The sequence below is a fragment of the Leguminivora glycinivorella genome, chromosome Z (genome assembly GCF_023078275.1).
Source record: "Leguminivora glycinivorella isolate SPB_JAAS2020 chromosome Z, LegGlyc_1.1, whole genome shotgun sequence".
In the NCBI taxonomy this organism is placed as follows: Eukaryota; Metazoa; Arthropoda; class Insecta; order Lepidoptera; family Tortricidae; genus Leguminivora; species Leguminivora glycinivorella.
In genome coordinates, this window is record NC_062998.1 from 25,431,051 (window position 1) to 25,499,056 (window position 68,006).

At 37.4% G+C, this 68,006-nt stretch overlaps 5 protein-coding genes across 9 annotated transcripts in view; 2 read left to right on the top strand and 3 right to left on the bottom strand.

The window, feature by feature from the left end:
• Nucleotides 1–10,725: 10,725 nt before the first annotated feature.
• On the bottom strand, nucleotides 10,726–17,831 carry LOC125241824 (probable glutamate--tRNA ligase, mitochondrial). 4 transcript variants are annotated; one of them, XM_048150471.1, is made up of 7 exons: nucleotides 17,821–17,831; nucleotides 17,097–17,449; nucleotides 14,839–15,034; nucleotides 13,913–14,127; nucleotides 12,876–12,991; nucleotides 12,525–12,634; nucleotides 10,726–11,265 (listed from the first exon to the last, which is right to left on the bottom strand). In XM_048150471.1, the coding sequence occupies exons 2-7, from the start codon at nucleotides 17,423–17,425 to the stop codon at nucleotides 10,726–10,728; spliced, it is 1,506 nt and encodes a 501-aa protein (XP_048006428.1). In that variant the 5' UTR covers nucleotides 17,426–17,449; nucleotides 17,821–17,831. The 4 variants fall into 4 exon arrangements, with proteins under 4 accessions (XP_048006428.1, XP_048006427.1, XP_048006425.1 ...); XM_048150470.1 differs by lacking the exon at nucleotides 17,821–17,831 and adding an exon at nucleotides 17,590–17,804; XM_048150468.1 differs by lacking the exon at nucleotides 17,821–17,831 and adding an exon at nucleotides 17,642–17,801.
• A 1,201-nt stretch (nucleotides 17,832–19,032) lies between these two features.
• LOC125241042 (DCN1-like protein 1) lies at nucleotides 19,033–41,464 on the top strand. Its single transcript, XM_048149320.1, has 3 exons — nucleotides 19,033–19,110; nucleotides 19,264–19,863; nucleotides 39,935–41,464. The coding sequence occupies exons 1-3, from the start codon at nucleotides 19,108–19,110 to the stop codon at nucleotides 40,127–40,129; spliced, it is 798 nt and encodes a 265-aa protein (XP_048005277.1). The 5' UTR covers nucleotides 19,033–19,107; the 3' UTR covers nucleotides 40,130–41,464.
• Nucleotides 41,465–50,638: 9,174 nt separating this feature from the next.
• Nucleotides 50,639–52,610, bottom strand: LOC125240433. Its single transcript, XM_048148323.1, has 2 exons — nucleotides 51,741–52,610; nucleotides 50,639–50,656 (listed from the first exon to the last, which is right to left on the bottom strand). The coding sequence occupies exons 1-2, from the start codon at nucleotides 52,608–52,610 to the stop codon at nucleotides 50,639–50,641; spliced, it is 888 nt and encodes a 295-aa protein (XP_048004280.1).
• A 306-nt stretch (nucleotides 52,611–52,916) lies between these two features.
• On the top strand, nucleotides 52,917–61,295 carry LOC125241663 (NADH dehydrogenase [ubiquinone] 1 alpha subcomplex subunit 2). Its single transcript, XM_048150240.1, has 3 exons — nucleotides 52,917–53,132; nucleotides 53,201–53,307; nucleotides 61,129–61,295. Exons 1-3 carry the CDS (start codon nucleotides 53,053–53,055, stop codon nucleotides 61,209–61,211), a joined length of 270 nt encoding a protein of 89 aa, XP_048006197.1. The 5' UTR covers nucleotides 52,917–53,052; the 3' UTR covers nucleotides 61,212–61,295.
• Nucleotides 61,296–62,748: 1,453 nt separating this feature from the next.
• Nucleotides 62,749–68,006, bottom strand: part of LOC125241787 (probable pseudouridine-5'-phosphatase) — an 8,692-nt gene continuing 3,434 nt past the window's right edge. For both annotated transcript variants that reach the window (XM_048150413.1, XM_048150414.1), the window contains 3 exons: nucleotides 66,756–66,974; nucleotides 66,150–66,382; nucleotides 62,749–64,465 (listed from right to left, as the gene is read on the bottom strand). In XM_048150413.1, coding sequence (XP_048006370.1) covers nucleotides 64,289–64,465; nucleotides 66,150–66,382; nucleotides 66,756–66,974 — 629 coding nt within the window. In that variant the 3' untranslated portion in view covers nucleotides 62,749–64,288. The remainder of the gene's footprint in view (nucleotides 64,466–66,149; nucleotides 66,383–66,755; nucleotides 66,975–68,006) is intronic.

The following is a 68,006-nucleotide window of genomic DNA, read 5'->3' on the forward strand; positions in this document are numbered from 1 at the left end:
GATTTAAGTTGTGTAATTGTGTATGTACTCACTCTGAATTTTACTCGAAACGGTTCTAATAAGCATCGTGTGATTATAGTCATGTCAACGGAATAGTTCCTTAGATATATTATTTAAAGAATTTCTCTATGTATAATTATTGTATAATTTAAGTACTACAACGAAGTTTTTATTCCTAAATACTAATGGCGTTATTCATAAAATCTTTATAAACCTAAATTTGCTAATAATCGACGTCTATATGCGTCATGCTTACTTTACATGCTAAGACAGCATAACGCATATGGACGTCGATACCTTCCTATACACGGTGTAACATGAGGAAACCGAACAATTTAACCACTCATTTCCGAGGCCAAAAGAAAGAAAAAAAAAAGAGTTTTGATCTGACTTTTTTATTATTATTATTATAAATGGGCTTACTCTTGGCCACAGACTAGCCAAAGGAAAAGACGTGGCCTACGATCATGAGCTCGCCCAGAAGATGCCTGTTCACCCTTGATTTGAAGGTGGCCGAGTTATATGAGCGCGGAAATATAGCCATTAGCCGCCTGCAAGGAATTACACTCCTTAGCAGTGCGGATAAGAAAAGAAGCAAAGCGCTTCGTGCGAATTCGCGGAATATCTGCCAAGTAGGGATGGAAACCGGCCGTGCGTCTAAGAGTCCGATGGTAGAATGGGGACGGTGGCTTATGCTCGTAAAATACCGACAGTCTGACGACTTTCCGCCGATGGTCAAAGACTATAGCTTAGCCGTACAGTTTAAAGTAAATTTCCCCGAAAAACTTTATTTTATTTTTTATGTATTTTATCATAAAAAGTAAAGAACGAGTCTGTTTCAGAGCAACATGAACGCTTACTTACGCGCACCAAAAACATGAAAGTGAAGTTTCGTCCTAGACTTGAGGTTGTTGCACATTCCGCTGGTCATCAAGGCATATGTATTTATAACCGGTTGCCTACTGAACTCAAAACAATTACAGATTGCTCTTTATTTAATAGAGAATTAAAAAAGTTCTTGTTGAGAAGTTGTTTCTACACCGTAGACGAAATTTTTTATAATGTATTATTGTTTCTTGAATAAAAAAAAATAAAAATAAAAAAATAAAAAAATGTTATTCATAAAACTGGCACTTAAATGAATTTTCTCCTTTTTTATTAGGGTTCCTTACCTCAAAAAGGAAAAACGGTACCCTTATAGGATCACTCGTGCGTCTGTCTGTCTGTCTGTCACAGCCAATTTTCTCCAAACTACTGAACCGATTAACTTAAAATTTGGCACACATATGTCAACCTTTGACCAAAAGATGGACATGTAATTTAAATTAAAAAAATTAATTATAGTGGCCACTTTGGAGGGGTTAAAGTGAAAATTAAAAATCAAAGTTTTTTTAACTACTTACATATATTGTGTTGCATATCAAATAAAAGAGCTTTTTATAAGGGTTTCAAAAAAATTAATAATTTTTATTCAAGTAATTTAAGAAAATAGGCAAAAAATTACCATTATCTTCAAAACTATTACTAAGCGTAAAATTTTCATAAAAATACACGAGATAGTCTTTAGATCTATAGATGACAGGAAAACCTATTAGAAATCTACAGTCAAGCGCACAGCGTAAACCGGACTTAAAAAACTCAAATTTCACTCACTGCCGCTGCAAGGAGTTACCAAATCTCTTGAAATTGTGTGATCGCGTTTGAATATTACATATAAATTTATTTGTTTCGTTTTTTTTAGAAATTGTTCAAAATATCGATTATCCGCAAAAATGACTGTGCCTACGAAAAAGGAGGCGCTTAAGCCCTTCTTGTGGTGTACGGAACCCTTGCAACGCGAGCACAACTCGCACTTAGCCGGTTTTTAAAGCCTAATTTTTGAAAGTCGTTACATGACACTTGATTATGCTCCATAATGGCATCAACGCCGTTTAAGCCTTTTTGTACTGTCTGTATCAATATGATGTTTTTTTATTGGAAATAACTCTGAATCTAAGAGGAGCAAACATGAAAATGACATTTTTCTACTCCCGTGTTGTTATTCGTCATTTACAGTGTCGTGCATAGATCGTTAAAACCCTACATAAAAGATGCCCGCCCCCGCCCGGCGCCCCGCGCACCTACGCATACGATATAGCTCTTAAAGCAGTGTTAGGTAGCATTTAAGGGATATAGCGGGGGCGCGGGGCGCCGGGGGCTGGCGGCGGCGCGGGAGAGTGCGAGCGACAGGGTGAGTGCAGGAACAGAGGGGAGGCAGTCGCGTCAAAATACAGGAAACAGTGTGAATTTCACGAAAGTTGTTCAAGAAAACTATTAAAAACTAAGTGCATGGTCGTAGAAAAAGTATTGTATGCAACGGTGTTTAACTGAGTCAAAAAATACTCGTGGCGTCTTAATAACAATTTTCGGCTTCGCCTCAAATTGTTAACCACGCCGCTCGTCTTTTTTGACCTCCTTTAAACGCCTGTTGCATAAAATACTATTTCGCTGTTAAAATTATTCGGTTTCCTCATGTTACACCGTGTATATATGACAAAGACTTCAAACATATTTGAAATAATCAGCCTCGTGTGTTTTTATAAATAAAATAAATATTTGAATTTTATCTGGAAAAAAGAAAATATTAGCTTAAACAGCTAATATTTTCTTTTTTAATCTTATTTACTTAAAAACGTGCAGTTCAATTGTGTTAACACTGTTAACAGTAGGTTTTTAAGTAAAGGAACTTACTTATTGGCAGACTTCAGTCCCAACGATTTGCACCAATGCTATAATTTGCATTTCATGTAAAACAATAATAATTTGTAAAATATTATATCTTAATTTTACAAGATCTATACAGCAAATATACCCTGTCGGCCTAGCCGAAGTGACAATTGTTAGTTACGTGCTGACGTGGCGATCGAAGCCCAACATTAAACTAACTGGCCCCGTAGCCGAATGGCATTTCTCCGACGCCAAACGAAAGCGATCCGCCGCTGGCTCTGTCGCGCCAATACGCAAGCGCGATAGAGATAGATATCTACTAGCGCTTCGTTTCGTGAGCGTTTCGTGAGCGATTGTGCCATTCGGCTAGCCACCCTGGCTCTGTCGCGCCAACACGGACGAGCGGCAGAGACAAGACAGCTAAGTACGGTACTCCACAGTACGGTCAGTACGGAGCGTGTGTGACGTTGGTTGGGTACCTAATTGGTTAAAGGGTTATTACCAAATTTGTTATTTCACCAAGAACTTTAGATTTCAACTTAGCATTGATTTCTGAAAAAAATGAAAAATGAAAATGAAAATGAAATATTTATTTTTCAAGGGATAGGGGTTATTTTTTTTTTTTCGTCCTACCTGTTATATCTTATGATTAATTAAAGTACTTTTATATCACTCATTTTATCTGTAGGTATGTTAATAACTAAGTGAATCAAGATCTTTCTTATACATATTTACATTTGGTACTTCAATTAAAAATACTGTTACTTAATAGCGTGGTTTAATTTCAACCTGATCTAATAGGTATAAAATTGATTTAATTTATATATCTTATACTATTATATTTATTTATTTATCTATTTATTTATTTATACCGACGATCTCGGAAACCGCTCTAACGATTTCGCTGAAATTTGTTATGTGGGGGTTTTAGTGGGTGAAAAATCGATCTAACATATCCTTAGGTCCCGGAAAACGCGAATTTTCGAGTTTTCACGCGTTTTCTTCGCGCGCCATCTCGTGTGGAGTAGTTGTACTGTTGAGACAGAAGTCTTTCGGTCGATGTAAGTATTATTTACTTCAAAGACTAGATGGCGACACAGGTCAAGGCTAACACGAATAGAAAAATACACTGAGCTTTTGTGACGAAACGCGCGCCATCTCGTGTGGAGTAGCTGTGTTGTTAAGACTGAGAGTTCTTTCGATTGATCGATGTAGGTACTATTTATTTTCGAACTAGATGGCGACACAGGTCAAGGATACGAAACAGAACCGAGCGAAGCTCGGTCGCCCAGATATTCATATATATTATTTTATATTATCCCTTACATTCCGAAAATACGGGGCGTCCCAAGACGAGACATGAAGGGAAAGTACCTCCTTACCTACCTTAAATATCTTAGTATTTTTCTGAAAGACTATATTATTTTGAATGTTAGTTATTTTGCATTTAAAGTTTTCTAAGAATTACTTGCTTCGTCTGGGAATCGAACCAACTTTAATGTGATAAAAAATTACCCCTTCTTTTATGATGCCAATTGAAAGAATGGCCAAAAAATTATAATTCATATAAAGTAACAGTTAACACAGTATTTTAAAAGAAAAAAAAATAGTCTGCTCGGTTCCGCCGAGACGCCGCGGGCGACGGATCAGAAAGACCAAGGCCTACGTGCGTTTTCACATTATCCGATCTGATATCGGATCTATGTAGGAAGAAAATCAAAGGCAAAAATCAAAGATCATGGCTTAAATATATGGGATATCTCATATCGGTCCGACATCCGATATCGGGTCGGATAATGTGAAAACGCACTAAGGCATTTTCCCTTCACGTCCCATAGTCTTGGGACGGATCTGTATGAGCTACGACTGTATGCTCCTAGTCCTATTTATTTTTGATAACCTACTTTAAAGTTTAGTTCTAAATGACATCAAAAGCGGTGGTCGTATTTTTGCACTATTTAACATAGGTATTATATTTAGATGCGGGAAAACTGCTGAGCCAATGGAACCATATTATCCATAACCTTAACGTAAGTACAAGCAATAAAGTCGTATATACATAATTTTGACGCTTTGATATCCACATTTAATACCTTGACTGTAGGTAAGTACGTGGTAAGTACTATGTAATCAATTAAAAGTATAAATGTATGTGTATACCCTAACATACAATAAGGTTTAACAATTAACAAGGGTCCATCCACAGAACTTAATTTAGATAGAAGAAACAAATTCATATATTTGTATAAGGGCCGAGCGTGTCAAATTTTGTACTGAAGTTGATTCTTGCCTGTAATTTTAAATATGTCTCAGGCTCTTGATTGTTCATAATTTTTGTGTTGTTGCAATTGAATATCACGTAACGAGGCATTTTTTATGTTTTGGTTGACTTCAACTTACAAAAATTGACGCCCGAAAAGTAAAGACGGACAACTCAGTGGATTTCACTGAGTTCATTTGACACGCTAAGTAGATACGTTTGCTTGATCTATGGTATATATGACATCTGTGGGTCCATCGGACCTTGCCGCTATTATCAGCCTTTACAGGGTGGCTAAAAATTGTGAGCGTCAGGACCCCTGGACCACTACAGATATTTGATGTTTAGTACATACTAAAATTTAGTACCTATTTGATACTATTTGGTACCTGAGTACATATATTTGGTACCTCCACTGATATCGAAAAATCGAGCGAATAAAGTGGCCAGACATTCTGACGTCAGGATGTCTGGACCATTTTTGGTTTACATAGTTCTAGACAACACTACTAATTGATATCTTAGTCAATATTTACTACCTATTTGGTACCTGTCAATATATCTTTTTCAAATTTTTTTGGCGTACCAGAAAAAAGTTATGATGGAATTTAAAGTTGTGAGCCCAGCCGTGGCGTTGAAGTATGTAGCGCCTGTCAAAAGAATAGAGGCAAATCCGCCTGCCCTTCTGCGCGTCAACTTAAATAGGAATTTATTTTTAGGCACTCGCACATCATCTCTACTGACTAGTGGCATTAATATAGTCGAAATATAAAAGTAATTAGTGTAATTACACTAGTTTTCCATTTTCCTCCTGAGAGAACCTCCTACAGTCTCAATAACGTCTAATCTCATGTCATGTCCCTGAGAGACATCTCCTGGCGGAGAAATTTGTAAATCAGTTTACCCCTGACAGCCGGTCATTTTTGCGACTGTTCAGCAGCTGTAGAGCTGTATGGCAGATTTGGCGGCATTGTGGTTGTAGGTACTGATATAGTAGATGATTGATTTGATGTTTGTATTTATTCTTAATTCATAATTGACACTAATCGATGCAAAAAACAAATTTTACCGAAAGCAGTGGTTTATTTATATGATGAACCCTTATAACGGAGCTCGTGGACCATAGAATGGTCCACATCATCAAAATACATCCTATATACCAATATTACCAATGACGCTGTTAATTATAACAGTTTATGCTATTTCCCCCCTAGAATTTGCCCAACTGTTGCCACGTGTTTAGGTCTCTCAGGAGGAAAATTGAAAACTAGTGTTTAAATTACACTAATTACTTTTATATTTCGATAATATTAATGCCACTAGTCAGTAGTAGAGATGATGTGCGAGTGCCTAAAACTAAATTCCTATTTAAGTTGACGCGCGCAGGAGGGCAGGCGGATTTGCCTCTATACTTTTGACAGGCGCTACATACTTCGACGGCACGGCCGGGCTCACAACTTTAAATTCAGTCATAACTTTTTTCTGGTACGCCAAAAAAATTTGAAAAAAATATATTGACAGGTACCAAATAGGTAGTAAATATTGACTAAGATATCAATTAGTAGTGTTGTCTAGAACTATGTAAACCAAAAATGGTCCAGACATCCTGACGTCAGAATGTCTGGCCACTTTATTCGCTCGATTTTTCTATATCAGTGGAGGTACCAAATATATGTACTCAGGTACCAAATAGTATCAAATAGGTACTAAATTTTAGTATGTACTAAACATCAAATATCTGTAGTGGTCCAGGCCCCGTAGCCGAATGGCATTTCTCCGACGCCAAACGAAAGCGATACGCCGCTGGCTCTGTCGCGTCAATACGCAAGCGCGATAGAGATAGATATCTACTAGCGCTTCGTTTCGTGAGCGTTTCGTGAGCGATTGTGCCATTCGGCTAGCCACCCAGGGGTCCTGACGCTCACCAAAAATTACGTTGACAAAGAATAGGGAAATGTTGAAATAAACCAAAATATCATAGTTACCGAAAATATGTTTTGGGCCTAGACTACATGTACTCGTATATTGACCACGGATATTTCAACAGCATTCATGTCCATTTCGCAAGGTTTGCAATGAAGACCAATTGTGTACCTAAAGACATTTTTTCCAGATTCATAAGCTCGATACGTTTCAGCCTACTTATGTAAATTCACCTAACTTAATCGTTTGTAATCAATCTTAAAACCCTAGCCTAGTATTTTGGGCCACCCTGTATGTTGACCTTTCAAACAGATCAGCGACACAACGAGGAACGTAGAGCTAGTAGTAACCTTATAGTATAAAGATGAGGTAAACAAGCATACTTGCCGTCTGATGGTAAGTAGTTTCCGTAGCCTATGTTACATGCGCTTTACCGACCCTACTTATCACTCGGCACCCTCGTTGAGCTCGTGTGCGTGTGGATAGAGGTAGCACCTTCCGAAAATAAAAATAAACATGCTGACCATTTAGAAGTTCTAAAACAATTGTAAAACTAATCTCTGAAATTGTAAAAATATAAATTAAAAGATACCTACTTACACTCATTAACATGTGCTCTCTCAGTTCTCACAAACTACCAACGAAAACAGTGAATGTATTAATTTAACATATAATATAATATTTATATACCAACATTTAGTAAAAAATATGCCAACGTACCTCTGTAAATTGTTAGTGACATATTTAATTTTTTACAAATAGTTTCCTATGCTCACTTAATCCTCACCTTTGATCCTCACACTTTCGAAAACCCATATTTTGATTTTTTTTTAAACTCGCACTTGGCCGGTTTTTTTTACTAAATATCCACCATAGTCATGCTTGTTATGGAGAATTTTTGGCCAAAAGCTGCACTTTTGGATGGAAGCAAGCCGCTTTGCATGGTGATAGTAGACATCATAGTAAACGATTTTTTCCGAGGATATCGAAATTTCATCCCTTAGGAAACCGAGCGTAGCGAGGTGTTTTATGAAAATGAAAAAAATTCTATCTTTTTATTGTATCGTCCGATTTTGACAAAACGTATCTCAAATGAAAGGTATTGCTTTATGTAATTAAAAAAAATGAAACAAAAATTATTATAAAAAAAGTAAGAAAAAAATTAAAAAAAGTAAATTTACGTCTCGCACTGAATAACTTCAAAGAATGACAGACAAAATGTACAATGTCGATATATGAGTTTTTTTTTTAAATCAAAGATAGATAAATTCATAGTTGAAAACTAAAGACCGCATTGAAATCGGATTAGCATTTTTTAAGATACAAGTTGCCAAAGTTGGGAAAATTTGCTTTATATGGCCACTTTGAAATTCCTTTGCCAGAAAGTCAGAAATAATATATTTATCCAGAGGCCGTGAGTTCAAGTCTCACCCAGGGCAGACATTTTCCACTTTTAAATTTATTCTAAGCCTATTGTACATTTCGTCTGTCATTCTTTGAAGTTATTCAGTGCGAGACGTAAATTTACTTTTTTTATTTTTTTTCTTACTTTTTTTATAATATTTTTTTTTCAATTTTTTTTTAAATTACATAAAGCAATACCTTTCCTTTGAGATACGTTTTGTCAAAATCGGACGATACAATAAAAAAATAGAATTTTTTTCATTTTCATAAAACACCTCGCTACGCTCGGCTTCCTAAGGGATGAAATTTCGATATCCTCGGAAAAAATCGTTTACTAAGACGTCTACTAATATCACCATGCAAAGCGGCTTGCTTCCATCTAAAAGTGCAGCTTTTTTTCATAACTAGTATGACTACCATCTAATATTTTATATTCGCTGTCTGCTTTAAAGGCTTATAACTTTTCTCATACAAATTAGGGATGTACCGACTAGTCGTGAAAGCAGAGTATCCGGCCACATTTGTAGTCCTTTCTTTGTCAAAACAACAAATACCTACTATCTGTAATCATCACAAAAACAAATTTCCTACCTAGGATTATCGATTTCATAAGCAGGATCACTACCCTCTAAGCAAAGCCGGTTGTTAAAAATGGAAAATGTAGGTATATAAATATTGTCATGAACCTTTGAACTTGTAAAAAATCATGAAAAGCGCGAACGAAAGACCAAAAATAACATTCAAAATGTATCATGTAGCGTGACCACACTATGTCGGATCCTGATGATTCTGATCCCCGTTCCCCGTGTCATATTGATTGGGGAATTTCCTTCAATTTTGATAATATTATTTGTAGCATCTAATCGAAACATAAAATATAACAAACAATATTCATAGTTTTTATATAACTAATACCGTATTAAATTCTCCATACGTTTATGCATGTTTTTACGAAGTTGTTGCGCAATTACCCAGATAGCGCTTCATATAACCTGATATAACTCATATACTTTTGTAAGTCAATGTAATGTAATGAAATACAGGGATCCGGTCACTTAGGGCCACTTTCATTTTTAGGCCAAGTTTTATGAACGGCCACTTCCCCGATAGGCCACTTCCTTTAAGGGCCACTTAGTGACGACGTTCCCCGAAGGGCCACATTTATCTAAAGGCTACTTCTTCTTATGGCCAATTCCTTTAACGGCCTGTTCCTCTTATGGCCACTTCCTCTCATGGCCTTTTCCTATGATGGCTACTTCCTCAAACGGCCTGTTACTCTTATGGCCACTTCCTCTCATGGCCTTTTCCTCTGATGGCCACTTCCTCAAACGGCCTGTTCCTCTTACGCCCACTTTCTCTAATAGGAACTTATGTATCTGACAACCTTCCTCGTAAACGCATTCTCAACAGGCTTTTTAATGACCACCACCACTAAAAACTCTTTATCATAAAAACAATAAAACGTCCTTCCTGCCTATGGTTATCTGCGTATGGTTGGGTGGGGCAAACAGGCAATAGCAAGGCGAGGAACAGGGCTGGTACCGACTACAAAAATAATTGATTTCTTTACAATTTGGATGTTTAGATTATTGCAATCGGATAAGAAATCTGAATAAGAAATTTGAGGAGTTCCGTTCTGACCATCATCAGCAGTTCCACTGCACCAAATGTCACTGTTCCGTACGTAAATGCATGCTGTTCCTTTAAAAAAAACAAAAATCGCCATATGTATGCCTTTCAGATTTGAGGAGTTCCCTCGATTTCTCCAGGATCCCATCATGGGAACTGGGTCCTGAGAAAAATGGGACCAATCTGTATGCATATACATTCAATCAAAAAAAATTTTTCAAAATCGGTCCAATAACGACGGAGATATCGTAGAACATTTAAAAAAAATAAAAAAAAAAACATACAGACGAATTGAGAACCGTCCTTCCTTGAGAGATTTGAGGCGGCGGTTAAAAAGTAGCCAATCGGGGAATAGGACAAACTAGTAAATGTTGTAGTGGCCGATCGAGGATTTAGACAAACTGGTCATTTTAACGATGGTCATTCCGGAAATGGGTGGCCCCACAAAGAATTTTCACAGTGGCCATTCGGAGAACTGGACGTAGAAAGAATTCCAACAGTGGTCTATCGGGGAAATGGTCGGACAAGGAAACGGCCGAACCAAGAAATGGCCCATATAGGAATTTGCATGGTGGTCGTTCGGGGAATGGGGCCAACAAAGAATTTTCACAGTGGCCGTTCCAAGAACTGGACGTAGAAAGAATTCCAACAGTGGTCTATCGGGGAAATGGTCGGACAAGGAAACGGCCGAACTAAGAAATGGCCCATATATGAATTTGCATGGTGGTCGTTCGGGGAAGTGGCCGTAGGTGACCGGATCCAAATACAGCAATCAAAATGACAAACAAATAATACACAAGATATCACTTAATATATGTTTTTATTCTTAACAAGGATTGCTGTTTACCAAGCAGCTGCATCATTTCAGCTACGCCGGGACCTTCGGCAAGACCGCTGAGGACTGATCTGAGCATTTTCATAACAATTGGAAACTTAACATTATTTTTGGTACAAAATTCTCTTAGATATTGTTTTATATGTATTTGATCATAATTTGATAAAGATTCTAAAACGGGTATTAACTGTTCAAGTAGTTCCTTATTAATTTCAGCTTTATCAGTGTTTGATGGAAGAATCCATAGGAATCCATATTTGTCCGACACGAGCTCTTCGAGCCTGCTGATCCTAGTGGTCGCCCATTCCAGAACTGCTCTGACATGATCACTGCTCACGTTCAACTTCTGCTCGGGATACGAACACTTGACTAGTTGTTGTAACGTAGCTACGAGGGCTCGGGACTCCTTCTCGTCGCGTAAACGGCGTCTAATCTCAAGTTTGTTACATTCGTCAAGTAATTCTGGGTTGAGGCGGCTAGGATGTGATGATATTTTTTGTAACTGAAACTAAATATTATATATGAAGTAGATATACAGCGTGTGGAATACATACGGGCGAATAATGTATCCAGTTATAGTATCTGGGGCCCATTTCTCAAAGCTGAAAGTTACAAGCGGAAGTCTCTTTCCAACTTGTCATATTAAACATTGACAACCGCTTGTAAACTGTAACTTGTAGCTTCGAGAAATGGGCCCCTGGTCATACGAATCGTATAGGATAATCATTTTGTTAAAAAGTATTTATTACTTAAGAGCTATATTTTTTTTAATCTGACCAAGCAGCAAGCAATGTACGCCGTCCAACTTAATTTGACATGACATAAATGTCATGTCGTGACACGCTAATCGATGTGGACGTAGTACGTTGCGTGCTGAATTATTATTTATGAAAAAAAATCTCGTATATTCAAAAAAAAACCATGTAGTTAGGCTTCTTACGCCGTGTCTTGCGTGGGCGACGGTCATGCGACCGTCGCCGTCGCGTCTCATACTTCCATATCGATAAGGTTTGATTCCGTATGCGTCGCATCGCCGTCGCGCGACCGTCGCCCACGCAAGCCACGGCGTTAGGTACGATACTAAGTAATCGTTATTAAGATATTCGCCCGTATGGAATACACACGCTGTAGACATAGAAAAACATATAGACGTCATTTATAAGATTCTGTACATACATACACAGTGTACACTCTCATTGAGGCATTATATATTCAATTTATACCGCTGATTTACTACAAACCACTGAATTCGGACTTGCACATATGTATGCGGACGACACACAGATCATCATGTGCGCAAGTCCTAATAACACAGAAATAGATAATGCTGTAAAAAAGCTTAATCATGACCTAGAGTCAATTCGCGTCTCGTCAGAAAATCATGGCCTTAAGCTGAACGCGCAAAAATGTACATACGTTGTACTAGGCTCGTCCAATTGAGTAGATTCAGATGGCTGGGAAGCAAAATCTCGCCCATACAGAAGACGTCAAAAGGGTTGTTTTTTGTGAATGTGAGTTCTAGTTCGGAGCTAACTACTAGTAAATATGAACAGAACAAACATGAAACCAAGGAGGAATTTCTTGCTGGCGGCTATATTTCCGAGCTCTTATAACCCGGCAACCTTCAAAATCTTCAAATCAAGAGTGAACAGGCATCTTCTGGGCGAGCTCACTCCATCCGCTACCACGCCAGCCACGTCCTTGCCTTTGGCGATTCTGTGGCCAAGAGTGCCCACTTATAATATAAAACAAAAATAAAATATTTACTTCTTCCGCCAGCTCCTCCATTGATTTGAGCCTGATCCCGGCGCCCGGTACGTGGTCGAACCCGCCGCCGGATAGCGTGATGTAGTTCACCAGCGCCAGCGGATAAACTCCTGAAAACGAATCCACTTTTTATCACGGTTGAATGACACGCATGAGAGCCGGGGGCCCGCTTTGACAACTAATCTCAAGGTTTGGCGCAGACACTAGTTTTACGAAAGCGACTCCCATCTGGTCTTCCAACCCGAAGGGTATGTGTGTGAGTGTGAAGGATAATGGTATGAGTTCAACCTCATCAGTAGATAAGTACCTAATAATATACATAACGAGAATAACCAGTTCGTTTTCACAAACCTTTCCGCCTGTAATCCTCCACTTTTACATCACTTTGCCGTTTGCTCAGTTTGGTACCGTCGGCATTCACTATGAGAGGTAAATGACCAAACTTGGGAGGTTTCCATCCAAATGCCCTGAAATATAGATTTTTGCTCGATATACAATCAACGATCATGCTATATGCACTCCTCGTCTGGCTGAAAAATTGAAAATACGCCTAGCTAGGTGCTAAATGCTAATGCTAAGCCAGCATGTCAATCGTTTACGCTTCGGAGCGTATTTAATAGTAAAAGCAAGCGAAACAAAGCGTAAAAGATTGGTAAGTATAAATGCCTACTCGAGGCACTTTGCCAAATAAAAATAAATGAATAAGTTAATACTTTATATCATGTAATAATGTATTGTATGATCAATATCATCATTCATCGACATCATGTAACTATTTATTTAGGGTTCTAAAACGAGATAACGGGGAGGACGCTGTTTTAAAATGTCGGAGATTAGTCTAAACTACGTTAGGTATATTCCATTGTATCGACTTTGCAATGTTAACTGTGTTAACAAACTGTACCAGTGTGCGTAGCCGAATGCACAATCGCTCACGATAATATCTCTTTCGTAGCTATCTGTCTCTATCGGTTTTGCGAATTGGCGCGACAGAGCCAGACTACATTTCTGCGGCGTTTCGCGTCGCAGAAACGGCTACGGGGCCAGTTCCCAATACCAGTGGGAACCTAGGTACCTAAGTTAAAACGTACAAGTTATAGAAAGAGAATACAGCGTGTGTATTCCATATGGGCGAATATTCAGCACGCAATGTATTATGTCCATATCAATTAGCGTACCTACCTAAACGTCAATACGACATTACGTTTATGTCATGTCAAATTAAGTTGGGCGGCGTACATTGCTGCTTGGCCAGATTTTAAAAAATAATTAGGTACTCTTAGTTAATAACACTTTTTAACAAAATGATTTTCCTATACGATTCGTATAGGAAATAACTGGATACATTATTCGCCCGTATGGAATCATAAACATAAGGTAACACTCACTTGTAAATTAACAGATGTTTGGTCGTAGAAATTTGCCACTCGACGCCCCTCAGCACATGAGATATTCCCATCAGATAGTCATCAACAACGTTAGCAAAGTGATAAGTCGGGAAGCCATCAGATTTCATCAACACCGGGTCTCCTTCGTTGAGAGAGACGTCGTACGCAATGCCACCAAAGATCAAATCCTCAAAGTACTGACAGTCCGATGTCAGCTGCAATGTAAGGGATTGTCATACTAACATAACCTAACAACAAATCAAAATTTTGAAAAAACCCCCGACCGCGACATAGTGGACCGATATTCATGAAACATGGCTAAGAACACTCCCGACTAAAGGTGGAAACCCATTACACCATATCATGCTATGACCGTGCTATGAACGTGTCAGGCACGGAATGTAATGCGACACGGATGGCTATGCCCACTACAACGTGTCCACATCATTTCATATCCGGGCATAACGAGTTAAGTGACCGTAGTGTCCGCGTATCATCCCCGTAGCATAGACGAGTATAGTGACCGTAGTGTCCGCGTATCATCCCCGTAGCATAGGCGAGTATAGTGACTGAAAGAAGTATGACAACGCGTGTATAACGTGCTTCAAACGGTCACCATACGCGGTTATACCCCGTTTGACCGCCTGCACGCACCGTTCTATCACCGTTGCGTGCCATTCACGGAGCGTTTCGACACCGGCAAAATATCCTCGCCGACAATATTTGACGGTCCGTGCATGGCACGCTACGGGTATGATCGGTGATGGAACGGGCTAGTATGCATAGCCTCATACTTTGTAATACAAAGAATATTTTTTTGTCTGACACGTTCATAGCACGGTCATAGCATGATATGGTGTAATGGGTTTCCACCTTAACTCAGCTTTCGTCGGGGGTTAAAAAAGACAATCTTAACCAACACAAACCTTGAATCTGATACAGTTTGGAGTCCCTGCCTTCAGTTTTTCCTTGACTTCTCCAAATGATAGATTACGACATCTGTTATCATATTTTGGTATACTATGTGTTCTCATTGCATCTCTACGCAGCAAGTTTAATCTACGTTCTGTACAGAAACACCTGTATGCTGTTCCATTGTCAAGGAGTTTACTGATGTATTTCCTGTAAAAAATAACACTTTGGGGATCAAGGTGCAATGTATAATATGAATAAGTTACTACAAACAATGAACCCTCTAGCTCTATATGGGTGTGCATTTTCTCATATAACTTTGGAATATCTGGGCGACCGAGCTTCGCTCGGTTGTATTTTAATATATCACGTCTTTAGATTAAAAAAAAACTCTTATAAATACAAAAACAAAAAAAAGACAAAAAACAAAAACTTAATTTCTGGCCGGGATTCGAAACCCTGACACCTACGATCTATCTGCGTACATTAGACCGACCTCGTACGACTGAGCTAAGCGGAATCGATGCGCGCGCGGCGAAATTAAGGACCATATTTTACGTTTACAAATGCGAAAGAAAAACTCATGAAAACTCGAAAATTCGCGTTTTCCGGGATCTAAGGCTACGCTAGATCGATTTTTCACCCCCGAAAACCCTCACATAACAAATTTCAGCGAAATCGTTAGAGCGGTTTCCGAGATCGTCGGTATATATAAATAAATAAATAAATATACAAGAATTGCTCGTTTAATAGTATAAGATATACAAATACATACATAACATATCATATGAAAATGTTTCCTACATCATTTTATGCCGTAATGATGACTCTTTGTATACATTACACTACAAATGAAAACTCCAAATTATTGCTATATTCATAGGACCAATATAACTACTTACGTTAGTTTTTTACTAATATTTGTTTTTTCAATTTATTTTGAATTATAGGTATTATTATTTAATCAAATACATAAATGAGTTGAATACTGTCAGTACTCATATGTCTGTCATATTGGTACTAATAGTAATTTTGGTACCTACTTCACAATATTCTTACTTATATCAATGTTAAATAATCTCATTTATTTGGTTTTACCTCAAAAACCTGGAAATTATGTTTTAATCAGCCAAATAAATTAGGTTATGTTGATGACCGAAATGATAAAGAGAGATTACTATGAAATATGAATACATAATTACATATGGTTATACAGTGAAATTTAATCCGATATCAGTTGAAAAATATTAATTATTAACATAAATAGAATTACTTGATTCCTAAAAATATCACTCTACGACATCATCTCTCTTTTTATCATCTTAAGAAAAATATTTTTAGATAGTACCTAATTCCACACACCTTGCATTTGTTCAATTTATGCTATCCTGTCCGAAATGGCGTTAATGTTTTTACTGTTAGTTATTAGTTAGCTAGCTATAAATCTGGTGGTGGCAGAATAACAGCGTCCGTTGCTGGCAGTCCTTGTGGCCGCTGCGCCTCGAGGCCCTCTGGCACAGACATTAGCTGAGCCACCTACCTTTTCAATTAGTTTGTAAGCATGCCTGTGTACTTTTATAATGTACCTGTGTTCAAACTTTTGAATAAACGTCTTTATTATTATTTTTTATATATATGTTATATATCTCCTTTTACAAGAGTTTTTTTTTGTTTATTATGCGGGTATTATTATTATTATAATTCAATGTGTGAGATTTCATGGAATTTACTTCACCATCTAATTAATAACAGTTAATGATATCATTAAAATTAATAGCCACTAGATACATGGACACCCTACATTTATGTATTAAAGGGAATTAGTGTATGTCAAAAGCCATCATGTTGGTGGGGAATTCAACAGACCAGGGTACGTAGCCAAATGCACAAACGCTGACAATAATATATCATATCTAGTCATTCTCTATCACTCTTCCATATTGGCACGACAGACCCAGACTGTTTCGATCGGCGATAAAAAAAATAGGTACAGATAGGTATGATAAAAAAAAACTTAATTCCATGTAATTACCACATAAATATGATCACCATTGATTACTGAATAAGAAAAGTTGGTTCCTGATTACCAATTAAAATTCACTGTGTATATTAAACTAAAAAATAACTTAATACTTTATGAAAGCCAATTCCATAATTGATCTTGTATATCAGCAGAGGGTAATAGGATGAAAAGAACAATAATTTACAATATATTCTAGTGTTCCAATCTGGTAGCAGTATATTACAGTTTCATAATGTTAATGGTACTTACTGGTAAATTTCAAGTCGTTCGCTTTGAATATATGGGCCATGTTTACCACCAATGCCAGGGCCTTCATCACATTGGATGCCAGCCCATTGTAAATCATGGACTAGAGCATCAACAGAGCCTCCAACTTTACGTGTCTGATCAGTGTCCTCTATTCGAAGAATAAGCGAACCTTTATGTGATTTTGCAAATAATTTGTTATATAGTGCAGTGCGCAAACCACCTAAATGAAGGTAGCCAGTAGGACTTGGAGCAAATCTAACTCTAGGTGATTTCGATGTCAAGCAACGGTAAGGTAATATAAAATACCCAATGGGTGACAGCAGCTTCATGGTTGTTTAATATGTTTGAAAATTCTGTGAAATGTAGAGAATTCCTATATTATTTTTAGCTTCTCAAAATGGTTTCATGCAAATCCTAAAACCGGCGGCAAAAAAATACATATAAATAAATATAATGTATACTACAAAGAAATATTGAAGTTTGTTCTGTTTACTCAAGTGGATATTTAATTTTGATCGAGTTCACTGAATGAGAAAGTAACGAACATTATTCAGAAATAATTTTCACTGAAATGAAGTAATGAACTGAAGTTTTTTTTATTCTCAGTTCAGTTTTTAGTTGCGTCTGTCCATTTTATTCTTAGAAGTAGGAAAGGGTATGCGAAATGATATGAGCATGGAGAATATTCTTCATGGTCTCATGGATATGAATGAGTATTAAGTACATGACAGAACAGAATTGACACTATTGACAGACATGACATGTGACACTGACATGACCGTAGATTTAGAATTATTAAACTAGATTGTGGAATCACATTTTTTGCCATACTAAATTGAACCTTATCACTGAGATAGAAAGGTGATCGTATCAGACTAGCGAAAACGGTCCACATGAGAGGGCATTGTTTGGGCTGGTGTCCCTCTCGCACGTGTGGCCAGTATTAATGAGGTTACCATAGTAGTAGTATTTTTATCTGTATATTACCTGAGCCTGACTTTATAACTTCTTATATTATTTTAGTGTTATATTCAAACTAGGGTTTCGATATATTTCAAAAAATTGGAAAATAATTATAATGTAATTATTTTGATGCCACTAAATCAAAGACTTGTAAAATTAAAAAATATGTTCAAATGGGTATTAGTAGATTTGGTAGTAACTTTGAAAATTGACTGGTATCCCCAATGTATGACAGTGATGACGTCACTGAATAATGTTGGCATCTCAGACGAAGGATACCATAGACTTGACGCAAGCGTACACCCGTAAGGGACAGATATAGAATAATGGAGCGAATTTAAGAATCACTTTAAAAATGGCTGACAGTTTACCATAAACAACCTACGTAATTTGGGCGGATAATAAGCTTGACAAGTCACGTCCTTATTGTTTGCCACAAACTCGTTTGTGGCAACGGCGGAAAAGTGAAACTATGACAAAGACAAAAAATAACATTTTGCTCTCTGTCACTCTTATTATAATTTGTATGTGACCATCTCATTCGGTAGTGGTATTATTATTTGGCTGTCTAGTCTATAGTATCCTTTGTTTAAGGTTGGCATTGTCAGTAAGTGCGAGAGGGACACCAGCCCAAACAATGACCTCTCATGTGGACACACTTTTTGACCTAACTACTCATTCTGGTTTAACTGTAATTCTGTGGAAATGACAGACAAGGTTTTTTTATTCGTCTTTCTGGGCAGGCTACGACCGTAGGCCATAAATCCATAATACCTAGTCATGTATTCAAATATCCACTAGTTATTTATTTTCTTCTTTAAGTGAGATATACTACATAGCCTTGATTAGTATTATCTTGTGAATATATTGCTATGTAAATTTGATAAAAAATTCTGATGATTACATATTTTATATCAATACTTTGACAATACTTTGTCTGTGGTCAGTGGATGAAGCACTGAGAGCAAAAAAAAGTAGATATTACTATGGTACCGATGTCGAAATAACAGTGAAAGTCATTGTTAGAATTACCAAAAATCATACTAAAATGGTAAGCATCTTCTCTTTGTAGCCTTGTATATAGGTATTCCATTTCGATATTTCAGTGAGCAGTAAAGATTTACTAACACTTAGGGTGAAAAAAGTCACCCAAGAGTAACGTCCAGACTAAGGTTATGACATTACCTATTGCGTTTTCTTTCAGAATAAATTAAAATCATCACAGAGAGACAAAGTCAAGAAATTCGTCGCGTTTACCCAAACCAGCGAAAGCACTGCGATTTATTGTCTTACTCAGAATGATTGGAAACTGGACCTGGCTAGTGATAACTATTTTCAGAACCCAGATGCGTACTATAAGGATCCCATTAAGGCTTCAGTAGACAGAAAAAAGTTGGAACTGTTATTCAACAAATACAAAGATCAACAAGAGAATGATAAGATCACAGTGGATGGAGTCATGAAATTTCTAGAAGATTTAAATCTTAGCCCTGAATCTATATTAGTACTTATTATTGCATGGAAATGTAAAGCTGCAGTGCAGTGCGAGTTCTCCAAAGACGAGTTCCTAACTGGACTAATGGAGCTGGGTGCAGACAGTATAGACAAATTAAAAACAAAACTAGCTACCCTTGAAACAGAAATTAAAGATCCCAATAAATTTAAAGATTTTTATCAATTCACTTTTAACTATGCCAAAAACCCAGGGCAGAAGGGACTGGAGTTAGATATGGCAATAGCATATTGGAATATTGTGCTTCGTGGAAGATTTAAATTCCTAGATGCCTGGTGCAAGTTTCTTACGGTATGTATTACACAAGGATTAGACTTATATTGACCGGGATATAGACTGTGATTACCTTTTTGATTTTACGAATTATCGGGAGCTTGACAAAAATCAAAATGGTAACCACGGTCTATATCCTGGCCAATATAAGTCTAATGAAAATAACCGTGAATCATTCAAAACTCTTACACAAGGATTGTTTATTTTTGGTTGCATTTATTTTATATGCCTTGTTTTTCCACACAAACTAATAATAGGCTGATAAGCGATTGTTAATATGAGCATATGAAACTGCAAGTTAGTCCTAGCATGACACATTCAATACTCAGCCTCACCTATTCAATAGCTGGATTCACACAGACCAAGCAGCATTGCTAAGCATTTTCCTCATATGGCAAGCACACAAGGTAGATGTGCCAAGGAAATGTGCATGCTACCTGTTTGTGTCTCAGCCGAGGCACATCTACATTGCTACTTGTTATACTGATATTGCATTGCAACACTTTTGCTCCATGTTGAGGGGGCTAATAGCCAAGCCAGTCTCATATATATACATCTTTATCCAATGTTTGTTTTTATTATTAAAAAGCATCGTCCACTCTTTATATATAATACTTTAGATTATGGTTTAGTGATATATTAAATATATCACTAAATGTGCCTCAGCAGCACAAATTTTGTGAGTGTGTTTAGTAAAACATACCATAAAGACGAGATTTGCTTGTATCTTTATATGAATAACCTGACAAAGCAGCTTTGTCATAATCAACAAAGCGGGACGTTTTAGAAAACACATGCCTGCGATATTATTTGATTTATTCATATTTATTTAGTTTGGATCTACTGCTTACTTGTAACATTTCATTAGCATTTGCACTATTGTCAAACTCTACTAATTATCTGTCCAATGTAAGATCACGATATGAGTAATATCCAAGAAAAATTTTCATTTATTCAAATAAAAGACAACCATATGTTAATGACTGAATCAATTAACTCTAAAAGTACAAGATTTAAACTGTTTGTGTGGGCGCAAAGCTAACTATTATTGTTTTGGCAAATAAGCATCCAATTTTATGGCATTGCAAGTGGCATAATTACATTATGATAGTAACAAGCATTTGCATGATGATGATGATGTGATCCTGTTATCACTCATTAGCGGAGATCGGATTTTTGTGCGTCATCTCATACTAAAAGTCATTAAAATGACGTAAGTCACTAAGAATGTCGCAAATCCGTCCGATCTCTGCTCATTAGGGACATAGGGCGCTCAGAAGAATCTTCCACTTTTCATGATCCTGGGTGACTAGTTTAAGCTCCTTCTAGCCTAGTCCACTTGCGCCAGATGAGCATTATTATCCCGGAACAGTAAGTTCCTCCTTTTGACACATTTGTTTTGAAGTATGTTGTGATGTGGCTAAGACATACTGTTTGCCAAATCTAGCGATTATTTACGAATTGGTTGAATCAATTAGGCCCTATGTACAGGTACAGTCTGACCAAAATTGACAACATTTCATATTTTCAGCTACTAGTTTTTATTGTTTGGTTTAAAAGAACTCAATATTTAAAGATACACATTTTTTTTTCCCAAAAACTGCTATTTTAATGCGAAAATCCCTTTTTATTACTACTTCGAACAGAAAGAGCGTAAGTTACAAACGTCAAGACACAGCTTTATGACGTCACATGTATTGTGTTGTTTGATACACCTAAGAAAACGACAAAAGCATTCCTAAAAAAAAATTTTAATAGTCAGCCTAAACAGTCCGAGGTGTCTGACTGTCAAGTGTCACTGTAGTGTCAACAAACATTGAATAACTACGAGCTATGGAATGTAGAAGTATAAGGAGAGAAATCTGTCAAAATAGAACAGTCGAAAATGACGTGTCAAAAAAATATTAACACATTGGACACCGCGTACCCGACAATCGGGTACTCGTAAACTTTACTCAGATGCCGGCATACCCGATAGTCGAGCAAGAGCTATAAACCTTCACGCGACGCCAACGTACCCGATAGTCGGGCAAGCTTTGCATCTTCGCTACCTCAGGGCTGCCACTGACTGTCTTCTGATTATTTATTTATTTATTAGTAAAAACATGTTTACATGACATTACAGTAAAACCAATGCGTCACGAAACTTAGATAACAAAAAAGAGAGAAAATAAAGAGAACAATAATAAAAATAAAATTAAACAATTGATTTGGGCGATGACGTCACAGCGTGGCTCCGTTGCGTCGTTTGCCCCGGTATGGGATTTGGCAGGTTGCCCCGGAACCGCCGAAAAACCACACCTTTCGGCCAGAAGTCTACGCTCGCGATGGTGTCCTGCAGCGGCCGCGGCACGCGCACAACGAACGAGCTGAAGTGCACGTAGTGTCGCGACTGCAGCTGTTGCACCCTCAGCGTGTAGCCAGTCTTCCGGCGAACGTAGTCTACCACCTCGTCAGCCACGGCGGAGTAATGCAGGCGAGACACGTAGAGCGCCCTACTCGGTGTGGCAATCCGTAGGCCAGAATTCACCGGTTCCGCAGAGCCACACATAGTCTTACGAGTCGCTCTGCGCGCCTTGCTCTTCTTTTCCACTAATTTGAACCCCTCTTCATCCACATTGGTGCGGGAAGTATTTTCCTTGGCAGGTGCCCGTACTTCACATCCCTTTGTAGTTGTTGGTGCATTGACCCGGCTAGTTGCAGTAGACTGGCCGGCTGGGGATTATAATGTACTTATGTGGTCGAAAAGTTGGTACAGTTGATTATTATATTTATTAATTCACTTTGTATTTTTATTTACTTTACCTAATGCGATTACAAAATAATAATTCTTATTAGTTGGTTACGTTAAATCGCATACACGGGTATGTATCAATAGGAGTTAGAATAATCGTAAATCGTACAACCTAATTTGTGTTTACGAATATTTAAGAGTGATAGAGTAGGTACTCATAGGATGATTTTAGTGAAACAAAATTCGGAGAAAAATAAACCAAGAAATTCAACTAAGAACCTAACAACATTCTAATTTCTAAGCGGCAGTTCTCAGAAAAAGATAATAGGTCAGTCATAAAACAGCACTGCACTGCAACTGCGTGGAAGCAAAACGTAACAAGTAGCTTTGAATAGTTACGATAATTAGTACGCTAGTACACATACCATAAGGTCGCAATTTCTTTGACAAAAGAATGTAGTTACTGTGATCATACACTTAACCCTGGAGATGTTGTTTACCATCCCTTATCTATTTGAAGTTTGCGACTCGGGTTTTTCACACCGGTCACGGTGTAAAATTTGCAATCCGAGCCATTCCGTAATGGTTTGTGATGTGCTTTGGACGTTGTTGTGTTGTGTTAATTTTTATTTTGACGACTATCGGCTTGTTTCTGGACAACTGTGACTTCTGCTTTCTTACTGGACTTTGTGGTTTTGCCTCTGATTGGAATTGATAATTAATTTGGTTGTTTCTATTACGACGATGGCGAATGCTCGTGGTCCTGATGACATTGAGCGAGACTTAATAAATATATTCGGCGAGGATAAAGTAGTTGATGAGCACAACTCTCAGCCACAATTACGCGAAGAGGAGTTAACTTCACTGTTGAATTTAGGAATTTCGTACATTAGCAATTTTGATTTTCGATGTCATGTCTTTCGGAATTTCGTACTTAGAACATTTGATTTTCGACATTGTGCTACGCACTCTTTCATTTTATGCACGTATACGAAAGTTACTTGGCACAGCCCTGAGCGTCCGCCGCTTGCCCGACTATCGGGTTCGCGGCGTCCGGCATTGAGTTGCACGTCGTTGCCCGACTATCGGGTACTGTCGGTTTCTGGGGTTCGAAATTTAGCCTGGTTGCGAAAGTGTTAAAAAAAAATATTTTTGTGAAATACAGGCGTGTATCTCGAAATGGTTTTCGATTTAGGGACATTGAAAATTTTGAAACGTTGTCAATATTGTAGGGTCATCCCTTTCAAATCAATGTGTGAGAAAACGGGACGACAATACGATGTTGCCACCTTTTAATTTCTACTCTTTTTGGTCAGACTGTAGTAGTAGTAGTAAACACTTTATTGTACCAGAAAATAATACAACTTGGCTTAAAGGTCTCGTAACTAGGCCATAAAATAAAATAAAAAATACAACACTAAAAGAGCTTATCACTAGTACAAGGCGAACTTATCCCTTTAAGGGTTTCTCTTCCAGTTAACGTTTGTGACTGTACAAGGAGGCGCTTAAACAAAACGGTCATTGTACGTTCATGGTTTGTTCATTAATGTTATTAATAAATGTTCTTCATCTTATTTAATTTTATTGTCATTTTTACTAGGTTTTAAAAGTATGGTTTATTATAAAATATATGATTTCTATGAACTTACTGAAATGTCATTTGAATTGAAGGACAGACTGCCACAGCACTAGTTTAAAAATAAAAATAAATTATAAATGATATAATAAGTACCTAAATGCTGCGTGATAAATTAATATCGTAAAATACTCACTAACGAAGATCCTTAAAAATGTAACATGTGTTAGATTAAGTTTAAAGTAAACGAAATATTGTTTTCAAATACTAGATTTTTTTAAATATTATTAGAAGATTTTATTTAAAATGACATTAGGTCGCGCGGGTACGTTTTGTGGACGCTGTCGTGTGTCAAAAAGAGGAACTTACAAATCTTATACAATAGCATAATATGATTGATTTTAAAACTTAGGGTCAAGAGATTATACTATACTATAAGCTACTAGTTATTGCCCGCGGCTACGCTCACGTGAAATTCGAAAATTGCGGAATGCTCCATACAAACTTATAACTGTCATATAAAGAGACAAAAAGTAGCCTATGTCACTCTCCACCCCTTCAACTATCTTCACTTAAAATCACGTCAAGTCGTCGTTTTGTTTTGCCGTGAAGTACGGACAAACAAATAAAAACACAGTTCTTGTTGTCTTGTTTAGTTCTTGAATTTCATGGCCACACATTTATGCTTTCTGGTGAAACAATAATTTATGTACAATTTGTTATTTATTGTAGAAATCAAGGGATACATATTACAGCCAAGATCACGTACCATACCTTTATGAAGACCCTTGTAATAAGGGCATTTGAATTTTGTCTTCACCTTAGAAATCTCAAGGACAACTATTATAACTTTTATAACAGACGTTGGCTTGCTATGAAACTGCAATACCTACTGCCTTTTGTATACTAAAATATAACAATATGTACTGGCTTTTTTACTAAAACAAAAGTATGGTACACAGTACTGGCACGCACAAATTCACCAATTAAGGTCAATACGGGTAAGTGTAGCGACGGGTTAAGTAACTGCTGTAACTAACCTTCCTTTTATTGTGACTTAATAAAAGATCTATTCTAATTTAGTAACTCCAAGTAATATCGTCAAGCAATTCTGAAACTACTATCATTTTAAAATCTGTAATTTTTTTTGATAATAGTTTAAATTTTACCTACGCGGATTTTCGAGGTACAAAAAAACAAGAAAATTATTAATTTCCATTCTTTGTGTGTTGATATATACTAACCCCCTTCTTCATAAACGTACTCTAAAGTTCGTTTGTTTCTTTCCGACGTATTGGTGTGATAGAAAGGGACAAAAGAATTTTATTGGCTTGATAACTTTAATGTACTTACGTTATAAATTGAAATAGATATCATACACGAAAGAAGAAAACGGCAAGGCCCACTGGTGGCCGAGCCGGGAATCGAACCCGAGTCTTCAGCTTACGCGTAATCTATTTCAATTTATAATTTACTAGCTTTTGCCCGCGGCTTCGCTCGCGTTAGAAAGAGACAAAAAGTAGCCTATGTCACTTTCCATCCCTTCAACTATACCCACTTAAAAAATCACGTCAAATCGTCGCTCCGTTTTGCCGTGAAAGACGGACAAACAAACAGACACACACACTTTCCCATTTATAATATTAGTATGGATTATATAGTAGTGTGACAGTGTGACCACTTGAAAAAAGAACAAATCAAAAATATTCAAGAAAATCATTTGATTTGTTCCCTAGTTGTTTAATGTACGTTTATGAATAAGGAGGTAAATATATATTGTATTCTTCTGGTTGTTTTTGTTGTTTCTCTATAGTCTAAAATATTTGCAAAATAAAACTTATTGTAGAAAGAGAGCCTTCAAGATTAATAGATATAAGTACAGAATACATTCTTTTTTTTTTTTCGCTGTTTTGTTCTAAGCTCTAATGCATAAATGCATTTTTGCTAAAAAAAGTATTGCTTAACTTCAAACTTGGGTAAGTCCACTCTACCCACTTGGGAGATAATTGAAAAAAGTGTTAATTCGGTGATTTGAAGAACAGCCTTTTTTTATTATGACCAAAGCATTAAAGAAATCAATCCTGTTCGACAATTTCAGAGTTAAAACCATCCATTCTATACAAAAAATACATTTTATAAAATTGATTGAAATTTATGTCTGAAAAAACTCTACGTGGATTTGTATAATTTTGATTTAACAGACTTGGATTATATAGATTTGAAAAAAAAAAAAAACGATTACAACTAGGGATGTGGTCATGGCAAAATCATACGGCTAAACATAAGTAATCTAAATAATAAAATGTCGAATATGTACTACTGGTACCGGCGACGATAATTAGTTTTCTTTGATAATAAGTAAGTACTGACAAAAGAGTGAGCAGCTAAGCATTATCCTGTTTTAAAATATACTAGCTAGTAGTTCGCCCCGAACGTAAACTCGCTAACCCCATATAACGGCGACTCTTTGATTTGGCTCAAATTTAGCTTAAAAATTCTATTTACGAAAAAAATCTATTTCACAATGACAAACATACAAACGCCGGATTGCTCCAGTAGACTCGGAGAGCTTAGCTCGCTCGTTCGATTTTATTGTTTTTTTTGTTAGTGAATCATTTTGTATTTGCAAAAAGAACAAGAAGAATGATTTTTAATTATTTATTTATTTATTGTTACAAAATAATAATCCTTAAATATTTTAAACAAAATTCAATATCTCTTCTGAGTCATCTTCTTCAATTTCTTCTTGCATTGGTCGTCCTATTACATTCTCGCTGTTAAGCACTATTTTGTGTAGTACTTTAATTGATCTAAGGAGATCCAGTCTTGGCTAAAGTGCGTTTCCAGTAATTTTCGTACATCTAGCTTATCTTCTTTAACTGCAACTCTGACTGGCAGTATCTATGGACTATATATTTTGAAATGTTATACCGCGTTTGTTGATTGTTTTAGCTACACACTTGTCAGAAATGTAAGACATTTCGCCACATACCTCTACTGGACTTGACCTCTATGTAAAGTCATGATAAGTCTTTTACATTTTGTTATTTGAAAATGAAAGCTCTGGGTCGACTTCAATACATTTCTGCTTTCTGTCTTAAGGTCAAATATAAGAATGTCCGTTCCTAAATGCAAAATATTTGCGTGTTCTTTAAGAACATCAAGGTAGTCTTCGGGTGTTAATATTGTTTCCATTTTCCCGATTTTTTTTTTAGTTAACGCGAATACACGATTTGATGGCAGAAACGAATGTCCAGTCCCCGGAAAAATTATTTCTATACTTTTGACGTCCCTCGAGTTCAAGTAAAGCCGGTTCGTCAGGGCACTCAACATAATGGAATTCTTGTTTTGGCCTCCGCAACCATCGGCCATGAGACGTATCTTCTCAATTCCATTTGTATCCAGTTTGTTCAAACAGTCGATAACGGCTGAACAAATTTCATTTGACCCTTTATTTGCAGTTTCTTCTGTCCATGTGTATGAATACAAGTTTCTTTGGAGAAATTGTCATGAGATGAGCCTCTAACGATGGTAAAATTGTATAAGTACAAGTACAACTGCCGAGAGTATTAAACGGATTGATCTGGGCAGTGGCAAGTTTTTCTAGCAGTCAAATGATAACAGTAGGTATAACGTTATTATCTTGTTTCTTGAGGAGTTTCCATTCGGTTATAAGTTTCACCTTCTCGCCATCGTTTTTTTTTCGACTTTAATTTTTCCCATCAGTTGAAGGCACATGGAACACTTGACGTCCTGTCTAGGACTGCCAAATCCAATATTAAAACTAACTGAAAAGCCAGGTAGAGCTCCATCAGAATACCTACATGCTTCACAACTTTTTTATATTAAGCCCTGGATGCAAATATTGCCGTTGTCGTGTTTTGTCTCGGCAGTAGTGAATTTCTAGAGGTTCTGAAGTCTGAATATACTTTTCAACTGCTTCTTTTTTCGAACCAAAGAGGATTGAATCACTACGTTTTAAGAGTCTGTAGTCGGCACTCTCGAACAACCCTTGAACCGACTCATGCAAGCGTTTTTTCGACGGTCGTGACGTCATGTCACTGCTACCAACACAAAGAAAAAAATCGCTAGGGTTCGACCAACCCAGTCCCTTACATTTATCGATATCGATAAATGTGCGATATTTGGCAGTATGGTGACTTAACAGTAAATGTATATATTTAAAAAATGTCTGGGATGGCTGCCAAAGGTGTATTTCAAGGATTTGGCGTTGGCATCCTGAGCCAGTCAGCTTTACCGCTGACTAATTTAAGAAAACATGCTGCTTTGCTAATAAAACAAAAGCAAAATATAACATAACTTTTCTTTTACATACTTTGCAGTACATATTAGGCACTGCCTCGTAATTGAGAGTTTTGCTATAAGCCAGTATTTGTTGCTTCCTTTAATCTTCGTGTTCCTTGCATGTTTACCAGGGAAAGTTAATATTCACTGCAAAAAGTCTTGAAAACCTTTGCCCAACATTATCTTCATACAGGAGATGGCTAAATATGCCGATTCTTCGTTACCTGTTAAAATTACCCATAATCGTCATCTAAAATAAAGAGATTATCGATAAGTTGGTCACACTCTATTGGTATTTTAGGTCATTTGTTTGTTTACGAAAAAACTTATTTACAGAATGTTTTCGCTTAAATCGTAGACTGTACATGATTAGTACTACTTTAAATTGATGAAATGAGTAATTGTTAGCAACTCGAAATGAAATTATCGCATAAAATATTAGTTACAGACCTGTATGTATCCAGTGCAAATCTAGGCAAAAATAAGCCACAAGTTGATATTTTTAAATATCTAACACCACAAATTTCACACTTTCTTATTGGTTTGCCCGAAATTTCAATAATAACTTTAGTTATTTTATTATTGACTTAATTTACAAAATTCAAACGAGTTACGACAGATTTGACGTTGACGACTTAACATTTTGAAAAAAAAAACACGTAGTTTTGTGCCATAGACTAAAGAAATATGAAATTTTATTATCTATGGATTTGTGCTACCAAAATATACTCTGTCAACCAAGTCTGTCAGTAAATAAGAACAAAGAAAACTATATGCATCCTTTTCTTTAGGGTGCTAGAGAAAAGGATACCTATAGTTTTCTTAGTTCTTATTTACTGACAGATTTGTTTGACAGAATATACAAGGTGCTCGCGAGGAACCCATATAACTTTAACGGCATATTCTTGGTCACATTTTAAGACTAAAATGTCATATAAACTTTTCTAGATTTCGTCTAGTTTCAGAGTTATTGCCAATTTAAAAAAAACATTTCCGTATTGTTACTCAGTAGAAAAGGTTTCTTAACGGCGCTGATGCGCAATTGTGGAGCATAGTCTCACAGTAGTCATTGATAGATGTCGGTTACCTATCAAAAAGTCGAAAATTGTAATATCGATTATTAGTAGCCCGAAAACGCTTCCCATTTTATTAATTGGCGTAAGTTTTGTTTGCCCGAAAGCACTTTTCCCCTATTATTATTTTCCCGATTCTTATTTCGCTGTAATTTTGTTTCGCTTATGATTCGAATCAACACTTATTAAAATTCCTAAGAATCATTTGACAACTACTTTTTGTCGCGTAAAGTTTTTATTCCGAAATATTATTTAACCGCTATATCAAAAGTTCGAAATTCGAATTAACACTTATTAAAATTCCTAAGTATAATTTGACAGCAATTTTGTATGGCGTATAGTTTTATAATTCGAAATATTACTAAGCCGCTATATCAAAAGTTCAATAAATCCTTAATTTTCTAACAAAAGTTTGTTCCCGACTGACACTCACGGTCGCAGTTTTTACTTGACCTATGAGTCCTTGCCATAAGAGTTTGTGGCAAAGGTTTGTTTCTGTATGGTCGCAGTTCTAACCTAACCTAACCCACTTTCTTTCAAATGTTTGTTTCTGTGAGGGTCGCAGTTCTAACCTAACCTAACCCACTTTTCTAGCACAAGTTTGTTTCTGTAAGGTCGCAGTTCTAACCTAACCTAAACCACTTTTATTGCTAATGTTTGTTTTGGTGAGGGTCGCAGTTCTAACCTAACCTAACCCACTTCTCTAGCACAAGTTTGTTTCTGTATGGTCGCAGTTCTAACCTAACCTAACCCACTCTTATGGCAAGGATTTGTTTCTATATGGTCGCAGTTCTAACCTAACCTAACCCACTTTTCTTAGCAAGTTTGTTTCCGTGGGGGTCGCATTTCTAACCTTACCTATTTTTTTTGTAATGTTTCTATAATACCTCTATATTAGGGAAAATTTACTTTTGGGTGTCGCGTAGCATCGGATTTATGAAATGGTGATTAACAAAACGGTTGTCAAATGATAAGATTGGCAACCGTTCTTCTGGTTATTGAGTTTCTATAAAATGATATTAGGGAAAATGACATTTCGATGTCATGTAGCATCGGATTTATGAAAAGGTGGTTAACAAATTGGTTGTCAAATGATAAAGTTGGCAACCGTTCTTCTGGTTATAGAGTTTCGGGAAAACGATAATGTGGCATAGCAAACTAGCGACATTTTAAAAATATGGTAAACAATGTATTTGGATTATAAAAATTCTGTCAACCGTTTTCGGACAAAGGATTTTCGAAACATCGATAGGTTACCATAGATGTCAAAATGTGACAAGAAAAACTTCCAAATAATTTGGTTTTTAGAAAAATAAATGAAGGAACTCATTTTAATTGCCAACTTTATGGATAAAAAAATTTTTTATGTGAAAATACGTCCAAAAAAGTAAAAAAAAAAAAAATTTTTTTTTTGGTGAAAAATTTTTAAATTCATATAACATTTTTTCTTTCTTTTTGCCTCAGCAACGCGTGGTTCAAGTTATGCGGGTTCCTCGCGAGCACCTTGTATAATAGACTTTAGTACTTTTGGTAATACATATATGTCATTTTGATTCGATAGCATTTTTTTGTGCCGTAATTAGGGAATGTTAAGCTTTGAAGCAAATAAAAAATTAAAGACCTCACCAGGACACAAAAGATGCCAAATCGATTACTTTCATTATTTCAATATTATAGATGAGATTCGTTCTCAGAGAGTTGATAATAGTGTCTTTTCATCCCATTTTACATCGGAATATGATGCGTCTAACATAAAGAAAATATGTAACATCACTTACGTTACAAAACAATAATCTCCACCTATTCCTAAGAAAAAGTGGTCCCAACAGTCAACAAATCGTCCTATGAGATTAATTTTTTTAATACTGTGTTTACACAGCTCATGAAAACACAATATAAGCGAAAAATTGTTTTATTTAACAATTTACCTGAAGGTAACAAAAACTCGGTTAAAAACCGAAATTCGAATCGGTTTCGAGTTTCACCGAAAAAAAACCGAAACTCGGTTTTCGGTTCTAGCTGCATTCCCTAGCCGTAATGTTGGCTACCATCGCTTGCATGGGCGATCATACTATGAAGTGAGGACGGGCTGCCTCGAACGGTATGTGTGCGATTTTTGTCTCCACCGCGATTTTCGCAAGGCATTAATCCAGTCACGTAATGCCGCTTAGCCACACCTTCTACTCTGCCCTTTTAAGAGGATACGGTAGCGAAAATGCTAAAATGGAAAGGAGCCCCCCTTTCAACTTGGGAATTTTAGTTAAATATACAAGTGTTATTAACTAGATTTATCGAAAAAAAATTGTCCATCAAGAACAACGCAGTCAAAAGATATTTCAAAAAAATCTTTAAAATCGAGGTTCCGCTCTCGACTCTTTCCTCCTTCAAAACTTAATCAATTTGAGAATCTGAATAATAATGAAATAATCTATGTCGGACCGTTTAGCTTTTTTGGTTAATTGTTACCAATCTTGAGTATCACACCTTTTTTTGTGCCATAATGAAAAGGCCGTTTTTCTTAATTTTTGATTGGCTCTAGAATCTTTTAAAAGCAGAATATCAAAAAAATCGAAACGGTCCGACACAGATAAAAATAATAACAATCTGTGTTGAAAAAATCATTGCTTTATCTTCAAAAACCAGGGAGGAAATAGTCGAGAGCGTTTGTATGGAGAATTGACCCCTACCGTATCGTCTTAAGGGTTCCGTACCAAAAAGGTACAAAAGGAACCCTTATGGTACCGCTCTGTCCGTCTGTCACATTACTAAATATCTCTATAACTAATTATGCTATCGATATTATTTATTATTTTTATTTATTATTCAAATAAGTTACACAGCATAACAGTAAAACCAAAGCACTGTGAAACTAAAAAATAAAAACAATAGGTATAAATATAGCACAACAGTAAAAATCAGACAAAAAAAAAAACAATATTCTATTTAGGCGACGACGTAACAGCGTGGCTCCGTTGCGTCGTCTGACACGGCGTAGGGTTCGGCAGGTTGCCCCGGAACCGCCGAAACACCACGCCCTTCGGCCAGAAGTCTGCACTCGCGATGGTGTCCTGCAGCGGCCGCGGCACTCGCAACACAAACGAACTGAAGTGCACGTAGTGGCGCGACTGTAGCTGGAACACTCTCAGCGTGTAGCCAGTCTTCTGGCGAACGTACTCCACCACCTCATCAGCCCCGGCGGAGTAGTGCAAGCGCGACACGTAGAGCGCCCTACTCGGCGTAGCAATCCGTAGACCTGAATTCACTGGTTCCGCATTGCCACACATAGTCTTACGAGGCGCCCTGCGCGCCTTGCTCTTCTTTTGCACCAATGTGAATCCCTCCTCATCCACATTCGTGCGGGCAGACTTTTCCACAATAGGAGCCCGTGATACCTTTACAGGTGCATTTACCCGGTTCGTTGCGACGGACTCACCGACAACGTCAGCATATGCACGCTGACGCGAGTTTGTTGGGACATGTGGCGGCCGGACGCGCGGGGGGCGCGCGGGCGGCGGATCGGCGCGTGCGACACATTTTACTGCGCCGGCAACAGGCAAACAAACCGACTTGTCAGCAGGTCGATTATCAGACTTGAAATTTGAAGCCGCTGTCTGAGTTGGGACTTGGGGCAATTCGCAAACATTTTATTTCTTCACGTAACTCAGAAATAGTAATTAGGCTAGCTTCAAACTTCGTATTCATTTCGGCTAAACTTGTTCTTAGGGCCACGATTTCCTTAAACAAGCATCTGACGTCGACGTTGTCCGGATTGTACGACGAAATGTTGGAGATATCCGTCGCCACAAACTCCGGAATCCGGTCGTTGAAGTCTTTGAGGATCTTCATATGTCCTCCAGGCTCTTCTTCCCAGTTTCGTCTCCTCTTCGGTGAGGTACATAGGTGCCGGCTATTCCAAGGAACTCACACAACACTTTCTTCGCTACACAGATGTCTTCCACGGTGAACTTCGACGCGCGCGAAGACATCTGAACAGCAGTCGCCGCATCCATCGCTCCTTCCCGCAGCAGTTTATTTTTCTCTTGCAGAAAAGCGAGGAACTCGTTTACGATGGGTTGACCCGGTTTAGAATCTGCCATCGTGTCAATTTGCCGGCAGCGGCAGGGCCGCGCGATTTCGCAATTTATATGAAATTTGGTATAGTTATTAACATTGTTCACCTCTACAAATTAAAAAGTATTTATTTTAACTTCAAATTTATTCACTCTTGCGGATGTATATGGTACTTCAAATGAATACGAGATTTTACGTAAAAAAATATCTTTCAAATAAAGTAAAAACTGTCCAAACCGGTTAACATTATAAATAATTATCCCTGAAAAACTAACATACTATTATACATACAGGTCGCGCAAATTAGTTACTTAGCTAATTTACCGCGAGATGGCGCTATACCTATACTTCTAGTCAAGTCTTTAAAGTTATATGAGAAACATGAGATTATTTAAACAATTAAAAGTTTGTACGGATACGGATCCCTCGGTGGGCGAGTCCGACTCGCACTTGGCCGGTTTTTATTTCTAAACAATGATGACAGGATGGTCCCCTAATGAATCTTATAGGGAACTTGACTGTACTTAAAATAAAATATTTATACCATGCACGAAATAAAGCATCAGATAATTATATGAAAAACACGGACAGAAGTTATTTTTAAATCCAATTTCTATTTAATAAGTCAGGTAGAAATATATAAAGTAACTGAGTTGACCGTGACGTCACTCAATTCGATTTCATATAAATTCCATATTAGCAAGTCGTTAAAATTCGTTTTGACAGTTCTTAAAAAAGAAGCTGATTTAACTAGGAGGCAAGTAGCCCTTTTGAAAATCATGGTAAACTCTTTTTATGATAGTTATAATTGTTATAATGTTATCCATATCCATACTTAATATTATAAATGGGAAAGTGTGTGTGTATGTTAGTTTGTCCGTCTTTCATGGCAAAACGGAGCGACGAATTGACGTGATTTTTTAAGTGGATATAGTTGAAGAGGTGGAGAGTGACATCATAGGTCTCTCTAAACCGGAAAATTTATACGCCGATTTACTACCTGTTCGTCGAATAATCATTTAGTAATTGTAAACATTAGCCGACAAAAAATTGGTCGAAACACAATAGGTCGAGTGATCGTTTGATATTTTTTTTTTTAGGTGAGGGTGGGCTGAAACTTCCGTACAAACTGATCTGCGTTGCACATAATACAATGTTTTAAAAAAGTGTCTTATTAAGTGCGTAATATTTTTACAACAGCGATAAGTAATTCATATTTGAGGAGTGTCTTTTCAAAAGGGTTTATTTCCACTTTGAACTTTTTTTGGGAAATCGAGAAAAACATAATTCCACGGTATTGGTTTTGAAATTAATATTTAATTTGCAAAATTGTAATATTGTAAGTTGACGTTAATGCTATGATTACATCAAACGTAACATGTGTACCTAAATAAATATTTAATTACCATATGTTTTTGAGAATTAAGCACTTTTGATGCGAACTTTTGGGAATTAAGCCCTTTTGTTGTGGCCTTGTAGCGTAAATGTTATTATTTTAAAATAATTTTATTTTCATTAGACTTATATTGACCGGGATATAGACCGTGATTACCTTTTTGATTTTTGTCGAGCTCCCGATATTTCGACGCAGTTGCATGCATCATGATCACGGAAAAACTGACGAAGGCGGGTGGATGTTAAAGTTGTATAGACAGCGCGCGATCTACCCTCCTTCGCGCGCGTCGGCTGCGTTCACTTTCAGCGTTACCACTGGTCGCGTTCACACTCGATGGTCTGTCCAAACACACTACACTCACAGTGTCACTACGTTTGTTCAATTCTGACTTCACCGGTTTTTTACACAAACAAATCACTGGATTCCATACATTAGATAGTTTGAAGCCATCCTCACGATTGAAATTTTTATATTTGTGAATCTCAATGGCTTCTCTTACCAATCTCGGTATGTAGTGGCGTTCCGTCGAAATTACCTTAGGACTATGCAACTCGATCCAATGATTTGCACCCGACTCAATGAGATGTTGAGCAATAGCAGACTTGCGAGTATCGTTTTTTTTGACTGCAGCAATGTGTTCTTTAATTCTGCAGGCAATAGTGCGCTTGGTCTGCCCTATGTAAGAACTGCCACAACTGCACTCAACTTTGTACACACCAGGTTTTTCCAGAGGAAAATTGTCCTTAGGTGACCGCAAGAACTGTGCAATTTTCCTGTGTGGGGTGAAGATAGTTTTTACAGAGTAATTGTTTAGTATTTTAGAGATCTTATCTGTCACTTCACTCCCTTTACGTACGGCATAAACGCTGGTTGTCTCTCTACGCGATGAGTGAGGTGCTTGGGTTTTGCATCCGTTTATTAACGTTAACTCGGTAACCATTTCCCCTCAGGACTCTCTGAACATGGTTCAACTCCTGTACAAGATGAGAGGAGTCACACAAAGCGTGTGCTCGATTGGTTAGTGATGTTACGACCGAGTTTAACTGTCTGGGATGATGGTGTGAGCTCGCATGCAAGTAACGATCTGTATGCGTCGGTTTCCTATAGACAGAGTGTCCCAGCATGCCCTCGGCTCCAACCTTCAAGCTCACATCAAGAAATGCAATACCCCTATCTTTTTCCATTTCCAATGTGAACGACATGGATCGATGCACGCTGTTCAGGTGTCGTAACAACAGATCAGCTTCCTCCTTGCTACCCTTTATTACGCAGAACACGTCATCCACGTACCTCTTCCAAATTTTAACGGGAACTGGGGGCGCAGCGAGGGCTTTGTGCTCAAAATGTTCCATCCAGATGTTAGCCACAACTGGTGCCACTGGACTGCCCATCGCTACTCCCTCTGCCTGTATGTAATATTGCCCGCGAAACAGAAAATAATTTGTAGTGAGGCAGTGTTCGAGAAGCTTCACGTATTCTGATGGGATGCCATTCTCCTGCATCATATTTCGTACTACCTCAATGCTGTCAGTTACAGGTACATTAGTGAACAGTGACTCTACGTCAAAACTGACCATCACTTCATCTGGTTCAATCCTAATGTCCTGTATGATGTTGCTGTAGTCCTGAGGCACGCAAAACTACCTCGGAGTAATATAAGTAAGAAGGAATGGGAAGCTCTGAACGACCTGCGGTCTAATCCTGACATTTTGACCTTGAAGGCAGACAAGGGCAATGCCACAGTAGTTATAGATGTTAGCGATTATGAGAGCAAGATAAATGGACTGCTGAGTGATAAAGCAACCTATAAAAAGGTAAATTACGATCCTACAGCCCGGTACAATCGTGCCACATTGACACTGGTCAAGGAGTGTGAACAGGTATTAACTGAGGATACGGTGAAGTTTCTATTGCGACCCAGAAATGTTCTATCGCCTAAAATATATGGTTTGCCGAAAATACACAAAGTTAATTCTCCCTTACGGCCCATTGTAAGTCAGATTGATTCACCCACGTACGATTTGGCAAAACACGTCGCGAAGGTGCTGCAACAGTTGGTTGGGCGGACGGAATCGTATGTGAAGGACTCTCGCCATTTTATTGAGATTGTACAGGACATTAGGATTGAACCAGATGAAGTGATGGTCAGTTTTGACGTAGAGTCACTGTTCACTAATGTACCTGTAACTGACAGCATTGAGGTAGTACGAAATATGATGCAGGAGAATGGCATCCCATCAGAATACGTGAAGCTTCTCGAACACTGCCTCACTACAAATTATTTTCTGTTTCGCGGGCAATATTACATACAGGCAGAGGGAGTAGCGATGGGCAGTCCAGTGGCACCAGTTGTGGCTAACATCTGGATGGAACATTTTGAGCACAAAGCCCTCGCTGCGCCCCCAGTTCCCGTTAAAATTTGGAAGAGGTACGTGGATGACGTGTTCTGCGTATTAAAGGGTAGCAAGGAGGAAGCTGATCTGTTGTTACGACACCTGAACAGCGTGCATCGATCCATGTCGTTCACATTGGAAATGGAAAAAGATAGGGGTATTGCATTTCTTGATGTGAGCTTGAAGGTTGGAGCCGAGGGCATGCTGGGACACTCTGTCTATAGGAAACCGACGCATACAGATCGTTACTTGCATGCGAGCTCACACCATCATCCCAGACAGTTAAACTCGGTCGTAACATCACTAACCAATCGAGCACACGCTTTGTGTGACTCCTCTCATCTTGTACAGGAGTTGAACCATGTTCAGAGAGTCCTGAGGAGAAATGGTTACCGAGTTAACGTTAATAAACGGGATGCAAAACCCAAGCACCTTACTCATCGCGTAGAGAGACAACCAGCGTTTATGCCGTACGTAAAGGGAGTGACAGATAAGATCTCTAAAATACTAAACAATTACTCTGTAAAAACTATCTTCACCCCACACAGGAAAATTGCACAGTTCTTGCGGTCACCTAAGGACAATTTTCCTCTGGAAAAACCTGGTGTGTACAAAGTTGAGTGCAGTTGTGGCAGTTCTTACATAGGGCAGACCAAGCGCACTATTGCCTGCAGAATTAAAGAACACATTGCTGCAGTCAAAAAGAACGATACTCGCAAGTCTGCTATTGCTCAACATCTCATTGAGTCGGGTGCAAATCATTGGATCGAGTTGCATAGTCCTAAGGTAATTTCGACGGAACGCCACTACATACCGAGATTGGTAAGAGAAGCCATTGAGATTCACAAATATAAAAATTTCAATCGTGAGGATGGCTTCAAACTATCTAATGTATGGAATCCAGTGATTTGTTTGTGTAAAAAACCGGTGAAGTCAGAATTGAACAAACGTAGTGACACTGTGAGTGTAGTGTGTTTGGACAGACCATCGAGTGTGAACGCGACCAGTGGTAACGCTGAAAGTGAACGCAGCCGACGCGCGCGAAGGAGGGTAGATCGCGCGCTGTCTATACAACTTTAACATCCACCCGCCTTCGTCAGTTTTTCCGTGATCATGATGCATGCAACTGCGTCGAAATAAGTATCGGGAGCTCGACAAAAATCAAAAAAGTAATCACGATCTATATCCCGGTCAATATAAGTCTAATGAAAATAACCGTGAATCATTCAAAACTCTTAGTTTTATTTTATTTTTGGATTTTGTATTAACGTTAGTTGATATGAATGTTGTTGTAATACATACATTGGTTTATCCACATAAATAATCATTACACATTTTTCAAAATGTGTTCTAAACTTTGATGTTAATCTATTTTTTAAAGATCAAGGCGAGACTTTTTGAACTTTTATCTCAAAACAACGCGTAATTTTCTATACTAAGAAAAACTGCATTCATAGTTTAAAAAAAAGAAAAAATGGAAATAAGCCCTTTTGAAAAGACACTCCTCATTTTGGAAAAGTGCCACTTTGCTCCCTCATAGTAGGGAAGAAAAGTACCCTTTTCGAATGGGTGAGATAACAAACGAATTCCTACTACATATTTGACGACCGTTCAGTCCGATCCGTAAGTGACTACCTAATGATTCTCCGACAATTTTTTAGCCGATTATTGATTCGCCGACAACGATTCGCCGAATGCCATTTAGCCGAATAATCAAGCTATCGCTGTCACTTTTGGTCGAATAACGTTACGTAGAATTTTGGTTCGCATACAGTTCAGTTCGCTTCTGTGCAAATTATCCGAACTATTATAGGACATTTTTCATTTAGCAAAGTAATATTTTCGTTTAGGCCACCTTTAGTCGAATAACGTTTCACATTTTATACATCGATCGTTAAAATATTTTCGAATAAACTGACACTCTTGTTGACTGTAGAACCATAAATAAATAAATATTTTAGAAATTTATGCCACGACGGGATCACATTTTAAATTCTCGTATTTTGTAAGGTACAGCGGGACAATTGCAACTGGGGGCAATTTTAAACAGATCCAATCCTTTTAATGTTTTACACTATTAACTATACCGCCATTTTGAAAGAAATAAAGTGGCCAAACCAGGCATACATATTATGGGAGGTGTGAAATGTACCGCGATAGTATTTACAAGTGTAAATCGTGTACCGAAACGATATAAGTAATTAATATAATATAACGTTATAGTTTTAGGTTAATTTTTATTCTAAGTTTCTTTATACTAATGATACCTGCCTTAAAAACCTAATAAATCATTGTCCCAATGATTTCAAAGTAATAAACATATTCTAATAAATACTACGGAGACACACAATCATGGCCCAAACCCACTAGGCAAAAAAAATGCAGATTTCAAGAATAACTTAAAAACCGAATCTAGTTTTTCGAGCAAGCCTCATAAAATCCTGCAAAATCAAATGTCTAGTAGTTCCTTAGATGTAACAGAAAATTTGCCATCATCATCGTCTTTGAAGCAAATTATTTACTTATTTATTAATGTTTCAGGAACACCATAAAAGATCAATTCCCAAGGACACGTGGAATCTACTTTTAGATTTCGCCACTCAAATCGACGACGGCATGAGCAACTACGATGCCGAGGGAGCCTGGCCCGTGCTAATAGACGACTTCGTGGAGTGGTGCCAGAAGCAGGGCCTTACCGCCGAAGGGCTGAAGGCGCTGGAGCCGGCGTCCGGCTAGCTGGCGCCGCCGGCCTGCGAGCAGCCCGCGCCGCGGCCGCGCGCGCCGCCCGCGCTCGCGCCTGCGCTTGCGCCCCGCCCGCGCGCGCGTCGCCTCTGCTCGCGCGCGCTGCCCGCCGCGGTCGCATTGCTGCTGCTCCTGCTCCGCGTGCTCTTCCACGTTCTGGACTTTTGTCCGTTAGAGTGGATCGCGGTTGTTATGGTATTCGATTTGTGTGGCTAATACGATGCAAATGTAAGTTATTCCAAAAAGATATTTTATATTACATTTATGGATTGTCCCGGTCTAAAGACGTTTAAGATGTTTACTGTGTAATCTTATAACTTAGATCTAAAACAGTGGAGAAACTGTTATAAGAGTTAATAATCACTCTTTCATATACAGCTCTCTTGAAGTAGGTACGAAGGTACGCCTATAATTGCCATTGGGTGTTCTCGTAGATTCTTGAATTATCATAACTATCGTAAGATTTGTCAATTTTTATTTTATTTTTATGACTAATACTGGTTGTATTAAAGCTGAAAACTTATTGACTTTGTTACTATATGTATAATACTTTTGTCTAAATAGGGTTGGTAAATTAATTCATAATCGTTGAAGACAGTTGTGATATATAGGTATTCATACAATATTAGATAAAGACTACAAGGTAGGACACTGACGGAAGCCTGTGTATATACTTATAAGTCCGCGTTGTGTCCGTGTCCGCACCGGGCCCTGCGCGAGGGGTGCTCTCCCGCCGGCCGCGAGCCGCGAGCGCGAGGGTCGCCGCGCCGGCCGCCGCGCGTAGCTACGCGCCACGGCCACGTGATCGTTGCCTAGGCTAGATACCCTCGTGTCGTGTTCCCAATACATGCTATTTAAGAGAATTGATATCTAAATATGTCTCTTAGTAATTATTACTACACTGAATAGTGACATTTAAAAAAGTAAAAGCTTAGAAATATTATTTTGTGTATGTATTTTATGTGTTGTGACTTCTGTGTCATCGCGTTTTGTCCTTTTTCACTAAAAAGTATCTTGACCGACTCATTATTCTCATTTGATTAGATTTCTGAGCCTGTATGGCTTATTTATTGCAATGACTATCTACACGAAGGCCAACGGGAATATAGTTTAATGTTTTTCAATGTGACGAGTACATAGTACCCCAAAATTTAAGTTGACTTACAGTAGGTAGGTATATAATTTTCGCAAGACTTCTCATGAAATTTTAATTGTAACCTCTACATATATGTATGTAAACTATACACGAAAATACAAAAACATATTTACTTCCTACTACAATTTGTACTTATGGTTCTGAAGAGGATAAATATACAAAATAAAAATCACCGTTCCTATTTTATTACCCAAGATTGTAGGTATAATATTTTCATCACATTTGTTGTTAAAAGGTCTCATTGCATCTACGTGTACTGAATAATATTCTACTATTTTATTCCCAAAGGAGTTATGGATATACATAGTTTTAAAAATTAATACTATCCATACAATACTTCAGACAAAGGATGTTGCAATCAGCCAAGGATTTTGTTGCACTATCAGACTTTGACTATTAAGCTATAAAAAAAATATTACACATTATAAAAATGCATTTTATTTATGTTTTACAACAATTTCAGTGTGTTTTACATTTATTTTGTAAATTTCACGTAGATAAATCGTTATATATCTGACAGGAAATTATGACGGCCATCTCGATTCGCGCTTGACCGCGTTGCCATAGCAACGGGCAGTACAACAGAAACTTTAAATCAGGGAGACTAGAGATATTAGTCATACTAGTTATGAAAAAAAGCTGCACTTTTAGATGGAAGCAAGCCGCTTTGCATGGTGATAGTAGACATCATAGTAAACGATTTTTTCCGAGGATATCGAAATTTCATCCCTTAGGAAGCCGAGCGCAGCGAGGTGTTTTATGAAAATGAAAAAAATTCTATCTTTTTATCATATGGTCCGATTTTGACAAATCGTATCTCAAATGAAAGATATTGATTAGTACAACGTAAAAAAAAATTGTTCAGAAAAAGTAACAAAAAAATTGAAAAATGTAAATTTACGTATATCGCATTAAACAACTTCAAAGAATGAATGACAAAATGTACAATATCGACATACGAGTTCTTTTATATCAAAGACAGATAAATTCATAATTGAAAACTAAAAACCGCATCGAAATCGGATCAGCAGTTTTTAAGGTACAAGTTGCCAAAGTTGGAAAAGTTTAGTTTATATGATCACTTCGCAATTCCTTTGCCAGAAAGTCAGAAATAATCTATTTTTCCCCTCACTAGCTCGGAAACACGTGTTTTATCCTTTAATACCAGCGGGTAAAAACGCATTTTATCCACTAGTGGGTAAAGTAATTTGACCTTGAATAAAGTCAAATTAACTGCTTTAATATTGATAAAAATAGGTGAATCTAGTAATAAAGATGACTTGCCACCTGTGGAACTACTGGAAGCAGTGATAAACGCATTTTTTGCGTTGTAGTTTCCTCGCTATAGTGAGGGGAAAAGTTTTGTAGTGTTACACTCGGGTGCAAATGTATTTTACTTCTCGTGTGTTAAAAAACTCGCAAGTTCAGGATTCTATTCTCGAACCACTCGCTTCGCTCGTGGTTCAACTATAGAATCCTTTCACTTGCTCGTTTTTCAATTCCACACTCGGCGTTAAAATACAACTTTGCCCCCTTGTATAACAAATAACATAATTCCACAGGTGGTAAATCATCTTTATTACTAGATTCACCTGCTTTTATCAATATTAAAGCAGTTAATTTGACTTTATTCAAGGTCAAATTACTTTACCCACTAGTGGATAAAATGCGTTTTTACCCGCTGGTATTAAAGGACAAAACACGTGTTTCCGAGCTAGTGAGGGGAAAATTAATTTCTTTCAACTGACACACGTTTTGTAAAAATCAGACCACCCAAAAAAAAACTTGTTTTTTTGTTGTTTTTCGTTGCAGACCTCGCTACGCTCGGATTCCTAAGGGATGAAATTTTTATATCCTCAGCGAAAATCATTTATTATGATGTCTTCTATCAATGCATACTCTTAGCTGTAAGAAAAATATATTATTTCTGACTTTTTGGCTGAATAATTTAAAAGCGACCATATAAACAAACTAAGCCAACTTTGGCAACTTGTATCTTAAAAACTACTGATCCGATTTCGATTCGGTTTTCAGTTTATAATTATGAATTTATTTGTCTTTGATTTTAAAAACTCATATATCGACATTGTACATCTTATCTGTCGTTCTTAGCAGTTATTCAGCGTGATACGAAAATTTAAGTTTTTTTTTTTATTTTTTCTTACACTTTTTTAGCAATTTTTTTTTAAATTTTTTTTTCGATTACATTAAACAACACCTTTCAATTGACACATTTTTTGTCAAAATCGGACAAAGCACAAAAATAATAGAATTTTTTTAACAGTTTTTAATAGTCCTCACTACGCTCGTCCTTCTAAGGGCTTAAATTATGATATCCTCGAGAAAAAAACTTTTATTTTGATGTGTACTGTCACTGTGTACTTTTATGTCTAAGAAAAATAGATTATTTCTGACTTTCTGGCAAAGGAATTGCAAAGTGATCATATAAACTAAACTTTTCCAACTTTGGCAACTTGTACCTTAAAAACTACTGATCCGATTTCGATGCGGTTTTTAGTTTTCAATTATGAATTTATCTGTCTTTGATATAAAAGAACTCGTATATCGATATTGTACATTTTGTCATTCATTCTTTGAAGTTGTTTAATGCGATACGTAAATTTACATTTTTCAATTTTTTTGTTACTTTTTCTGAACAATATTTTTTTTTTTAAGTTGCACTAATCAATATCTTTCATTTGAGATACGATTTGTCAAAATCGGACCATATGATAAAAAGATAGAATTTTTTTCATTTTCATAAAACACCTCGCTGCGCTCGGCTTCCTAAGGGATGAAACTTCGATATCCTCAGAAAAAATCGTTTACTATGATGTCTTCTATCACCATGCAAAGCGGCTTGCTTCCATCTAAAAGTGCCGCTTTTGGTCAAAAATTCTCCATAACAAGTATGACTGTATATTTCTAATCTCCATACTTTAAATCAAAGATATACAGAAAATTTTGACGGACACGTAAAATGAGTTCAATTGTATGCTTCTTTGAACATTGCATTTAATTTATATGCAGTATTTTAGTGTTTGTTTGTAATCAAGAACACAATGGATTTATATGAAGAATCTGATATAGGTGAAGAAGCCTTATGATTTTTTCCTCTGTGTTTTCCTCTCAAATGTGATGAAAAACATTCTGTGTAACTCAGGAGGTAAAGATATTATATACTCGAGTCTATAATTCGCTCCAGCCTGCGGCTGTCGTGAATAATCACGACACTCGTAATTAATATCCCCCTTACCTCCCTTATTGCTCAATGTACTATTTTCTACACAGATTTTCTACTATCGACTGAAAATCATCCCTTTTTTAGGCGAACAATTAGCCGATAGGAACTTGGGCCCCCTTTTAAACAAGTATGTTTTTGGTTTGATTTAGGCTCCGCGCACACGGGCGACAAAGTTGCTCGGCAACTTTCGTATTTGTATGAAAAGTTGCGTCGCCTCGTGTGCGCACCTTCATACTAGCCCATAGACCGAGCGACGGAGACAAAACAGTTTTGTCGCCCGTGTGCGCGGAGTCTAAGGCTCCCCACAGACAGTCTTAAAAATTCATAATCTTAAAAAAAACTTGTATGCAATCTGACAGTTCAGATCTGTCAGTGTCTTGTCAGTGTCAGTTTGAACTGTCAGATTGCATACAAGTTTTTTTTAAGATTATGAATTTTTAAGACTGTCTGTGGGGAGCCTAAGACTGCAAGTGCGCACACGGCGACAAAATAGTCGCCGGTCGGTTGCCATTTTAACAGTTATCACTGGCCTGTCCTGGGCGAACGTATGTTATTAGTCGAAAAAAATATAATTTTAAATGCAGATTGTTGAAGACGATATTGATATCTGTCGTTTAATTGAAGAAGTAGAGTATGGAGATTAGAAATATATCTCTAGTCTCCCTGAAGTAGAGGAAAGACCGATTTTATATGACAAGAATTTAAAAGAATATTCCGACAATATTGAGAAAAAACGATGCCGGGTTGTAAAATTCTAACCAGTTCATCAAAACTTTTAAACACTCAATCTGAAGTACCAAAAAAAATATTTTGAATAGGCTCTCAATTTCATGAAAAAAGAAAAAGTTGCGTCCGTAATATCCAAAGATAATAGAATAAGTCTATGGTAATATCTTCTTAGTAGTCTGTGGTTGCGTCGCTGTCGTTCCCGTGTGCGCACCTTGGAAATTGTCGCAAGGAGTGACGACAGAGACAAAAAAGTCGCCGAGCAACTGTTGCCTCCGTCTGCGCGGGCTCTAAGGCTGAGCGCACACGGGCGACAAAGTTGCTCGGCAACTTTCGTATTTGTATGAAAAGTTGCGTCGCCTCGTGTGCGCACCTTCATACTAGCCCATAGACCGAGCGACGGAGACAAAACAGTTTTGTCGCCCGTGTGCGCGGAGTCTAAACCAATAGGGAAGGAGACAGTTGCGTCGCAGGCTTGTCGCCGAACCCTGCGACAAATAAGTTGCGTCGCAACGTGTGCGCACCAAAGAGCATTGAATCACTACGGAGCGCACTTTCATACTAGCCCATAGACCGAACGACGGAGACAAAAGAGTTGCGTCGCCCGTCTGCGCGGGCCCTTATCGGCCAATCAGAGACAGTTATTACAAGAAACAATTGGTTGCCAGGAAATACCGATGTTGATACAACGGTGACGCTATTAACATGAATGATGATATTGTTCGTCCATTACATAAAGTCCATACAGCAAGAAAAGAATTACTTTCTCGCTCCCACTTCCAGGATAGTATGTATTATAATGTGTTAGCACTATAAAACGTACAGCCTTGCAAAATAGTTCAAATTAGGCCCCGCGCACACGGAGGCAATAGTTGTTCGGCGACTTTCGTATTTGTATGAAAAGTTGCGTCGCCTCGTGTGCGCACCTTCATACTAGCCCATAGACCGAGCGACGGAGACAAAACAGTTTCGTCTCCCGTCTGTGGGGGCCCTTACACCGTCAAAGTAAGGCCCCGCGCACACGGAGGCAACAGTTGCTCGGCGACTTTCGTATTTGTATGAAAAGTTGCGTCGCCTCGTGTGCGCACCTTCATACTAGCCCATAGACCGAGCGACGGAGACAAAACAGTTTTGTCTCACGTCTGTGGGGGCCCTAAGGGCCCGCGCACACGGATGCAACAGTTGCTCGGCGACTTTTTTGTCTCTGTCGTCACCCCTTGCGACAATTTCCCATGGACTTTCAATAGGGACTGAGCTCACACTTTTTTTGCCACACTAAATTGAACTTTATCACCGGTGCAGAAAGGCGTTCTTATCAGACTAGTAAAAGTGTGTCCACATGAGAGGGTCAAAGTTGGGGCTGGTGTCCCTCTCGCACGTGTGACCAGTGTTAAAAGAGATTACTATAGTAGTAGTATTTTTACCTGTATGATAACTAAGTTTATAAACTTCTTAAATTATTTTTGTATTATATCGAGGCAAGTATATTAATACCTTGTAACGAATTGGTAAGTCATTATTATGAAGCCATGAAACCAAAGATTTGCGCAATTAAAAAAAACTTTTAATTCGGTATTAGTAGATTTGGTAGTAACTTTGAATATTGACTGGTATCCCCAAAGAATGACAGTGATGACGTCATTCAAGTAATGGCAATAAGTGCGAGAGGGACACCAGCCCCAACTTTACCCTCTGGAGCCTAAGGCTTCCCACAGACAGTCTTAAAAATTCATAATCTTAAAAAAAACTTGAATGCAATCTGACAGTTCAAACTGACACTGACAAGACACTGACAGATCTGTCAGTGTCAATTTGCATACAATTTTTTTTAAGATTATGAATTTTTAAGACTTTTCGCAAAACTTTTCATACAAATACGAAAGTCGCCGAGCAACTTTGTCGCCCGTGTGCGCGGAGTCTAATAACATACGTTCGCCCAAGCCAGGCCAGTGATAACGGTCAAAATGACAACCGACCAGCGACTGTTTTGTCGCCGTGTGCGCACTTGCATTGAAACCAATAGGGAAGGAGACAGTTGCGTCGCAGGCCTGTCGCCGAACCCTGCGACAAAAGAGTTGCTTCGCAACGTGTGTGCACCTTCATACTAGCCCATAGACCGAGCGACGGAGACAAAAAAGTTGCGTCGCCCGTCTGTGGGGGCCCTAAACAGTATGGAGATTAGATCATACCTCTATTCTTCATGGTAAACAGTTTTGCATGTGGCATTGGCTCCCCACAGACAGTCTTAAAAATTCATAATCTTAAAAAAATTGAGCAATCTGACAGTTCAAATTTGATCTGATGATTATTTTTTTTTTTTATTAATTTTTAAGATTTGGGGAGCCAATGAGTCACATTTGGATGATTTTTTTTTTTTTTTTTTAATTTATTTCTTGACCATGGATTCAAGTCCTTCAGTCGCATTCTTAGAGTTAACAAACTTAACAATTACAAATCGAATATAACTATGACTATGAAATACATGAAAATTAAACAGTTTCTAAAGTATTTAAAATGAATTTGAACACAGGGTTAAAATAAACTGGATTAGATAATAAATCCTGAACGCGGCGGGGAACACTTAACGAATTTTCTTCTGCAATGTCACTAATCACACTGACAAGCAATAACCTCTGTAACGAAAACGACTCGCACTCAAAAATCACATGTTTTATATCTGCATTTTCTTTGTAGCAATAAGTGCACTTATCATCAGTGATAATGTTCTTCCTCTTGAGATGCGCTGGGACCAAACAATGACCAAAATGTAGCCTATTTATGCAGGTTATGAACTTTCTGTTGCTGTATTTAAAACCGTAGTACCACGGTCTTGTTGGTAAGTTTTTTTGTATTTCTGCATACCATCTACCTTTTTTTGTACTTCGGTATTAAAGTGCCAATATTCCGTCCATAGTCTTTTGGAAATACATCTAAAGTAGTTATAATAGTCTGTAAAAGGCACTTCAAATGATTCTGTGAGGTCCAGGTCGTGGTCCTGACGAGTCGCCTGATCCACAACCTCGTTTCCAGTTATGCCACTGTGGGAGGGCACCCATACAAATTCTACATTTTTCTCCATTTTTCTTAACAAATCCTTAATGAGGTATATAATATAATTTTGCTTATAACCTAAAGAACTACTACATAAGGCAGTTAAAACACTCTGAGAATCACTTACAATAAGAATATTTACATTATTTACATTAGTATGTACATATGTTAAAGCTTCTAGTATTGCCCAAGCTTCAGCAGTGAAAATACTACAGTTACTGTTTAATCTAATGCACTTTGTTATTTTCATAAATGGGTCATAATAAGCAGCTTTAACATTTTCTGTTTTCGAACCATCAGTATATATGGTATAGAAGTCGTGTTTTTCATTTAAAAGTTCTAAGAAATCAAATTTGTTTTTTACAAAGTCTAAATGAGTCTTAATATTTAAATAATTTAGCATAGTATTATATGAGTAGTGATAAATTGGCCACTGGCTATTGGTATACATATTTTTTGCCAATTTTTTTGTGTTCATCATTATTGTGGATATTTCAGGTAATGATCCTGTTATAAGAGTATTTGCCGAGATATTAGTTGGCTGAGCAAATTCTACTGGGTATACTATTTTATCCAAGACAACATGGTTCTCGCAAGACAACTCCTTCAGACAAAATCTCTCAGCCAGCTGTAATCGTCGCAAGGACAAGGGAGGTATACAATTTTCAATTTCCATTGAATTAATGGGAGTGGTGCGCATGGCTCCACTTATAACTCTTAAACCAATATTTTGTATTACATCCAATTTTCTTAATAATGTGCTACTTGCATTCATAATATGCTAGGGAACTATAGTCAAAATGACTTCTGACTATGCTTTTGTACAACATGTTAAGTGTTTTTGGGTCAGAACCCCAGAATGTTCCAGCTAAACTTCTAATAACATTTATGCTTTTCATAGCATTTTGACTAATGTAATCTATGTGTTTATCAAATTTTAATTTATTATCTACAATTACACCCAAAAAATTTGTGATGACCAGTAACAGGAATTGAATTATTGTTATAACTAATATTTACATTGGACTGTGCAAATGGGTCTCTACTAATTACTAATACTTTACTTTTTCTGGACTAACTTCTAATTTCAAAATGTCACTATAATATCTTTGTAACTGAGTTAAAGCAGTGTTCATATTATCAACAGCCATTTTTAGATTTTGGTTTTCACTGTATAAAAGCAAATCATCAGCAAATTGCAATATTTTAACTTGAGATGTATTAACAAAATTAAGGATCTGAGATGTGTATAGGTTGTACAGTAACGGTGACAAGGTAGCACCTTGCATTGTTCCTTTGTTAGCTGTTCTGGGACCAGACAGTTTATTGTTGAATTTTACATATATAGTCCTATCGTGTAAAAAACCATATATCCAATTTAAAATTTTAGCAGGTAGATCTAATTGATGTAGTACATAAATTAAACTTTCAATATTAACATTATCAAAGGCACCTTTTACATCCAGAAAAACACATATAACATTTGTGTGACTAAGTTTAGCTTTTTTAAGATCACTAATAAATGAAACAAAGCTTTCAGAGCAACTCTTGCCTTTTCGGAATCCAAACTGAACATCTGGTAGCTTTCCTTGGGTTTCTGCATAGTAATCTAAACGTAATTTTAGCATATTTTCAAAAAGTTTTCCTAGGCAAGATGACAATGAAATTGGTCTGTATGATGAAGGATTATCTACTGGTTTATTTGGCTTTAAGATGGGAATTACACATTGTGTTTTCCATGAATCTGGAATGACTAAGCTATCCCATAATTTATTATAAATATGCAATAATATTTCTATAGCTTTAGGATGCAACTTTTTAACTAATATATATGGTATATTGTCCAAACCTGGTGATGTGTCTTTTCGACTCTTAAGTGATATAAACAACTCATTAAGTGTGAAAGGTCTGCATAGGTAGGTGTTACTGGGAGTTTCACGAGACTGATTAATGATATTATGTATATGACTTTTGTTTAATGGAGATGAATCTGATAATTTATCTAAAAAACCTGGCACCCATTCATCATTTAAATATCTATTATGGGAAGAGCCAATTCTTTTAAACTTTTTCATATATCCCCATATCCTAGAAACCGGTGTCATCCTATTAAAAGTACTGCAAAGTTCATGCCAAGATTTTACACGTTCCTCCTTTAATATTCTTTTTTTCTGTGCATCAACTTTTTTGTAATTTATAAAGTTAGTAATGCTAGGTGATGTTCTATACTGATTTAAGGCTTCTTTAGACTTATTAACAGCCTCTAGACATGTTTGGTTCCACCAGGGAACAGGTTTCCTCATGACTTTCATGGATTGTTTAGACTCTACTTTTGGAACTGTTTCTGAACGAATATCATACAGAATGTTTACAAAATTATTATACAAATTAAGAGGTTCTGTATTATCAATATCTAAATGAGAAAAGCATGTCTCTGATAAATTATAATATTTGGACCAGTCTGCTCTGTTATAAATATATTTTTCATTTACAGGTTGCGCTTCATATATGGCAGGCTTCACGTTTATATCTACCAGAGTTGGATAGTGGTAACTGCCCATTGGGTCATCATGAACTCGCCATTCACAGAGTGGAGCTATGTTGGGACTGACAAGAGTTATATCAATTGCAGATGAATTCCTATTTGGATATTGCACTGTTGTTGGACTGCCATCGTTCAAAATACAAAAATCAAATTCATCTATTATTTTGTATAAACTATTGCCTCTACTGTTATTTGATTGACAGCCAAATAATATGTGATGAGCATTAAAGTCGCCCATAATGATACATGGCTTTGGGGTTTCAAGTAATATCTTTTTCATCTTATTGACATCAAACCTACTACCATTTGGTGGACAATATATACAAAGAATGGAAAGCTTACCCATAGATGTTTCTATAGCTACACAGATGTTTTGAATGCATTCATAAAAAGTTGTGTTTATGATACTGTATTGTAAGTTTTGCTTAATAAGTATACCAACTCCATTCTTAGTATTTTTAGAATTTTTATGAACAAAGTTGTATGGAGCAAAGTTAGGAATTGTGGATGTATTTTTAAGCCATGTTTCGTTTAATAAACAAATATCAATCTGTTGTTCTGTTAGAAATGTATTTAAGAGGGCTCTCTTATGTAATAAGCTTTGAATATTAAACTGTGCTAGATGTAAAAAGGTGTCCATGATTTAATGTAATAAATTAGATTTTAAGACTTCTCGTATTCTTTTATTATTAATTGGAGTATCAGATCCGTCATTTCCCAGCATGACCAAGGACTTAATAAAAGCATTCATGATAATGTCGTCATTCAGTATTTGTTCGTAATTTGGTGAAATTTGGCTTGCGCCTACTGTCTTATTGGGTTTGGTCATATTAGGAAATACTTTTGTATTGTTTACTACTGGGGCTGATGGTGCGGTACTCACCACAGTGGCAAAACTCCGGTTGAGGTTCTCATATTTTGCTTTCTTTTCTTCCATTTTCTTTTGTTTAATCGGACAATCTCTGGAGATCGCCAGGTGATTTCCTTTACAATTTATACACGTGATCTCATCGACTTCACATTCTTTATACGAGTGTTGGCCGGAACAAGATGAACACATTTGTTCCCCTCTGCAGACTCTTGCTGAATGGTTGAATTTCAGACATTTGTAACATTGCAGCAGCGGTGGTATATACATGGATATTGGGTATCTATACATCTGCATGTATGCGTACTGCGGTAAAGTTGTAGCAGCGAAAGTAACGGCAATCGTTCCCAGGGGTACTAATTTGCCGTCAACTTTTCTCATGAATCTCTTGACTGAGATGACCTCCGTGTCACAGGAGATGTTTTTGTAGATTTCCTCGTTGCTCATCTCCTTAGGTACATATCGGATCACGCCAATTGCCTCCGTGAGCATCGCCGGGACAAAAGCTTTTAATTTGTGCTTTCCTAAAAAACTGTCCATTTTCAGGAAGGTATTTGCTGGTGTGGGTTTTTTAAAAGTGATGCCCACTTTGTGGGCATTTACTCTGTGTACTCCAATTATGCCTTTTACATTGTCCGTAAACAATTTGGTTAGAGCAATGGGATTCCTATTGCCTATTTTGTCGTTGTCTTGTGATTCTACATACACAACACACTCGGTAGTTTGATTGTCCGGGAATTGACGCTTGTAATTTGGTTTCACATATAACTTATATTTCGTTTCAGGCGTAGTAGCCGTGGTAGCCGCAAACTTTCTTTTTTTCTTTCGCTCCCTATCAGGTTTTTTCTCACCGGGGGCCTCGCCCCCGGAGCTCTCGTCACCCATTTTTATTTACAATATGCTATATGTACAAAATTATCTATATTTACACCTAAACTAAACAAATATATACAGAGAAAATTAATTTTGAAAATCGGAGAAGATTAAATCACCCGCTCAATTCGACTTCCCGCCAAAAAAGTCACATTTGTATGAGAACAGTAAGTGTTGCTATGATAAAAAAACAATCTTAAGCCATTGGTTTCATGGTATGTAGAGCAATGTAGAGTCCGGGATGTATTCTGTGTCAACAGATTTATTTTTATTTGTCTATGTTCAGTAAAATGACAGCCCCTGTCATCCGTTTCTATATAATGACTTTCGACTGACAGTCGCATGTCGCACAAGATTCACTCGATTTTGAAGATTGGTGACCGACGAAAAGATTGCCTAATATCGATCATCTACTGTAAACCTCTCAATATATTGTAAAATTAAAAACTTTAAAATGTCGGTACGTCTAGGCGGCGCACTAAGAGAACTCCGAATTCACCTGTGTCAAACCAATAAGCAATCTGCAGGCGTGAGGTATGCTTGATTACATAAACTATGAAACATCCGCCTGGCAAATATTGATAATCGCTCATACTTTTCAGGGATTTCATTCAGCAAAACTATGTATCTATCAAGAAAGAAAATCCTGGTTTTCCGATTTTGATTCGTGAGTGCAGCGGAGTTGAACCCAAGATATGGGCCCGATACGGTAAGTAAAAAGCCTTTATTATGAATACTAGTTTGTTTTCTGATTTAGGTTACATAGGTATAATAACAGTTACCTTCAACTTATATGTTTGATTAAGCCTTATTTAGAAACAGTGTTGAAGGTTGGCATGCTATTTGCAAAATCCAATTTTTTTATTGTTCTGAGCAATTAACCAGCAATTCGTTTTTGCAGTAACATCAGATAGTTAAATTGACATTGTATTCTGCTTGGCTTGCAACCCTCAATTTTACTGGCATCTATATTGTGATTACTGGTGTTAATATTCATTCAATAATAGAACCATAATAAAGATCACTTAATCTTCACCATGGGTGTACAACTTTAAACAAAGGTAAAAATTTCACTTGGCAAGTTTTAGTAGTGATAGTCAAGGACTGAAAAGGTACTACACCCTGTTTTTATTGAATTCCGTTAACTTTAAGGAAGGTTCTGTTCTTTAGATCAAATACAATTGTGAGTTTGCATGGGAAAACATCCCACTTTGTCGATTGCTATAAAGCTGCTTTGTCAGGTTATTCATATAAAGATACAAGCCAATCTCGCCTTAATGGTAACCGACAAATTGGGACGTTTTACTAAACACACTCACAATAAATTTCTCTAAGAAACTAGCATTTTAACTCTTACGGTTATTGAGTTATTAAAAAAATAAAGATAATTACTGAACATGTGTATGACAGTCTTTATCACTTCCTAATGTTATTTGTTCTGACATGTGCCATCAATCACTTGACACTAACTTGAATGTTATTCTTAAGGGTCTCTCACACTAATAAATTCATTTATTAAGTATGAAAATGATGAGAATTTTTTTTGGCGAATTTAACTAAAAGTGGTTTCCTGATAATGAACCTAGCTATGTGTCAAATTTAACGGAAAACAAAAAAAAAACACAGTGTATTTAAAAGGGCTATGAACAATTATTAAATGGTACCCAACCCAACTGTTTAGTATCTAAATCATTACTATTTACAGTAGAATCTGCTTGAGATGATCCTGAATGGACCTAGCATAAAATGCGTCTAACACGGGAAATCATCTTAAATGTCAATAAATAAACTAGCATTATTCCATGTAATTTGTTTGTTAAGAATGGAAGATATGACAAAGATTAATAATTATCATTAGGGGTAAAATACACAGAAGGGACACAAGTTGTAAGATGCGGAAGGGACGCCAGCGCCAACACATGGCAATTTAACATCTAGATTGTATTTATCTCTGTTATATATGGTGCAAATTAATTGGTAAGCAGGAACCAATTTTTTTTATTCAGTAATTGATGGTGGCGATCAGATTTATGTGGGACTTACACAGAATTAAGTATTTTTTTATCATACCTAATTTAAGAAGTTAATATTGTCTTCGGTTACCGCGATAGTTACTCATGAAATAAAACTATGGAAACGGATTAAATCGCGTATAATGAATTTAAAATACATCCCGACGTTTCGAACTCTTTACAGCGTTCGTGGTCAACGGGTGACTGAGGAAAAATTAAAATGTGCAAAAGCTACCCACTTACAAGAAATATTAACGAACCATGACCACAAATAATCTAGATTTCTAAGGCAGGTTCACACACTATGAAGAAGATGTCCCAATTCCTGAGGCCTCAAACTCCTCTACAAAGCGCGGGAGTGTACAGGCTAGACTGTGAGTGCGGCCTGTCATATGTGGGACAGACGAAACGAAGCATTTCCACACGGGTGAAGGAACACATAGCGGATGTCAAGCACCGTCGGCAAAGGTCTGCAGTCTCTGAACATGTCATGGATAAAGTCAATCATGCTATAAAGTTTGACAAGCCTCTGGTTCTCGCTAAGGAGAAGCGATATATACCCAGAATGTTGCGAGAGGCCATTGAGATCAAGAAATATCCAAACTTTAATAGAGAGGATGGCTTTACTTTACCACCGGCTTGGGATCCAGTAGTACATCTGATAATGGAACAAGCACGACGAAGGCTGTGAGGCATTTGTGTTGTATGGTGTTGGACATTAGCAGTTTGTTTCTTTGTCAATTTTGTGTAGATTAATTGGTTAATTATTTTTTAACAGAGTAATGGTAAAAAAATTTTTTGAATATTGTATAACTAGCTTTATTAATAGTGTGTGAACCTGCCTTAGAAATCTAGATTATTTGTGGTCATGGTTCGTTAATATTTCTTGTAAGTGGGTAGCTTTTGCACATTTTAATTTTTCCTCAGTCACCCGTTGACCACGAACGCTGTAAAGAGTTCGAAACGTCGGGATGTATTTTAAATTCATTATACACGATTTAATCCGTTTCCATAGTTTTATTTCTTAAGAAGTTAAATTAAATTTTAATTGATTGTCAACCTACCAGTGATGTAGTATAAAGAGTTCAAAATCTCTTTCACAAGTAAGTCAAAGTGCTAGTTTTCGAGAGAAACTACTCAAGTTACTTAAGAAAACACCGAAATCACCATACATGTGCATTTAAACCCTTAAATGCATAGTGATGTATGATGCATATAATCATGCATTTTTGACTCTATTGACAGCATGTCAGAATTCAAATTTGAATAAATCTTTGTCAAGGTCATGCATTTAAGGGTTAAAAATTGAGGAGCTCTCTCAACTCTTCATGGATCCCATCATCAGAACAGCTCCAGATTAATATGGGACCACCTTGGAGGTACCTAGCTTTTTTTAAACAAAAAAGAATTATTGTAATCACTGTAATCAGACTACGGGTCTTGGAGTAATCAGTCAACAATCAACATGTATTGTTTAAGAAATCATCAACATTATCACCAAAACAATCATCATCATCAAGTCCACCATATTCCTAAAACATCGCAATGCCAAAACAAATTAGTCTCATAATGTCTAAAACTTGAAATAGTTGAAATGACTTAAACCTACTTCTCAAATGACCGTATTCCCAAAATTTCTAAAAGTCAAATTGACTTAAAACCAAAACTTCACTATTTCAGTATTTCATAAATAGTCAGGACAGGTTTTCATAAATAGTTAGCATTAATTAACTAAATGAATACTATACCTCGTCTTTTTAGGGTTCCATACCTCAAAAAGGAAAAACGTAACCCTTATAGGATCACTCATGCGTCTGTCTGTCCGTCTGTCACAGCCAATTTTCTCCGAAACTACTGAACCGATTAACTTGAAATTTGGCACGCATATATAAACTTCTGACCCAAAGACGGAAATGTAATTTAATTGAAAAAAAACTTTAGGGGCGACTTTTGGGGGGTGAAAGTGAAAATTAATAATCAAAGTTTCTAGAACTATATTGTGTTACATATCAAATGAAATAGGTTTTTATAAGTATTTCAAATATATTTTTAATAATGTTTAGTAAGGTAATTTTCAAGTTATTTTAGAAAATAGGCAAAAAATTACCTCCCTGCTAACTTCCACCACAAACCATAAAACTATTTATTTGTGTACCTTACTGCAACGACATAAGGTTTACTAATAGACAGCTAAGATGTCACTGTAAAACACTTTAAAGCTTTGTCACAGTAAACTTCAAATTGGACAGGTAATCGCAGTAAGCAAATTTAAACCCAATATTCAAAATTACAAGGTTGTAATTAGGTACGAGTTCAATTTGTTACGGCTTATGATAAACATTAAGATTAAACTGACAAACAACGTCAAACTCGTAGCGGAAAAAATAATCGTCCAAGTAACCAGCCAGTATTAATACCCCTAAATACTGAAAAAGGTAAACAACCTCTAGCAATGCGATATACACAATGTTGCCTTACGAGTACAATAGAATAGGCACGTAAAAAATAACTAATAATACTAATTTAAATAAAAATATTACCCCCATCAAGATATAGCTCAATCGATTCTACTCTCAATTCTGAACAAACTGTTTTCAGGTTTTTAGTGTTAAGTGAAACACGGTGTATATTCGGGATCATTTTATGTATGTTGCCTGATTAGACCCGTGGTCCGATTTCAATAATTCTTTTTTTGTTTGAAAGGAGCTACCTCCAAGGTACCATATTAATCTGGAGCTGTTCTGATGATGGGATCCATGAAGAATTGAGGGAACTCCTCAAATTTGAAAGGCACGTGTATAGTGATTTCGCTGTTTTCTTGAGCAACTTGAGCAGTTTCTCTCGAAAACGAGCATTTTTACAAAGTGGACCTGGTGATGATGATGCTTGCCTGATGACATGCTCATCTCGCTGAACGGGCTCTTGCGATCCAATCCACATGTGGATATCTTCAACGACAGCTGGTCTAAACAGACATCCAAATGCCTTACTTATTCTGAGACAGCGTGAAGTATGTGTGTTAACTGTACATAATACATGCTACTTATGTTACGTTATGTTTGATGTTTTTTTGTTTATATGTGTTATATGTTTTATCGGAGTTCATTTATGTACAAGTGTAATTGGTATGCCGTTCTTGTAATTAAATAAATAAATAAAAAAATTGGTTGTAACGAACCGTAATCACTTTATTAACTAGTATAGGTATTATGAAGAAGCCGCATTGTAATCATATTTTTTACCTTACAGCAAAAGCATGTGAAACGGTCACTCCATTAAGCAATTTATCTGCTTCTCAAGTTATGGAGATATTTCGAAAACTGGCTGCGTAACTCTCCAAATGTTACTAACTATATGTGATAATAATAGCAGTACTATTCAGTTAACTTTTTTTAAAGGCAAGCTAGATTGTTTCATTGTAGTTACATATTTACTTTTAAACATTAGTTAAGTATACCTGATAGAAAATATAGGAATATCTATTACCGCCTATTTACTTAAGAGGGTTATATAAGGTACAGCGGGGAAAATCTCGACTGGGAGGCCAAATATAACTGGTCCATTTTTTCTATGTTTTACAATGTTTGTATTATTAAATAGTGTCCACCGGTTATATATGGTAGGCGTGTTCAGTGGATACATGTAGAACTCAGTAATGTAATAATGGAAAAAATGGATCAGTTACAAATGTTACAATGCGCCCCTAGTTGAGATTTGCCCCGCATATACATATATTTTAATTAATTACGCTCTAATATTAGTTAGGACCAAACTTATAACTACCTACTTGTTGTTTGGGTTCTTAGCACTAAAACCTTAATAATTAAGTATTCAAAATACACGAAAGTTAACTGCAACGTTCAAAGTTTGATAGAGTGATTGTTACACTCGGGTCGGGTGCAAATAAATCGGACCACCCCAGCATTTTCAACAATTTCTGTAATAACTGTAAGCAAGACCGCTATGTGTTATATACCAAATGAAAGCTAAGGTTTTCCTTTCATTCATGTGCTTTTCAAAAGTTTCCGCCCAACACTTTCAGTTTTTCAGGGCTTCGAACGTTGCTGTCCTAAAAATGCGTACATGGAGTAAAACGTATGCCTAACGGGAAAGCTGTGGTTGCAAAGCAAGTCGTGCAGTTCGGTGGTCTGGGGTGACCTTTGGGCCATTGGCATGTTTGTGAGCTGTCCCTCCCTTCTCTACAAGTCGTCTTCTGACGGTCCCTCTGCTAACAATCACATGTCGGGTGTCTCGTAGGTTCTGCTGAAGCCGAATAGCATTCAGTCGACGGTTTCGTAGCGAGGATGTTACGATGAATCGATCATTCCGTTCCGCACGTAGCGGGGGGCTCCAACGATGGCGCGTAAGGACTGCTGGGAATCGAGGCGCTTCCTGTTCCACTCTCCCACCAGCGCACACCACGCGGGAGCTGTATATGTTAGGCGTGACCGGACATAAGTCTTGTACACGCCCAACTTTTCGCGGAGATAGCCGGGACTGCAGAACCAGGCCGAAGAGAGTGCGAGCGGCACGCGTCTGCGCAATCACGTAAGGAGCCATCGTGAGGCGGCGGTCAATGGTCACCCTTAGGTATTTAACCGTAGGGGACCACTCTACGGCCTCACGGGGACGGGCGTTGACTGACAGCCTCCACTGTTTCAGCCATGGCGGGAGGACTTCTAGCGCGCACTGGGCCTTGTGCGCTGCGTGTGAAAGGCGGATGAGGCGGCGTAGGCGGCTGTGTATCGCCCGTAGCACACAGGCGAGAGACAGCTCCCTTGGGGCACGCCGGCGAGGATCGGCCGGTCAGTTGACACGGCGTCTTCTACCGCCATCGCCACGTGGAAGCGGCGGTCCTCCAGAAAGGTGGCCACAGTCTTGACTATTCGACGAAGAGTAGTAGACGTGGACAGCTTGTAAAGGAGGCCGGGGTGCCATACGCGATCCAACGCCTTCTCCATGTCCAGAAGGACTTCAACCGTGTGCTCCCTCTTGTTGAAGGCGGCTGCAGCGTGGTGCAGCACACGGGCAAGCTGGAGCGTCGTCGAGTGTTCTGGACGGAAGCCGAACTGTTCGTCGCGTGGCTGAATGTGGGGCGTCAGGTGAGGCAGAAGCAGCTTCTAGAAGACTTTCGCGATAGTGGGCAGCAGTGTGATGAACCGATAGCTCTAGGGACGAAGGATGTTCTTCACCCGGGCTTGGAGATCATGATGACGCGACCCTGTTTCCACGGCCTTGGGAAGTGGCCGGTCCGCAAGGCTCCGTTAAAGAGCCGCGCCAACGACGCGATGGCTCGCGGGGGAAGGTGGCGCAGCGCCTCGTTCGGTATGCGGTCGGGGCCAGGTGCCTTCTTCAGCGGGGTGCTTCGTATCATCCTCTGGACTTGGCCCGGGGAAAGGACGATAGGGTCTTAGTCGGGAGCTATGGACGTGGCGAAGTAGTCCGCCAGGTGCTGCACAACAGCAGCTTCATGCTCCGTGTCGTCGGACGGATTGGGCCTGAACCTGAACGCATGATAAATAAACATTGCCAAAAACTGGTTTTATGCCTAATAGTAAGCGCTTGTCAGTACAACTAGTACAGTCCCAATGAGACATTTGGAGGGGGGTTGAATACCCCGCCCGCATTTTACTCAATACCCAACCCCCACCCTTGAATATTGATGTCATTTGATAGGGCAGAAAATTATAAATTATCTAACACGTGGTATTTAAATTATTTCGATCACGCTTATAGTTTTTACGCAAATTGAAAAAACGTCAAAACTGCTGAGGTGGTCCGATTTATGCACCCGAGTGTATTTTTACATTACAAGTAGTTTTAGATTGATAACTAGAGATTTATTGTTAGTCTCTAAATAGTCTAAATACATCAATTAATTCAGTAGCATATGAAGATACGTACACCATTAGACGGTGTAACAGGAGAAACCAAATTATTGGAATATTGTAACATTTTTTTATTTCGCCCGTCGTCGTTATTATAGGTAACTTAGAAATAGACTGCTTTAAAAAATACACCATTTTCGCAGGAAAAAGTAGGCTCTATATTTTTTCTGTCCAATAACCTCAGAAATGGTTGATATAGTAGTAGTACATTACGATACAAGTGCGTAAAAAAGGAAGTTCGACACGAGTTTCGAATTTCCTTTTCGCATGTGTATCGTAGGTAAAAAAAACACCATCTGTACTGAAAAAGTACAGATGGTGTTTTTTTAACGCACTAGTGCGAGAAGTGGTTCATTATATGCCAGGTCGAAACTTCAGAGGCTCATCTGTACTGAAAAACGTCGTACGATACACGAAAAGGAAATTCGTAACTCGTGTCGATTTAAAACACTCCCTTCGGTCGTGTTTTAATTTATCGCCACTCGTTTCGAACTTCCTTTTTTACGCACTTGTATCGTAATGTACTATTTCGATTTTGGAGTATAGGTAGTAGATACATACTCGGTTATAAGTTATCAATATTGGAATTTTAGGTAATGACTATTACATAATATTGTTGTTATATTTCAGATAAAGGAGTGGAGCGCAGTACAGTTCTCACAAATTTATCAGCTGGGGATGTTTTGGCTGCCATCCAAAAGCTAGTCAAGTAACAAAATAACAACAAAACAAATGTAATAAATAGAAAGGTTTAGAAAAATGCATACATTGATGAATTAAAAACCGTTTTTATTAAATTATTTTATTTCTTGCTTAAGTTATCTACGGATTTTCATCTACCTATTGAAATACCAATAGTTATATACATTTATGTACTAAATATTTAATGACCCCGAAACATAGTAAGGGAAGAGTTGTAACTCCATACGTATCAGTAAATGCGGGTTATTTGTATAGTGTATAGGCATACCTAAGTGACATACAGCTACAATCACGCGTCAACTAGCGTAAATTATCAGTACTGCTACTTGTCAATAGATGCCGTGACGAACGAAAAGTCTAATGCTCGACAATTTTTAGCTAATATTACAATAGTATTAATCAGTATTCTGTTTTCAATTCCTTCTGCTTGTAATATAAGTTGTAAACTGTTCTAATATAAAGTTTTTGGCAGACGAGACACAGTTGCCACCTAGTATCGAGTAGTGGTATTGATAATTCACGCTATTTGACGCGTGATTATCGCTAGATGTCACTTAACTATGCCTATACAAATAACCCGCATTTACTGATGTATGGAGTTACAACTCATTCTCTATGCCCCGCAATGTAAAATGAAATCTACGTATTTACGTACGTAAGCACGTAAGTAAGAATAAGTCTTATACTTACTAGCCCCGATGCATATGCTTTCGTCTAGTCAGACCATTTTTTGAGGTTCTCCTTTTTGTACAAAAATATTGTCTTAGTTCAAAAATCATTAATGTTTAATACTAATCTCATTCTGTCCGATAATCATGCTGCAAACACCGACAGGTTCAGTGTCGCGGTGGGCTTGCACCAGGGATCGGCTCTAAGTCCTTACCTCTTCCTGCTTATTATCGACGCTTTGTCGTCGGACATACAGGAGGAGGTACCCTGGTGTATGCTTTTCGCCGATAACATTGTGCTTGTTGGTGAAGACGGGCTCGAGGTACAGAGCAGACTCGAGAAGTGGCGGCAAAAGCTAAAGAATGTTGGCCTGAAGATCAGTAGATCAAAAACAGAACATATGTTTTGTAATTTCGGCGGTCTCTAGTTTTGCTGCCATAGAACTCGATGGTATTTTATTGCCGGTCTGCTCCGACTTTAAGTACCTTGGTTCGCTCGTACAGTGAAATGAAATGAAATGGCGACAGGTCACGGGAACCACTTGTAACGCCCGGATGCCTCTTCGACTGAAGGGCAAAATTATAAATCTGTCATCAGACCTGTCGTCATGTATGGATCAAGAGTGTTGGGCCCTAAAGGTGACGGATGAAAAGAGATTGCATGTAGCAGAGATGAGAATGTTAAGATGGATGTGTGGCGTCACAAGAATGGATAAGATAAAGAATGAGTATATCAAAGGAAGCCTGAAAGTAGCACCGATAGTTGAAAAAGTAAGAGCGAATCGACTAGCATGGTATGGACATGTAATGCGGAGGGATGAAAGGCATGTGACGAGAAAGATATTACGAATGAATGTGGAAGGTGGTGGAAGTAACGGGAGGTTAAAACCGAAGAAGAGGTGGATGGACTGTGTGAGACATGATATGGAACTAAAACAAGTTAATGATGAGATGACGAGTGACAGAGATATATGGAAGAGAAAGACATGCTGCGCCGACCCCAAGTCACTGGGATAAGGCCAAGATAATGAGAATAACTAATCTAGTTTTTTTTATGGCAGTATTGTACAATAACTAAATCTAAATACAAGAAATATCATTGATACTAAAAGGAAGAAAATGACGATTTATCTTTTATTGATGGGTATTATAATACATGACTGATGTAAGGCGGCCCAAGGAAACTAACTAAGTTCTGCTACTAAACTAAAAACAAATCTTAAAGCCTAATATGCATGCAGAACTGCTTTCTGAGAGGAGAATGTGGTTAACATTTTTTTAGTTCTTTTTTTTTTACAATATAAGTCACATGCAACTTTATTGTACAATCAACATATTACCTACTGGGTCGTGATATACCTAGATGTGTAAAGGTTATTAGAATAAACAAAATATTTCTGTATTACTAGACGAACTCTTCTATATCGGGGATAATATGCCAAGTAAAAGTGTCAGACCTGAGGGCTTGCATCAAACACTGCTGTCTTTTGCAATGTCAACAGAGGGCCTACTGCAAACATCGTAGTTTAATTCGTGTTCTCTCGGGCTCGCGCACGGGTGCTAAGGGTGCCTTTCCACCAGAAATGCGATATGTTAGTGTTTGACATCATCCCAACAATCATGTTAATTGTTCCACAAAGCATGGCGCTAGTGGGATTAACGGTTTCGACTACGCTGATTGGTGGATATCAGACGCATCTGCCAAGCAACGTAGCGTAGCATGTCTCTAGTGGAAAGGCACCCTAATGCTCGTGAATGTATAAACCATTTTTTAGTACCATAGAAAATAATCTGATTAAATAAAATACGCCGATTTTTAGCACTTGTTACATTTTTTTCTGTCACTCGATAGCAATAAACATAAAATAGAAATCCTTTGAGATACTCGAACCTTGAGACAACTGAACGGAAAGTAACCTAAAATCTGTTCTACGAATTACTATTATCTAAGAAAGCTCCATTATTTAGAAATTCCTACTCTCTGAATCTACTGCCGTTTGATGTATGCGGTAGCCCCCTCAGTGTGACCCGAGTGTCAGTGACATGGGCTGACACTTGTGGACTAGAACACTATTTGTTGTCATTATACTCATTATGAAACCTTTGTAATTTGATTTGTTTGTTCCCACTAGGCACTAGTGCTGGTGAAGTTCCAGTAGGTACTTACTGTACTTAGTTACCACCAACATTTTATTCAATACTAATAAACAGTATAAATATAAAGAAGTTTATACTGATCAATTTTTAATAATATAATATCCCGATTCGGCAGAATCTTGTTTTGTTTCTTCAGATTTTCTTTAGTTAAGTCTTGGTTAAGTTAAGCGAATCTGCTCGTAATCACATGCACTCTATATTTATACTGTACCTATGAGTGAACTAATGTAACAAAGCTGACACTGATGCTGGCATTTTCTTATCTACCTCATGGCTGGTAATCCAAACAGCTCCGGTTGAAATTTAGACAAAGTAGGAAGAACTATGGTGGCATGTTCAGTCAGTTTTCTATCTAAATGCGGATCGGGCACCATAACCACTTGCATGCCTGCTGCAACTCCTGCTGTGACACCGTGCGGAGAGTCCTCGAACACCAAGCACTGAAATGATGAAGAGTTATCGTGTGGCAGTAACTATTTGTAGAAACAAATACTCCATGAATATTCTTATGCAATTATCATATCCTAGCAAGTCGAGCAAAGATGTCAACTGACGCGCACGCGTCGCGGTAGTACGGACCTTCACGCATTACAAATTCTAACTTATAGTAATATAAATTGGGTGATTAGAATGTATTTTTACAGATAGTGCCCGAATATGGTTTCCGGACAATTCAACAGATATAATCAAATTCTTAGATGCGGTAGAACTGAACAAAACAAATTATTATAAGATAAATAAACGTTTTTAAAACTAAAAAAAAAACTCCTTAAAACAAGCGCATAAGAAAATACAGAAAAGCCAAAAAGCAATAAATAAATTTACATTTATATATTACTAACTTTTGCCCGCGGCTTCGCTCGCGTTAGAAAGAGACAAAAGTAGCCTAGGTATATCACTCTTCATCCCTTCAAAGATCTTCACTTAAAAAATCACGTCAATTCGTCGCTCCGTTTTGCCGAGAAAGGCGGACAAACAAACAGACACACACACTTTCCCATTTACAATATTAGTAATATGGATATGGATAATACGATGATACGATTTCCTACCCAAACCTTTGAAATCAGATTTGTCGGATTGCAATAATCTAAACGTCCAAGTTATAAACTAATCAATTATTTTTGTAGTCGCTACCAGCCGTGTTCCTCGCCTTGCTATTTGCCTGTGTTCCCCACCAACTTTACGCGGGCTGGCCTAATTTGGATGTTTAGATTACCTGTTGCCATTCGACTTAGAGGAATAAGTAAGGGAAGAGTTGTAACTCCATACGGCACTGGTCCCACCGCGAGCTAGCAAGCTATCAGCTATTGGCTATAAAAACGAACAAAAGATAAGCACTCCCGTGTAAATAAAAGAGACACGGCGATATTAATAGCTCACCGCTGGGCGAGTAACTATAAACATCGCCGTGTCTCTTTTATTTACACGGGAGTGATTATCTTTTGTTCGTTTTTATAGCCGATATCTCATAGTTTACTAGCTCGCGGTGGGACCAGTGCCTAAATCAGTAAATGCGAGTTATTTGTTATTTGTATAGGCATAGTTAAGTGACATCTAGCGACAATCACGCGTCAAATAGCGTGAATTATCAGTACCACTACTAGGTGGCAACTGTGCCTCGTCTGTCAAAAATTTAATATTAGAGCAGTTTACAACTTATATTACAAGCAGAAGGAATTGAAAACAGAATACTGATTAATAATATTGTAATATTAGCTAAAAATTGGCGAGCATGAGACTTTTCGTTCGTCACGGCATCTATTGACAAGTAGCAGTACTGATAATTTACGCTAGTTGACGCGTGTTTGTCGCTAGATGTCACTTAACTATGCCTATACAAATAACCCGCATTTACTGACGTATGGAGTTACAACTCTTCCTTTACTTATTCCTCTATGCAATCCGATAAGAAATCTGATTTCAAAGGATTGGGTAGGTAATCGTATCATCATATTATAATATATAAAAGAAAAAATATGCTTTTTAGTTTCTCCGTGTTTTTCTTATGCGATTTTTTTTATTTAAAAAAACTTTTATTTATTTCTTGATTTCAGTGGTTCCTATTATATAAAAATTGGGTTATACATTATACATAATGTAATATATGATAAAAGTGATTACCTTAGAGGGGTGTGGTTTATCAGGAAATCGGGCAGCAGCGACTAGAAAGATGTCTGGATTTGGTTTTCCAAATTTTACTTCAGGGTCACTACTTCCCATAACCATGTGGTTAAATAATTTGAACAACTCTTTATGTGCAGCTACCTTGGTAACCACAGATCTTTCACTAGAGGAAGTTGCTAATGCAAAGGGAACTTTACTATTATGCAAGTGCCTTATTAATTTTTCTGCCCCTAAAACAGTATAAAAAGTTGATAAGTAACTTTAAAGTCTAATCTTTCTGTTGGCAAAGTGTGTCTGTGTTGAATGGGTCTCCTTAACATATTCATTGACATCCAACCTAACAAGACATTCATGCCAGGCCACAAAATATATAATGCCCAATACTCTGGTACAGTTGCACACTTATGGCATTATTCATAAATGCTTTATAAACCAGCTAGCTGAATTAGCTATATATTGTTTGTCATTATCTGTCATATCAACTTATTAAATTTGAGAGAAAGGGACAAAACACTTATTAACTAATCAATTCAGTAACTTTTTTATGAAGAAGAAGTAGTGATTTATCAAACAAATAGACACTACAAAGTACAATCAACATACCATCTAACAGAGGAGTGCCAGCAAGCATTGTATCACCTAGTTCCAGCAATTGATTTCTAAATTGTTTTGCAGTTACTGGAAGATTTAATTCTTTGCACAAAATCTCGGACAAACGCTGCTCAGTTCCTCCCAAAACCTTCATCATAAGTTCATCAGTGTATTCATGCCCATATGATGCACACAGCTGAGTAACCATTTTCTTGTAGACAAGTTCTGTATCTAGAAAATAAATCATAATAAGATCACAGATCACAAATAGTTTTAATGTAAATAATTAATCATAAGTTGTTAATCATTTTAATCATGTACAAATTACTTCAAAACTAGTACTACTACACATAAGTCTGTAATGCCTGCCTGTTATATGTAATACCTGTGCCCTGTTTACAACTTACAAGTCTACAAGTTACACATTACAAGCAAATTTTTACAAGTGTGTGTAAATTGTGTTTATCAAAAAAATTACAAGATTTGTAAAATTATACACTTGAAAATTTTTACTTGTAAATTCTAAAATCAAATTAATGTACCGCCGCCATGTTCTTTCCCCGCCATGTCACTTTTTTTGTTTCTAAATGGTTGTGGTCTAGTTAAATACACGTCTGTGCCTGACATATCAAAAAAAATACTAATTCCCTTTTCGCACGTGTATCGTACGAAATTTTCCGGCATATGGCCATTTAAATTTTTGACATAGTCACGTATGAGTAGGGCTGCCATTTCGAATTTCGCCAAACCCGGACAAAGATTCAAAAAACCCGGACATTTGGCGTAAATCGCATTTTTTCCCCGGACGAGTCCGAAAATATTTTTAAAAACCCTAAAAACAGGACAGGACCTTTAATTTTCATCCATTTATTTTTTTAATTTCACACAATGTGTAATTTGCAATAAACAAAACAATTTTTCTTACAAAAAATTAAAATTCCGGGTTCCGTACCACAAAGGTACAAAAGGAACCATTATGATGCGACTCTGTCCGTCTGTCACATTACTAAATATCTCAAGAACTACTTATGATATCGATTTGAGAGGTTGTATGGAGAATTCCGCGATTTTTGAATTTAGCGAGAGCGAAGCCGCGGGCAAAAGCTAGTTTCTTATAATTTTTTAAAAAGAATTTTAGTAAAAATATACCGTTTTCCCCCCCCCCCCCCCCCCCTTATGTCCGAAGTTTACCAACGAAAAATTGTGAGTTTTTTTACGAAACTATGGCTAAATAATACAGGAAACTTTTTTTAAATTGTTTTT

Excerpts from the sequence above, each read along its gene's own strand:
- LOC125241824 (XM_048150471.1), bottom strand. The coding sequence starts at position 17,425 with ATGAAGCTGCTGTCACCCATTGGGTATTTTATATTACCTTACCGTTGC. Across the intron at positions 15,035-17,096 it reads GAACGACTTGAAATTTACCA|GAAATACATCAGTAAACTCC; the intron begins GTAAGTACCATT and ends TATTTTTTACAG. Across the intron at positions 12,992-13,912 it reads AAACATCTGTTAATTTACAA|GGCATTTGGATGGAAACCTC; the intron begins GTGAGTGTTACC and ends TCTATATTTCAG.
- LOC125241663 (XM_048150240.1), top strand. The coding sequence starts at position 53,053 with ATGTCGGTACGTCTAGGCGGCGCACTAAGAGAACTCCGAATTCACCTG. Across the intron at positions 53,133-53,200 it reads AAGCAATCTGCAGGCGTGAG|GGATTTCATTCAGCAAAACT; the intron begins GTATGCTTGATT and ends CATACTTTTCAG. Across the intron at positions 53,308-61,128 it reads CAAGATATGGGCCCGATACG|ATAAAGGAGTGGAGCGCAGT; the intron begins GTAAGTAAAAAG and ends GTTATATTTCAG.
- LOC125240433 (XM_048148323.1), bottom strand. The coding sequence starts at position 52,610 with ATGGGTGACGAGAGCTCCGGGGGCGAGGCCCCCGGTGAGAAAAAACCT.
- LOC125241042 (XM_048149320.1), top strand. Across the intron at positions 19,864-39,934 it reads CCTGGTGCAAGTTTCTTACG|GAACACCATAAAAGATCAAT; the intron begins GTATGTATTACA and ends TTAATGTTTCAG.